The sequence below is a fragment of the Durio zibethinus genome, chromosome 15 (genome assembly GCF_047325235.1).
Source record: "Durio zibethinus cultivar Kanyao isolate XHJ-2024 chromosome 15, ASM4732523v1, whole genome shotgun sequence".
In the NCBI taxonomy this organism is placed as follows: domain Eukaryota; kingdom Viridiplantae; phylum Streptophyta; class Magnoliopsida; order Malvales; family Malvaceae; genus Durio; species Durio zibethinus.
In genome coordinates, this window is record NC_143176.1 from 7,988,124 (window position 1) to 8,060,212 (window position 72,089).

The following is a 72,089-nucleotide window of genomic DNA, read 5'->3' on the forward strand; positions in this document are numbered from 1 at the left end:
ATAAACGTACCTGCTCTTGCAAAATAGTGTGTAGAGTTCGATGGACGTCCCTAGCCATGCCCTTGGCATCACCACACACGTATATGTAACCTCCCTGAGAAATCATGTTCCAGATGTCTGAGGCCTGGAAATAAGGCAGAAAGGTGTTTAGAGCTTCAAATTAATATACTGGTAAGAGAACTTAAAACCTTCAAAAAGCTTCTATCCTGAAATTCATGGTAGGCGAAACATGTCCAGTACCTTCTCCATCATTTTATGCTGCACGTATTCCTTAGTAGGTCCCTCGCGAGAAAAAGCAACCACAAGCTCAGAAAGTGCACCACTGTTGACAAAGTTGTTGAGCTCATCTTCATAAATATAGTCCTGGACCAAGAAAAAAGTACTGAATTAAACTTTGTAGTTTAATTACAAGCATATCGCTAAACCCACGGGAGATACTAATCACAATACTGGAAAGCACACGACTAACCATTTTCCGGTTCCTGCAGCCAAAGAACAATACAGATGGACCTAGTTCAGCTCCAGCTTCTTTTAGGGCAAGTCTTTCCTAAAAAAGAAAATACAAATAATTAGCTTAAAAATTCATTCAACATGATGAACGAGGAAAAGGTGACAAAACTTACCTGAAGGAATCCCCTGAAAGGAGCCAATCCAGTACCAGGGCCAATCATAATAATGGGCACTTTAGTATCAGCTGGAAGTTTAAAGTTTGATTGCCTGACAAAAATAGGTGCCCAGCTGCAGTCATGGTTCTTCTCCGAGGGCACAGAATTCTGAAAAAGAAAGGGGGCCAATGTGGATAAAGATTATATTACTACTATTATTCAATTATAAAGATATGTACAATACAAGAGGGAAGTATAATAAAAGGAGAGTTAAAAATGGATGCTAATAAGTTAGCACTTAGCAACCAGGAACTACACATCATGTATCTCAAAAATGTCATCTAAGTCTCCATTAACTTCAGAGCTTGACTTCTCCTAACTATGTAAAAGAGAAAAAGAAAACATGTTGAACTGAGTACCTTCATCCAAGTTGAACAAACTCCTTTGTGAATACGACCCGTTGGTGTTTTCTCATAAACCAATGCACAAGTTACATGAATTCTAGATGAGGCCATCCTGTAAAACATAATTATAGATGGTAAATATGTCCACATACATTTAAAAATATTAGAATTAGAATAAAACGTGAAATTGGAGACGATAGAAGTTTCCTAAATGAGAGATTCATAATGCTACTAACTTAATCATCTATTACAGATTTCCTAGCCTTATTCTTTAGAAGGGTTTTCATTGCTAATGTAGGAAATGAAAAAACAAAATTGAATTGGATGACTCCATCGTGATCTAATTGTGGTGTCATTTTCCACAAGAGGGCAAGCTCTCACGCTCAACTGATCTAGAAATGAGGAATCATCACTCCAAAATTGACCCAAATATCACAATGGAGTTTTTCCTAATGCAAAGCTACTTGCCAAAGCAAGAAAAGATAAGAAAATAGGATTACCTTGGCGAGGATGAGATAGAATAGTATCTAGGCTGCAACCTTGGAGCAACAGCTGCAAAAAAGATGCCAAGTGGAGGCTTGGCTGAAGGAAATTCAGCCATGACCTCAAGGAGGCTTCTCTGACTTGCAACCATCCATTGTGCATATTCATCCTGTATAAACGCCAGAAAGTGCATTAGCTTACAAATAAGCCACAAAATAGTGGAACCAAACTAATATAAATTCACTCCTATAACCTTTCCAGCAGGCGATGCAAGGTGTTTTAGTCGATCAGCTTCAATTGGATCAGAGGCATGAGCAGCCAAAGCAAGTAAGGCAGACTGGAAGTTGTATGAATTAAAGAATTAGCTTAGTTACTTAAAGAAAAAGATAGAAGAGTTCATGATATATTGAGAAAAATAAAATAGCCTAACCTTTTTCGGCGAGCTCAAAAGATCAGCATATCGTGCCAGTGCTGTCCTTAAAGTGCAAGGTGGGAAAGGAGGAGGCAAAGAGCCTCCACCAAGTGGAGTACCATCCTCTTTATCAGTATGAACAGAGAAATAGGTGTCTGGTGATAACCCCAATAATCTCAATGCTTCCTCTACAACTTCATCTAGATTCTCACAGTAAACACCAACATGATCCCCTGTTTCATATCTGAAAAGGAAGACAAGCAGACGAAGTTCCCTATGATGTTAACAAGAAAACTTGAAATTGGCAGGACTCAGCATCTAGTTTTAGAAAATGAGGATAAAAGAGAAAGGGAGGTTTGCAACATAAAAAATTTACAAATACATTTACCAAATGATTTAGGAAAGCAACTTACGAAAGTCCTGTGCCAGCAATGTCAAATTCAAGATGGGTGCAAGAACGATCAGATGCAGGAGTATGAAGCTCCTTCCTCACAGCAACATTAGACCTTCAAGTTAGAAACAAAAAAAAAAAAAAAGTTAGATTGCATCAAAGAATAATACTAAACCAAATGGCCACCAGGATAGCTGAAAAAACTATTCTTGTATACCTGCATGGATGTTGAGCATCATAAATAGTATGACCATTTGCATTGCTCCAGTTCTTATCCTCAAGAGGTGCATCTGCAGGATCATAAAATACAACACGGTATTCCAACACAGCAGCAGTGTATGGGGTAGAAACAGTTGTTGCATCATCTTCATCAAGCAGAAGCTGATCTAACTCAGGCCAGACTAGTTCACACCTAGAAGAGCGAGATAGTTCGACAAATAATAAAAGTAAAAAAATGAACAAACTTTTGATTGAAAACAGAGTTGAAGTTCTAAATACCATGCAGAAAAGTCATCTTCAATGCAATGATCATCATCTCCAAGACCCAAAGGAATTAGGCGCTTTGCTCCTGTAAATATAGTAAGGCTAATGTTAGGCAACAGGTTCCAATGTGGTGAAAATTAGATGCCATCGTATATGAGCCAACTCTAAAACAATGCCATTGTATATGAGCCAACTCTAAAACAATCTTTCACTACATGCATCCAAGTATTTTATCCATCTGTCTATTTCTATTTGAACATTAGAATATATAAATAGAAACATTTGGCTACATGTCAAGATTCACTTTACCTCGCTGAAAACACAATGCCCATCTATTCACAATTTTCATGGATTGGAAATAAAAGAAGCCAAAAAATTTAATCAAAAGATGCACATTCTAGTTCTGGACTGAAAGGGATGTTAAGCTTTTCATGGCAATCAAGTACAATGAAAGGCCTACTAACAGTTTGACTGATTTTTGTGCTCTTTGATCAAAAAGATATACTGTAAACTTCTGCATTCTTCTTTCAATAAAGCTTTCCCCTCATGAAGTGGTAAAGTCACTATAGCTAAGTAATAATATAGTTTTTATACTGAAATGGTGGAATATCTAAGATGCAACTTCTGATAGTACACCAATTAAATATATGCACATTACTGCAATTTATAGAAATTAAATTATATTCATGATAATTTAACTCTGAAAACTATTTAAAGCAAGCAAGCACACTCCCATAAGCATCATCATAATTCATGAAAAAAAAATAGTTAGCAAACATTAACAGCATTTTTAGGATCCAAGTAGCTATTAGAATAAAAGTAAAACAATTAGAAATCCATGGAACAACGCATCCGTTTATAAGCAGGGGGAAAATAAAGAAGCATACCCTGCTCAGTAAGGATGTCATCAACCACCTTTGCAACCTTGTTAAAATGTTCATACTGTCTATTACCGAGGCCAAAAACTCCGTACTTCAAGTTCTGAAGCCATTCTCCCCTCTCTTTTCCCTAAATATCCATCCACACAGCTAATTAAAAAAAAAATCCCATTCTAGATACAACTGCAGTATCATAATTTCAGTAAAAACAATCAAACTAATTATCCTCCTTTATTAATTACAATTAAAATTTACCTCAATTAACCAATTATAGAACCTAGCTGCGTTTTCAGTCGGCTCACCATCTCCATATCTACAAGTTCACCAAATTTACTATATCAGCAGAACAAATTCCCAAAATATCTATACATACGAATATAAATGATATAAATATAATTATCAAAAAGAAAATGATTCAAAATAACTCACGTGGCTAAGAAGAAAAGGGCCAAACTCTCTTTCTTCATCTTCTCCTCGTATTCATCATCATCCGCCGCATAATCATCCTATTTATAGTACAAAAAAAGTTCAATAGTTAAAATCGCCAATTCGAGTTCGAAACTTAATCACCAAAAAGAAAAGGTCAAAATTAAACGTACCAAATCTACAACTTTAAACGTCGCCTTATCATAGCGCGCTTTTGCCTCCTCAGCTAAAGCCTGAGTCACGTTAAAAAGAAATGAATAAACAAAACCAATAAGCAAATCATGATCGAGAAAAAATAAATAAATAAATGAATGAAAACCAAAGATATTAAAAATATATAAATAGAATGGAACCTTGGCGAAGCCTTCAGCGGTGCCGGTTTGAGTACCGACGAAAATGCTGATTTTTTTCTTGTCATCATCGACTTCGGGTTCGGGCACTTTAACGAGCAAAGGCTTAGGAGGGTTGATTTGTTTAGGTTTTTGAGAAGCGTATCTACGCCAGACTAAAACGACGACGCAGCCGATGAGCAGCGTGATTGAGGTAGTTAAAATCATAACGAACTCCTTGTTCTCGAGAAGGATGGTGGCCATCTCAGCAGCTGTTTTGGAAGGGTCCATTTTGGCCTTTATTATTGCTGACATCAGATCGACCAGCGAAACTTTCACCGAACCGGAGGAAGAAGATGACGGTTCCATTTGTTTTTGAAATTCACCGGAACGGAATTTGAGGAACCGTAAATGCAGAAATGGAGGAGAATTGGAGGTGGAGAAGATCCTTCAGTTCTATGAAATTTGGTGTCGTTGGGAGTTTTGGTGGTCGCTCAGAGTTGCCAGAGACTTCTCTGTGAGAGGGAAGGAGATACACGAGATGGACGAGGTTTAAATAGGATGCAAAACAAAATCAGTCAAACCTACCAAACACTAAGTCAACTGTGGTTAAATTTCATATCAGTCGAAAAAAATATTAATTGTTTTTATTAAATTTAAACTCTATTTGAATTTGTGAAATTAAAAAAAAAAAAACATTTTTTATATACTTGAAAATCTTTATAAACCGAACAAACAAAATCAAAGGGTTAAAGAAAGCTGTTTTGACTTAATCCTCATCCAATAAAAAATGGGGTTGACCATTTCAATGAGATTTCTTACCAAAAAAGGAGACAATAATAACAAGGGTGCCCACAGATTGGAAGTATTGGGCTTGGCTTTTATTGATAAGGACAACAATCGAATCTGTTGTGGTGGCCGCGCGGTGGAAACGTCGAGAATGCCTCCAATCGCTTTAGGCCTGATTTGATATATTTTTTTTGTTATAACAAATATGCGGTGAATCATTATGCTGCAATTTCAGTCATTCACCAAACTTTTATAGGTCCAGCGAAAAAATCAAATTTCAATCGTTTTTTTTTTTTTGGTTCACTTTTAACGCTCTCTTGTCTTTTATATTTTTAAACCCTTTTTTAAATTTTATTTTACTTTTAATTTGTGTACTTAAACGCTTTTACAATTTTTTTATAAAATCAAATTATTTATTATTCATGATTTGATATAAAAATAATTCAATAATTTTATTAATTTTATAAGTATTACATAATTTAAATTTTTTATAACATACAAATTTTAATATAATATCTTTAATCTATATATTTTTTCATATTACAATTTATAATATTCTCACCATGACATTTGTGTCTAAACATATATTTTTATCATTGATTTTACTCTTACCCCTAAAACAATCAATTTCACTTCTATCAATATATTTAATCTCATCAAAATTAATTTTATCACTAATTCAAATTGATATTTTTTAATAAAAATGAAAAAATTATATGCATGTAAATTAATAATTTTATTGTTTAATATAGACTATTTGAATAACAAAATATACTTATTTATAATCTATTTATATCTATATCTATATCTATATCTATAATTTATATATAATCTATAATCTATAATAAAATGATCTTCTAATCATTTTATATAAAAGTGTGTGTTGGTTAAATATTTTATTGACAAAAATGTGATAGACAAAAATGTGATAAAAGGATTAAAATGAAATCACTTTAAAATATTAAAAACCTAAATGAAATATTTCAAAAGTTAGAGATTAAAATGGAATCGGAATAAAAAATTAAGGATTCATTTGGATAGGCAATAAGACTAAAAACAATCATAACAATGAGATTAATTATTATAATAGTAAAATTAAAATTAATAGTGAGATATATATTTAGATGCAAAAATAATAGTAGAAGTAAAATAAAATGTAGTGATAATAGAAAATTACATTAACAAAATTATATTAAAACTCGTATATAATAAATTTATAATATATATTTGATACTTTTAAATTAATAAATAATTAAAATTTATTAAAATTATATTAATATCAAATATTATTTTTGTTAATAAATTGAAAATTAGTAAAGCTATGTTTATATCAAATAATACTTTTATTATTAAATAGTGAGAATTATGTTTATGTATATATGTTAAGGTTATTTAACACTTAAAATCTAAAAATTTTATTAAATAAATAATGATATATTTTTTTATATTAAAATTGTTTATTAAGGTAAGAAATATTGAAATTATTATTGAAATTTGCTCTGAGTTGATGCATTTATAATAATTTATTTTCATACACTTTCAACATCATATTTTATAATAATTATTGTATTTCTCAAATGCATTACCACAATTAACAAATTTAATTATATTAACATAACTATTTACTAAAATTTAAAATAAAATACCAAAATAAAAAAAAAAAAAGGTTAGACATCATCGTTTAAAAATCTCATTTTATAAAACAATGGACTTACAACATAGTGAAGTCTTATTTTCAATTTACAAAAGACAAAAAAAATATATAATTACAACAAGCTACTTCCATTTTTCATGTATAAATGAGAATTTACCTTGAATATTTATGTAATTAGAGCAAGTTACAAAAAAAAAACAAAGATGACTACAAAAGTACAACAATTAAAATATTTTTAGAAAATAAATTAACTTGATACAAAGTTTTATTAGAATTATGTAATAAGCTAGGTGCATGGGAAGACGAACCCATTAGACTAGCCGCTATTATTTCTCTTAACATTGTAATTCTACAATTAATAGAACTTTATTCACCTTGATCAAAATTGCTTGTAGAAGTTGGCATTTCAAGCATATTCTAGAATTCTCTAAAATCTTTATTACTTAATCCAACACGTCTTCAAATGTAATTAAGCAAAACTATTTTTGCATTTACGACTAGAACTTGCTTCTTGAATGAATAACATGAAATATCTCACAAAATTGGTCATTTTTTCTTACATACTTCAAATGTTCGTTCAATTACAAAACTAATGAAAAATGTGCATGATTAAAGATTTTTTTTCCTAATATGCAACTATTCTCTCGATGAAAATCAGGTAAATGATATCATCATCCTTTGTATGGTCTCAAAAAACCAACCATTTGTAAATATCCTAAATCCACAAGATAATATTTACATATAAAAGTAAAAATTACAAAAATTATTTACATTTTGAAAAAAATAATTTTGAACATAATATTATTTTAAGTAATTAATAAATAATATAAAATCTTAAACCTGATGGAAGGTGTGGAAAATTCAAATTTTGCCTTCTAAATGCTTGGAAAAAGTTCAACTATCATGTGCTATACCTTCCCAACCAAGATATGAGAAAATAAAACACATATTAAAGTCACAAACCGTCATAATATTTTGTGTTGGTTCACCTTTCCTACTACTGTAAGGTATTTATTGGGACAAAAAAATACAAGATTTTATAAGGTCTATCATAGCTCCATTGCAATCCTATAATCAAATAAAAATAATGAGATTAAAATTATTAATAATTTTTATCTCAAATTTATTTCAAATCTTTAAATTTTACTTTAAAATGTGGCCAATATCTTATATTATTTCGAATGAAATATGGAACTTCCGTAAATTGACCTTCAATTGGTTTAATCGTGTCTATTCCCATTTAAGCATATATATTCACTATATTAGAAAAATTCGATTAATAGTATGATAGATTATTGAAATTGCTCTTTTGCTTAAAATTTGTTTGCCTATGTCCAAGAATGTATAATGATAATGCTAATTTCTCCGATACATAGACATTCCCTTTATTTAAACCATAACTTGATTGCCAATCATGTAACAAATGATAAAATATATTATTTGGCATCCTAAAACTATTCATCCAACAATTATCATGCTTATTTAATATCTCTGGGACCCATTTTTCTTCATTATAATTTGAATTCATACATGGATATTTAGCAAAATAAGTTTTATAATGCACTACTATGCTACTAATTGCATTATCTTTCACATCATAATAATTATTCTGCTCAACTTGTGTAACAATTGTGGCTATTCTCTATTGATTATCTTCATTTACTTCAACATTACCATGATTCATCACAAAATTCTCATATAAATTATTAAAGTCATCCATAACTTGAAAAAAAAAAACATATTCACATTTTATGACATTGCATCATAACATTACATATATACACTAAAATATAATATAAGGCACCTTAACAAAAGCATAATACAATGTTTCATTTGGGTTTAAGCTAAAATGACCATACATCAAAAGAAACATACAACCTACCTGTACATACATATATTAACAACAACTCAAAATATCATAATACTATATTTTGACAATTCCTAAACCAAAAAATATAATCACTTACTTTTATTTCACATCAATGACCTATAAGAACTTGATAGAGGTGGTGGTGGAGGTGTTTGTTGGAATGGTTGAAAGCCACATGACGTTGCTAGCAAGGAAAAAAAGCGTACAATAGCATTTTGTTCATCATACTCACACTAAAGCCACCAAGCCTTAAGATCCGTATCTAAATTCAAGAAAACCTCCTGTTTTACTGAAACTTGAAATATTTTGGTGGCAAAAAAATGTAGATAACTCTTTTTTATAATTTATTTTTCGATAGCCCTCAATGCATCCATTGCATTTGAAAAAAGATATTAGGAGCAAGGAAAGACAATTTCATTTACCGATCTCCTTTGGTTACGAATACCATTACACAATTTTTCAATTTGAGTAGTCAATGTCTTTTCTTACTATTATTTTCATTGGAGTTGGTTTTTTACTTTTATTTTGTATAATTCCAACAACTCACTTACCTCGATTATAAGTTTCAAGAGAAGCATTTACATCTATTTCATCATCAAGTGTAGTGTTCATATAAATCCCAAACCCCTTAATAGGTGTAACATCCTCCCCGGAAGCTCCATCTGGAAGAACTTCTGATGAAAATGCCCATAATGCTCTTCAATAGCTATAATGTCACCAAACATTTACCACATCAATTCATTCAACTGTTGCTCAATTTTTTTATTCTTAAATACTCTATAATCATTATTTTCTTACATAATTTTCAAATGGAGTTGTTTTCAAAATTCTAAAGATAACTATCAATATGAATTTCAACTAACTATCACATCAATTAGCACAATTTGTTATGAATGTTATGGTGCTGATATACATAAATGAAAAAAGACATTTTTCTTTAATAAAACATATGTCTAATTTTATAATAGAATCTAAAGGTTATTAGAATTTAACAAAACCACCATTTTATGGAACACTAAGGTGGTTTATATTTCACCATATATTTGACTCGTCAAATTGAAAGGTGAAAATCTTCACTTTCATTTTCACCAAAAATAATGAAAAAAAAATAGGCTTCAGCTAAAACATTTTATCACCATCCATGGTGTCACTATGTTAAAAATTAAGTAGTATATGGTATGGTCTTTAGCTTTTTTCTTTTTTTTTCTTCTAAGTTAAAGAAGTTTATTAATTAATCAAAAGATTAAAAACTAACTAAAAGCTAGTAAAGCAAATAACATAGTTCTTTGCAAGTTCAAAATAAAACTAATAAAACACCACCTCAAAGATACCAAAGAGACTAAACACTAAAAAGGTTACACCATTTTTTTCTACAAAATACCATATCACATGTTTACAACCCATACATTTAAAAAGCTAAAGGCTACAATAAAATTTTAATACAACTTTTTAGTAATAAAACTTAAATAATTACTGCAAACCAAATGAATATTTTTCAAGAATATTTTCATGAGAAGCAAGTGTGCATTACATACAAGCCAGTTCAACAATGAATATAACCCAATTCAAATACAACATCTATAGTCATGTAAAAGTCATCAAATCTTGTCTTGTTAGATCCAAATTTTGCTAAAGTTCAAGACTTCCAATTTTCCAAAGCAAATAATCCTTGACCAATTAAACACCCACCCACTAGATTGATACTTGTTCATCCGATGACATTAATAAAAAATACAAAGTTGTTGCTAGTATTTTGCGTTTAAATCTTAACTTTTTAACAAATCAAATAAGAATTAAATAGACAAATCCAAATCAATCTTGATTTTGGATAAAAAATAAAGAAAACATACCTTTCAATGCTTACAACCCCATTCATTGAATAGTTCAAACCAGCGATAGCTTCGACAAAAGTTGAAGGAGACAACAAAATAGAATAGGTGACAAGAGGAAGAGACGACAATATGGAAGAAGAGATAGTTTAGGGCTAGGTATTTGGGATTGTGATGAAAACGGGAAGAAAGAAAAAGAAGTGAAGAAAAGAAACAAATTTTAGGTTTTTTGTAAATAAAAACTCATAAATGGGCATGATAGGAATGAAAAGAAAAATGAAGATAAAAAAAACCTATTGGGACACTAGTTATCCATTGAATCTGTAAAAATCCAATCTTCAACTGATGTGTCGGCACAATCCACACACTCAAATGCAATACAACTGATATTACCCAAATACAAATAATGGTGAAAGTGGAAAAAAAAAGTTAAGCGCAACACACTAAAAGTGCAGTCAAAACCAAATGAGGCATAAGAATCATGGATAAAATTCACTCATTTCGTATTTCATTAAAATCTTTTCGATGTATTTTATATAAAATACTTGAATTTATTTGAATGAATTAGGTGATAAATACTTTGGAAAATGCTAATTTTATAATTTTGAAAATTATACTTTATTCACTCATTTTTATATTTAAGGATATACTCATGATAAAATAAAAGTTCTATTTTCGATTCTACGCAATAAAAGCAATAAATAAAAGATTGATGATTTATATCAAATTTTAAAGTTTTCCATAGCTTATGAAAATTATTCATCTTTTTCTTTTTCTTATTTTATATGAAAAGGTAGAAAGAGATTTAGGTGATGAAAAAAAGTCAACCTTCAAATTTTGGTGAAAATAGCATCACCTTATGCATGTTTCCTATCTATAAATCCTCAAATACTTCTACTTGTATACAAAATTGAATGGGACAGTACTTCTTGGCAAATAAAGGGGGCGTTCCACAAGTATTCATCAATTATTATGAATATAATAAAATATGAGTAGATGAGTCAATTTCAAGAGATAAAAGACACTAACTCAAATAGTGAAATTGTGTAAAAATTAAGAGACATACAAAAATCAAGATAAAAACATGTCATTCGTCGTTTCTATGAATTAGAAGTTGGATGCCACATTTAATAACATGTCATTCTTCGTTTCTATGAATTAAAAGTTGGATGCCACATTTAATCAAGTTAGGATTAATACATTAATGTTTTTTTTTTTCTAATTTAGAAGATGTGAAATTAAAATTTTAACTTAAATTCTTTAAATAAAGAGACAACATATTAATATTGTTGTCAACTCATATATTTATATTTATTTATTTTGTATTAAATATGAATAAAATATAATAATTTATCATAATTTATACAAACATGCCAAATAAACACTTTTTTTTTTCTAAATTCAACTAATAAAATTTTAAATCGTATCGTTTTCATATATTTTTACTATCATATTTAGTATTGACAAATATACGTACCAACCAATTGAATATCGAATTCAAAACTTTTTGCAAGATTGAACACCTATCATGTAAAATGAAATGAGTAGAAAATATGGTGCATAAATTAAGCATCCATTTAAACTGTGTTTGAATTGACACTCCATTTAAACTATTTGCTCACTGTTAATCAAACAAAAAAGATTTTGTTATATAATTCGCTTTTACATTGTATCAACTTTTAAAGCAAAACGGAGTATAAAAGCAAATCTATACCGGTTATAAATTTTCTGACTAAATTAACATCAATAGTTAAGTTGGATCAGTTGGATTATTGCCTGGGTAGCTCCCGTGGTTTTGGGCCTTCATTTTTTTCTTTGGATTTGGTAAGGGAAATTGGAATCCGAATTTTTCGCTTACCATTGAGCTGCATGTACATGGCAATTTTTTAAATATTATGCAGTAACACAATATAAAAATAATATAAAAAATTATGTAAATTTTAAAATGTGTGTTTGATGTTTATTCGTGTGGCATGAATTTAAACACGATATTATTTGTGTCTTACACATGATGGCATAACTAAACACATATAAAACATGAAATACATGTTTAAATAATATATCACATAAATATATGTTTAACACATTACACAATATAAACAATACATTTAATTAAATTGTGTCATACATATACATATTTAATACATTTTTATATTAGCACAATAAGTCATTGTTTAGTAATTTATGCTTTAATCTTTGATCCTTAGTAACTCATCATTTTGGATTTATTAGTGTTAAAAAACAAATATAGTTAAATATATTTATGATTTTTATATTAGTAATATATATATATATATTAAATATATGTATATGTTAAATGCAATATGCAAGTATTTTTTATATTAGTTATATTTATATAATATATAAATTTTAACATATTAGATATATATTGTTCTTTGTAACTTTTTATAATAAAATTAAAAACAGTTTTTTATTTTAAAAAAGAATTGAGAATGACTATATACTTAATTGTTAATAACAAGTAACTTTCAATATTATGGTCATTAATCAAGTTAATTCAAATTGCATGAATATATAATAAGATATTATTTTATTATTATACTTTTGAGAGAATATTTAGCATATCTAATATTTAAATCTCGATACTTTCAACATCTTTTCTTTATATCAGGCTACTACCTCCTTTATATGAAAAAATAACATGTATAATGATAAAAACTATATAATCATCTTAAGTACATGAATCATGATAAGATATTATTTTCAATCATAAGAGTCAAGATAATAGATTATAAATTTGAAATTAAAAACAACATTAGTCTAAATAATTTGTATAATGATAAAAAATATATATAATTTATTTTATATCATATAATATGAGATTATTTAAATAGAACTTATAAATTATTATCATAAACATACATAATCTATTTTAAATATTTTATTTTAAACCACTTGACAAAAAATTTTATACATTTAAAATTAAAATGTATAATAAGCTTCCCCTTAGTGTTCAATGTCTTTTATTATTTTACTACTTAGTCTTACTTCTACTTCTAATTGTAACTTGTAAACGAGTAGTTGTTTGTTAATTTAATTGCATCATCTTTATTATTTATGTTATTGTGTCTATTTGCATATATTTATATTAATCATGTTTAATTGTGTCTACTCATATATATTTATGTTAATTGTAACTATTCATGTTATTTATCGTGTTTAAATAGATTAATTATATATATGTTAATTTTATTATATCATATGTAATACATATAATAAATGTGATATATTTATTTTAAAATTTAATCACATTTTATAATTTATATTATATATTTATTTTAATAATTTATATCATTACACATGTTAAACATAATAATAAGACGTAACAAAAATACCCAAATTGCCAAGATTAGAACTACATGTCCATAGGAGCCTTTATTATATCAATCATTAGGATGAAAATTTATTGTTGGTCGAAGGTACCATTTGAATGGATTATAAAATTAGTTTTGATAAAATTAAAAATAACGATGACAATGAAATTATGTATTATTATGACAGTGAAATTAAAATTAACTATGAAAATGTATTTTGATATAAATATAACGTCGGCAGTGAGAATAAATATGGCAGTCAACTGTTCTGCGAAAAGTAATTTTTTACCATAATTGAAAAATATTTTTATTTTTTATTTTTACACGAATGCAGTGAAGTGTAAAGTTTAGTTGTTCACTGGACCCTTGTTCCAGTCACAAACTGAAGGCTAATTGGTCAATTGCACCGCGGATACTATTCAAATTTACACCCACAATGCAATTAACCCTAAACAGGAGTTGTATTCTACCGCACTAGGCGGTGGCATCCGACCGGGCTCTAAAATTATAAATGAAAAGAAGAGGAGATAAACAGATGCATGGCCTCCCTTCTTATTGACCGCCGGCTGAAGAGAGGAAACAACATAGAAGTAGAACGCAACTGCAATCAAATTCCTAATACACTGCAAGTATCTCATAAATTGATTAAGAAGAGGAGGAAATTAGGAGTAAAAGAATTTTTTTTTTGTTGGGGGGAGGGGCGGGGTGGGGGGTGGGGGTTTTGACTGTTGATTGAGAGAGGACCTTATGCTTGAAGCATTGCCAGTAGTAACAGATTCACCATCTCCCTTAAAGCTCGATCTAAGCTTCCTCAAATTTGCAGCATCAAACTACAAAAGATGGGAATAAAATGAGAAAGGAAAATCAGCACCTAAGCATGAAATATACCAACATGGACTAAAGCTTGAACAATTGGTGTGGGCAAAAAAAAAAAAGCTTTAATGTTTGGTATTATTTAGGAATTAAACCAGCTATATATGGACTGCTGTATCCAAAAGATTTTGATAATGATAAAAATTAAAAAAATGACGGGCCTTATATTTAGATAAAACTATAAATAGCAGAGAAATTACAGAATTATATTTTTCATATAGAGAATTATTTGGATGGAACCAGTTTCTACCTTGTATAGAGAAAGGAAGTATTGAAGAAAAGGAGTGGGTTACAAGGAAAATCTACAATGACATGAAGGGGAATGCATGCACCAGGAAACAGATCAAATGCGAAAAACAATGAAGCCAATGCATCTACTAGTCTTCTCACTAATTTTATGCCACAGTTGGTGTTGGATCCAACTTCACTGATATAGTTTCTTCTTCATCTTCTTCTTATTATTATTTTCAACAGGAGATGGATCACAAAATGGTCTCATCATCAAAATGCTGACCATTCTGTTCGATAGATATTTACTCAAGGACAAGCAAATGTTAAAACACAGTAAACGAAACAGATGCAATATGGAAAATAAGACCCCAAATTTATCCTTCCCCCCTTCCTCAACTTTCATCCTTATCTACAACTGTGGATGGCTGCTCTATTCCTCCAGAAACTTCAATATACATGCAAAATTTTGTGTAAATTATGTTGACAGTATACCCCAAAGTTTAGATTGAAATCAAAACCGCATTGGAACAATTTCCCAAGCTAGGAGGCTATTACCTTGAGCTACAATCCCAAACCTAATGCTCAGAACAGAACAAGAATCCTGCCACAAAATAATACTATAGCATATGAGAGAAAATTAACATACAAAAAAAACTTTGAACTATATAAGATCAATTCTAAGAATTGTAGCAGGTAAAAAAATGGAATATAACTGAAACATTACCGAGCATTTCAAAATATTTTAATGCAGGGAGCAAAGACAGTTAGAAGGAGCTAATCAGATGTGATCAAAACGTTTGTACAAGCAGTTGCATACAAGTTAAACAAACAGTTATAATTAGCTCTACTTTAGACAATGCAAAAGACACCAGAAAACATTAAACATACGATCACAGATTGCAAAGAGACACTACCTGCTCCTCTCATGTAATGGTGTGTTGGTCAGAACATATTTCTACACGTCCCATTCCAAAGTCACCATACACGTCCAAATAAAACCCATCCTGGAGCATGCCATCAACATAAGAAGAACACATGTAATGGCATGTCCTAGTTGAGACCGCTTTCTATTCATAAAAATGGAAACAGAACTTTCAGTAACCTAGGAACAGCATAGAGATTAGAAATCAACAAAGATTTAGCAAGTTCACTAACTGAGTATGACTTACATTTAAGCAGAAAATCATATAATGAAACAATGACCCAAGAAACAAAAAAGATAAAACTGCTTTTGTAACCAACCCAATGATTTCATGTGGTGTAAATCTATGGCCAGCATAACTTAAGCCAGCACAAACACTATTATCATACAGGAAAGCTCTATTTACACAATTCTTCTAGTTAAATTTGACTGACAATCAACACAACAACCATATCGGTACAGGCTCTTAAATTTCGACCCAATCAGTTCAACGCAGTTAACTAGGTTGCATCTGAGAATATTCTTAAAACAGTAACAAAAATATTATTTAATTCATGAAGTATTGTCAGTATTTGCAAGATAACAGAATAACAGATCCTTCTTCAAAACCCAAGAGTTTTAAAAAAGAAAACTGACAGAATGAAACAATTTAAGGCTTGACAAACACCATGAAGGTGCAACTATTAGAAAAGTGGCAGTCACCCAATCCCAAAATAGATCAAGTCACACATCTGCTTCTAAGGTTCATGTAAAGTAATTTAAATGGTTAACAACAACATCAAGCTACAGAGAGCCCAATTCCCTGCACTGGAGATTAGTTAAAAGTACCTTCATAACAAACTGCAAGGCTTCAACATATAACCAATTGATTTCTTTCAGAGCATTCCCTTTCAAACCAATGGCAGTTGACAAATTAAACCCTATAAGAGCCATCAGGAAATACCATACGCCCATTTATCCAAATGGAGGGAAAAAAATATCGACATTGGCTGAATCAACTTGAACTCTTTCTGACTTTTTAAAGGCAAAACAAGACACCATCTTTCAAAAGCATAAATTTCTTTCTAGACATTAAATGGAGCTGAAAAACTCTCCTTTTGACTGTCTTTGACACAGTTGTTGACCAATATAAACCAAGTCACATCATTGGGAACGAAGCCATACCCCACACCTCTACATAGAAGTAAACAGGCCTCATCAAACATGCCCTCTTTGCAGTGCCAACTAATCAAAGTATTATGTGTAATAGCATCAGGATAAATTCCTTCAACTTGTAATTTGTCAAACAGACTCAAAGCCTCCCTTATGCGTCTAGCTTTGCATAGACCATTTATCAGACTATTATAGGTTACTACATCTGGCATCAAACCAAGATGAATCATTTCTCTTAGAAACTCAATTGCATTATGTACTTTCCCAGCCTTACAAAAGCCATCTATTAATATATTACAAGAAATATTACTTGGAACAACTCCCTCCCTTGTCATTCTTCAAACAACCCTAGGCCTTTATCGATTGCCCCAGCTCGGCAAAGTTCCTTTATCAGGCCATTGTAAGTGATCTCATCAAGGGGGCATCCTCTAAATAACATTTCATTTACAAGCTTAAATGCTTCTCGGATCTCAACCCACCTCAGAAAAGCATGAATCAGTGCATTGTATGTTACTTTGCTGGCAACTACACCCTCAACAAACATATTGTGATAGAGTCCCAATGCCGCTTCCATTTGATTGACCTTGCATAACCCATCAATCAAAATTGAGTATGTTATCACATTGGGCTTACATCCCTTACCTTCCATCTCATTAATCAATTCAAAAGCTGACCTTAGACACCCTTTCTTGCAAAGTCCGTGAATCAGAATGTTAAATGTCAAAACATCAGGCTTACAGCCAACACTTAACATGACATCATACATATAATAGCTTCATCAAACCATCTGCCTGCCACATATCCATTTATCAAGTTATTGAAGAGAACAACATTGGGGCTGGGAACTTTGTTTAATAATGCCCTTGCTTCATCGACTTGACCTGTTTCACATAACCCTTGCATTAAGAACCCATAAGTCAAAGCATCAAGGATGAAGCCCCAGAGAAGCATCCGATCAATCATTTTCACTGCCTCATGGATACAGTCAAACTTGCAGAGGACACGGATAACATCATTAAAAGTCTGAACATCAGGAGGGCAACCCATCAGAAACGTTCCCTCCAAAAGTTTCATTGCCTCATTAACTCTGTTGCTCTTTGACAATACATGTATCAAAGTATTGTAAACCACTGAATTTTGCACACATCCATGTTTCATCATATCCCTAAGCGGTGAGCATGCAGAATCCACTTCATTAACCATACAAAGGGCTTTCATTACCAAACCAAATGTTGAAACAGTAGGAGAAATCCCCTGATTCAACATGTCATAAAAAACATTCGGCATCACTTTATGACAATTCCCAGCCACCAGAATGCTTAAGACAACATTATAAGACCTAAATGTTGGTTCACAAGGATAAATACTCTTTATATCCAATAACAACTTAATAGCCTGACCAGGAAAACCGGCCGTTCCATAATATTTCATCATCAAAATGAAAAGGGATTCTTTAAAACCAACCCATTCTTCTTTCATTTGCATCAATAACCTATCTATGACCTTAAATTCCATAGCTGCCCCAAGTTTATCAATAAGAACATAATACACATCAAATGTATGGAAATAGCCTTTCTGGGAATCTGCCCATTGAAACAACTTTAAAGATGTAGGAACATCAAGTGGCAATTCAAGTAATTTACAAAGCTGATAAGAAGTATTCTTATTGAATAATTTTCGAAGGTCATCGAGGTCAAATGGTATGAGTAATCTCTCTCATTCGTTTTCAGATTCTGATTGATTGCTCTTGGAATAATACCCAGATGAGAAAACTTATAATTGGGTTTTAGAAACAGATTGCAGGTTTTTGCTGACATGTAATGCAAAGTTTTTTGTTCTTCTTCACATTACTCTAAATGGGTAGCTTAAAATCAGCACATTTACCTCTTTTAAGACGAAAATTTCTGAAAAAAACAATGTTGTAATTCTCCCAGGTCCTGGGATAGAGCTGTTGGGTTTTGGCTTCCGCGGCAACTGATCAGCTGCTTCAAGACTGAGGTTTTATGGGTTTTGGACAGTGAAGAAGGAAAGAACCAAAGAGGAAAGAAAAGAGGAGAGAAAGCGGGAATCGAAGTTCTATCTTTTAAAAATCAATTAATTAGAAATCTCATATTAAAATCACACGATTAGAGTAGAGATGTCCACTAACCGGACTGCATCACGTCCGTTCAACTCGGTTTGCGCGAGGTTTGGTTTGATCGGCTCACTTAAGCCCATTTAAATTTATTTTATTTAAATTTATAATTAAAATATTAAACAAATATTTGAATATTAAACAAATATTTGTATATTAATATTTTAAATTAATTTTAAATAAAAAATTATTTTATGATAAAATATTTTCCCGAATTGAAACTTGTCTAAACTTGAAAATTTTTGTCCCAACTCACTTAAGTTGGGCCAAATCCAAGAGGAACTTGTGGAACCACCCAATTCATTAGTAAATCTTTAATTATGATATTATATCTATTTTCATTTGATGCGCAATGTAGTTTTTTTTTTTTTTGCTTTCATTTTTTTGTTTTGTTTTGTTGAAGTTATAAATATATATAAATATATATATTACAAGATAAATATTATAAGAGAAATTATTTGATACATTTTTTTTTTAATTTCATAATTGAAGTTATTATGGTGACATATGTTTTTTTAATTAATTTTTATTTTATAAATTTATCCTAAAAGAAATATGTCATTTTATTAATCTCATTGGTGAAATTAAAAAAAAAAAAACTATACTAACTAGCATTTAATAATTTTTAATATTATTAATGCAATTAAAATAAATTTTTAATATATATTAGAGTGCTAACTTTAAATTGATAATTGTTTTAACATGATAAAAATTTTAAGTGTATTTTTCAAAATAAAATTGTTTAAATTCTTCTTCTTTTTTACTTCTTAAATCAAAAGTTAGCTCTAAACATCATTTTATTTAAACATAAATGCAAGTTTAATTGTTGTTTTAAAGAAAAATTATATTTCTTAGACTCAGTAAAATTGTGATACCATTCTTTTTGTGGAAATAAACTTTTATGTGATTAATTTGAAAATGTAAGTTCAATTGATATTAAAAAATTTATTTGTCTTAATATATTTTTGTATTTTTAGATTTGAATTCTATGTACTTTACTTGATTAGGATTTTTGCTCTTAAAAAGAAAAATATTCTATAGATAAGCTCTAATATTTTTTAAAGAAATCAGATTTTGAAAAAAATTGAAAGTGAATAAATAATTTCATTATTAAGCTATGAAATTTACATATGATTTTCAAACAATCATTTAAATTTTACATTTTAGGTACTTTTTTTGTCATCATCCTATTTTTCACAAAAAAAAAAAAAAGTAACATGAAATTAATATTTTCATAAAAAAATTGAAACTAATATTTATATATGATAAAAAAAATGAAAGTTAAAGGTAAAGGAAAATTATATCTCAATAAAATTTTTTAAATATTAATCATAGATATTATATTACAAAATATATAAATACCTAATAAATACTCTCACGTAAACGTTTACATGAAAGATTTCTTTAAATAACATGCAAGATAATACTAATTAAATATTATTCAAAATAATTGAATATAAAAAACTTTCAAATTATATCACTAAATCATATTAAATATTCAAAATATGTAAATATTGATTTAAATTTAAATATGTTTTTATCTAGATATATCTAAAAGCAATTGTATATTATTCAAAATAATTAAAAAATGAACATGTAAGATCATTTTTAATTTTATGCTATTTATCAAACAAATAAATTTTAAAAATTTATTTAATTATTCAAATCTTTTAAAATTTAAGTAAAGACCGAATCATATATATTATTAATTATTTATGTCTTGAAATAACTTATAATTAAAATATAATGAAATATCAAATCTATCATTCTTAATTTAAAATTCACAAATTATCTTTTAATTCAATTTTTTTCTTACCAAATATTCTCTTAAAATTTAAGTATGATAATACTATTTCTTATATATGTATTATATATAATTTTGATTAAATAATCTTTAGAAAGTTGGCTAAATAAATTTAATTCATTTCATTTAATTAAATTAAATTGAAAAATAAATATTTCTTAAATTGTTATCATGTGATACGATTTGGTTAAAAATTTGAAAAATCAAATCATTAACTGACAAAAAAAATCAAACTCTTTAAGACTCTTCTATACTGAAGAAGGAAAGAGGGAAAAATCAGTAAAAACTTGAAAAACTAGAAAAGAAAAAAGTAAGCGACAGCAAAGAAAATTCTGAAAAGAAAAACTGCAAAGCTTCTGCCAAAGAAAAGAAAAAGGAAGATCCCGGAGAAGCAAGTGGGTAGTCTGGATTTTAGCTCAAACAAGAGAGAAGAAAAGCTACAAACCTACAACAATCTACAAGCTACAATCCTTTAAAATTTTGCTTTACACGTGAAAACTCTTCTACAAGTCAAAGTTTAGTGGTAAAATTTGTATAACACATCAGCAAATGCTAATAAAAATTTTTAAACTTTCGATTCATTTGTTCTCTTCTTTAGTTATTCTTCTTTATTTTACTTTGATCTAATCTTTAATTAAGGTTTTTATTTAATGAAATAAGTAATAATTAAATTTTATTAAAATTAATTTTAATAAAAATATTCATGTGACAGATGCAGTTGGTGGTATTAGTGCACTTACCAGAGATAAGGATAGGTGGTTGTTGGTGCTCTAAGTTATGCATTAAAGGGATGACAAATCCTACTATAGTAGAGGCTTTTGCTGCTAAAAGCTCTTGACTTTGCTAAAGAAGATGGGGTTTACAAAGTGTTTGAAGGATATGATAAATTTGATCCGACTGATTTCAACATACCTATCAATGATAGATAATCATATGGATGAAGCAAGGCTCAAGAGAAAGAGATTCCATTTTCTGTTCTATGGAGCATGTTAGGTAAGAAACCAATTAAATTGGTGCGTTAACACTATTTGAACTCTGCATTACTAATGTAATTCAGATAGAAGGATTCTCATATAAGTATTACAGATATTATCATTACTGATTGTAATGCAAGTTATTAGCAATGAAAGTCTCTTATTTGATTTAAAATAAAAGTTAAATTTTAATTAATTTAAAATAAATAAAATCCCAAAATTTATTTTTATAAAAAACTGCATAACAATAATTTCATACTTTTTAAAATGAACATAATTTGTTTTTATTAGTGATATAAATATATATGTATAGATGCAAATTTTATTTATATTTATCATGTATTTTTTATTTTATGATTTAATACTATTTACCATATATATTTAAACAAATTTATTTTTTTATGATATGTCATTTCAATATCTGAATTTAAGTGTGTTATAAATAAATTTTAAAAATTTAAATATTGGTGTGCATAAAATACTAAATTTTATATGTTTATAAATATTTAAAGAGATAAAACTCTCATGTGAATTGCACAGATCCAGCTAATTATTTTATAAACCGATAATGAAATTTTTAAACTTCACACATATGTGATTGTATTAATTGATTAATTTTTTTAATTGGAACTTAATCTACATATGGTAATCTTGTAAAAAAAAACTCTTTTGTAGAGTTTAAATTTTCACCTACAGGGCATACTTTTCCATTTCTAAATAGAATAATCCTTGAATTTGAATTTTTACTCTTGAAACTTTTGTGATTAGGCTTGAAGATGCATATTAGGCGCCACCTAACCATTATTTTAATAAATTTTCATAATTATCTCTTTTTATCATTTCTACCCAACCAAGTCCATGAGATAAGAAAACGTGACCCCATATATTAACCTCATCGTATTGTAAAAAAATAATCTCATTCCTCGTACACTCATAGCCAGATGGATGATCCGGATTTTAGAAGCAACCCAACTGATGTTTCCTTTCCTTGCTAAAGAATTTTGCTTCCTCCTTCCAATGTTGTTATCCTGTTCTAGCATGCCATATCATATGTCAGTTATTCGTATCACATACTTTATCTTTATGCATATTGATATATGTATATATATAGTAAAAAAATCTTTAATTTCTGTTTGCATCATCATACCACTGTAACCATTGGTATTATGAGAAGGAAAGAAGCCGGGGTAGTGAGAGATGTCAACAATGGTAAGCTACCTTCGCTTGAAAGCAATGACTAAGGTTAGGAGTGGTAGGAATAGCCTCATAATGATCAGCCAAATCTAAAGTCATGTGAAGAGATCAATTTTGTGGAATAATCCGAGCAGCAAATGCTGATTGAGATTCCTTCCTAGCAGACCATGTGTTAATTTTTTTTTTTTTTCACTATGGAAAGAGATATTCACTTTCAAGTGTCCCGCCAGCTGCCTAGGATGAATTATTAAGCACGACATGTGAAATCAGAGGGCAAGAAATACTCTATAATTAGAAAATCAATATGCTAACTGCTTGTGATTTATTAATAAAGTATTAAACTTTTAATTTTAAAATTTAAATTTTGATAATTTTAATTATGACAAAAAAAGAGATCAATATCAAATTAATTTTAATCATACTTATTGCCTTTGAGTTTTGAGATTCAAGATATATATAAAGATCAAAAGCTACTGGATGCTCTAGCTAGTTGATAGTGGAAAAGACAAAAAAAAATGTTGTTGCAAATATGCTTAATATATTGTTGGAGGAGTTTTTAAACTTTATCAAAAAGATTAAAGGGTTGGCACCATATTAAAATATATTTAAAAAATAATAACAAAAAACATAAAAAAAATCTTTTAATTTTGTTTTTAAAATTTTAAAATTTCACCACTAAAATATAAAATAATAAGCCATTAGAAATTTTTTTTTTGGGTTACGAATGGATATAAATAAAGTTAAAAACATTATAAAATTTCCAGGAAATTCCACTTCTCATGCATTTGTTGAAAGAAGTATATTAAAAAAATTCAGAGATTGAAATTTTTTTTATGTGAACTTACTTTCATTAAAGCATAAATATATAAAGTTATTTAGTCTCGCACCATTTAATTATTCAATCGCAAATGATTTCTTTTATTACTCTATATTAATATTAATTAAAAAGCTTTATAGTAATATATATATATAACTAAAAATCATTAAAAAATTTTAGGCTTTTGAATTATGCTAGTAAATCCAATAAAAAAACTATGTTTAAGTAAAAAATTATTTCATCCACAATTAATAAATTTTGTAAACTTTATAAACTAAATTATTAGAATACCTACCAATTCTTCTTGAAATTCGGGTATTCTTAAGCAGTAGTCAATAGCTATTGACATCCAAAACGAAGAAAAACTTTGGAGAGGTGAGAGGAATGAAAATGACTCCCAATAAACCTGATAGATAGGATCGATCATTTGTCTTTTTTTTTTTTTATTGGGTATGGTGTTTGAGAGAGTAGCTCAATGGAGAATTGGATTATCCTTAAACGTAAATTTTGGATTATCCTTAAACGTACATTAAAATAATAAAAAACTAACTTTTTAAGCTGCGAGATGCACAGATTTTTATTATATTTTATAATTTTAATTTTATAATTTATTTTAATTTTTATATTACCTTAATAAAAAATATAAAAATAATTTATCATATTTTGATCCTAAAGTTTTTATTTTGAAAATGCATATATATATATATGTATAATCTATTTGATTTATGATATAAAATGAAAAAAATTTTAAAGTATTTGATTCATGAATTATGAATTATCTAAAGTGATTAAGTAAATATGTGAAGTATAAAAATTAAAAAAAAAAATATATATATATATATATAATGGAAAACCAAAACGTTTGATTTACGAATTATTTTATAATATTTTTTAAAATATTGAAAGTATATAACTATAAATTTAAACCAAAGGTGATGATATATAATACAATCAAATTAAATATCTCTTTAGTCATCTATCTTAAAATAGAAGAAGAAAAATAATATTTCTATATTGGTATCTCATGAGTTGACTCAGAACAATTATTCAAAACAAGCAATAAAATGAGTATTTTTCTTCTAGAAATGATAGTAATTATTTTATTAGAATCATATTGTATGATTTCAAGAACTAATTCATAACAAAACTAATTATTTTTAATATATATGAAAAATGTGAAAAGTAAAAAAATTCTTAATAATAAGTTCAAATTAGGAAAAAGTCACCAGGAATAAAAAAATTTACAATTTTAAGAAAAAAGATATCCTAATAAGTTATATTTTAATATAAACTTTTTTGGAAAACAAAAGAATTTTAATAAATATCTATGAACATACCATCACTCTATGATAATTTATCAAAACTTGTAAACTATGAAAGAAAAATTAATAAGCAAGTGTTAAAAGAAAAATGAATTGAAATAAATATTAATTTTTATAAGAATAAAATTATAAAAGTAATAGAACATCTTTCAAATAAAAGTTGTAAATTAAAAAATTAATAATGACGTAGCACATATTATTTATAGTTTATTGCATGACAATTAAAGAGTATAGATAATTTTCATATTGATAAATATTTTTTGAATTTAAAAAATATAATAAGTGATATTTATCTTTTTAAATTTTAAAAAGTTTAAAAAGAATAAATGAATATAAAAAAAATCAATGCAAGTAAAAATATGAAATTTTAAAATTTTAAAATTAAAAAAATAGATATATCTACGTAACTAATAACAATTGAATTGAATAAGATTAATTTTTAAAAATTTAAATTTATATTATAATTTATTTTTATTTTAAATATATAATTTTATTTATTTAATTATTTTAAATTTAAATTGGCCAAAAAATGTTGATAATGTGAAACCAGAACTTAAAAATTTAAAATAAAAACTTATTGTAAAAAAGTATAGTCAAAATTGGAACAACAATTACATTAAAAAAATTTTATTTTATATATGAATTGGTCTTCTATTTAAAATTTGAAAGTTTTGGATAATTAAATAATTTTTTAAATATATATTTTTGATATATAATCTAAAATTAATAAATATCTTATGTATTATTATACAAAAAATTTTAAAAATTTTTCTACAAAATTATATACATAAGCGTCCACTTCAGTAAATTTTATTTGTTAAATATGTATCCTATAATTTAATATTATAAAAAGATTATTTGATATATTGATAGTAGAGTTTTTAACTCTACAAGTAGGATTAAAATGATGATAAAATATTGTATTTCTTTTTTAAATTAATTTTTTTTAAATATATAAAGCACATGTGTCACTATATTAATCCTACTCGTGAAATTAAAGTATATTTGATAATTTCTTAATGTTATATATGATATGATTAAGTTAAAAAATAAAAAATTAATTAAAAAATGAAATATTATATTAATTTTTAATTCTATTTATGAAATTAAAAAACTTATAATATATTAAATATTATCCAAAAAATCATCTTTTATATCAACAAATTAGGGAAATGAGTAAACCTACTTATGGGCTAAGTGGTCGTCTGAACTTGAAAGCTCTTTCAAAATTTTGAAGAGTTTGAATATGAACATTAAACCTATTAAATGAGTTTGAATAAATAAAAGAAACTCGATCAAAAAATAAGATTAGGCTTGCGTTTTACTATTTAAGGCTTAAGCTCGACTTAATTTGACTAAAAAATTAAAAAAATATTTTTATCATAATAAAACAAAATTCATTTGCTTTTATTTGTAATGAATATGATTTATTTACTTTATTACTTATAATATGATAAAGCTCATTTCTTTTATACGAAACAATGATTCAATTTTAAATTACATATAACAAAATTAAATTAAATTCAAATTCAAATAATTTATAAATTTAATTAAAATTAATTAAATTAATAATTTATAAAAAATAAAAAAACTTTTTTTCATTTTAAATACCAATACTTTAAGAAAAATTAAACTTTATTATTACATATAAAAGCAAATTTAAATAAAAAATTAAATTTAAAAAATTAAAGCCAATAAAATTTGAATTTACTTAAAATCCTAAAATATTAAACCAAACTCTATCCAACCAAACCACTAGCGGGTCTAAAAATGAGAATGCAGTGACATGAATCTTTGACCAGCCTTTTTTCGATACTACTGTAGATTTGGAACTTTTATCGAAGGAAAAAGCGTAACGTTGCGTGCCCACTCCCGCACGCTTTTCGTGACATCCGGCGCCAATTTTAACACTCTTTTACCAATCATCAAGTGCCACGTATCAAAACACAAGAACTTATTCTATACTACCACGCCAGATTAGTGGTTGGCCAAGTTTCAATTGAAATACGGAGGTCACGAAGCTTGTTGAAACCCCGAAAAAAGTCCAAAGAAAGTCTCCAGTTTTAACTAATTTCAATTTTCAAATTTGTCCACCGCTTTAAGGGCTTTTTAGATCTATTCTATCTCCTCCCTCACTCGCTACTCAGACAAAGGAGACTCACAGATATCCACTGTGCTTTCTCTCTCTCGCGCGCAATGCCAGCGACTGATGCAGACTTGGATCTCAGAGTAATCAATTTTTTCTCAAACCCTAAAATAAAATCGAACACTTCGTTTCTCTCTCTTTCCTGTAACTAACTTTTTTTTTTTTTGTTGGTTGTCACAGCCGCCTCCTCACTCCACCTTATCTATCGGGTCAGTTCATATTTCTATCAAAACTTCTTTCTTTTTTTACAACTTTCTTTTTAAATGTAGTTTTTCTGTGTTTCAGAGAGTATACATTTGCCGATACTGGAAACTTGGACCACTGTTCAAAGTACTTGAACCAGACGCTCGTTACCTTCGGCTTTCCTGCTTCTCTCGATCTGTTTTCCAATGATCCGGTACGTTCCTTTTTTCTTTTCCTTTTTAAGAAATGATTTTTAAAATTTTTTTGTGATCGAGAGTAAAGGATTTTTTGTTTTATGTGATTGATAGGTTTCGATTGCGAGGACTTGCAATTGCATTTATTCATTGCTGCAGCAGAGGCAGCGCGACATTGACTTTAGAGAGTCTGCTAATGAGCAAAGACAACGGTAATCTTTTTCTTTTTAATTCCAATTGATGTTTCAATTTTAGTAATTTATTTCCGCCTTGAAGTTGCTTGCCTTTATGGATGCTTCTGTTATTTTTGGGGAATGAAAGCTTATAAATTGTAGTATATCTTTATTTGTCTATTTAATTAACTTTAAACTTAGTTTAGTGCATTTTTGACAACTGTGGCTTGATTTAGTCCGATCCCAATAATTTTCTTTCAGTTTTTTAATTAATTTTATATGAGTATGGAAAGATTAAGTTGTGTACTGGTTTTGGATATGTCTATTCATCATTAATGGATTTTGGGAGCATTATTCATTGTCTTCCTTTCCCTTCGTTTTGTTTTTTGCCTTTGTTCTGTGTAGGTTATTGTCGGATATAACAAGATTAGAGGCTAAAGTTGAGAGGCTTGATGGACACTTGCAAGCTAAAGATAGAGAGATAGCAACAATTACCAGAAAGGTTTTGATTTCTATCTTCTTTTTTTTTTTTTAGTGTGTTGGGTTGTGTTAGTTTTAATTCCTATTCGAATTAAGGAAACTTACAGTGGTGCTTTATGATTTAGGAAGCCAAAAGTACAGCTGCTTTTAAGGCACAGATTGAGAAGCTACAGCAAGAGCGGGATGAGTTTCAGAGAATGGTGATTGGTAATCAGGTTAGGCATATTTTGCTTGTTCAGAGTTCGATTTCTGTTTTGTGTTTCAATATGGAATGATATAAATTTCTTGACAATTATTATTTTTACTTGATACTACAAAAGCAAGTGAGAACTCAACAAATACATGAAATGAAGAAGAAGGAAAAGGAGTACATAAAGTTGCAGGTGGGATCTTGTTTAGTTTTTTATTTATTGATCATTTGAGGAGAAAGCAGTATATTTAAGTAGGAAATATAATTTGTGTTGCTTTTGCAGGAGAGACTGAACCAAGTCTTAATGGAGAAGAAGAAGGAATCAAGATCAGGAATGGAGATAATGAATTTACTTCAGGTGTTAATTGCACTAGTGCCAATTGTACTACTGAGTGAATCTAAATTTAATGCCGCTAACAGATATTATGATATGTGCACACAGAAAGAAGGACGGCAACGTGGGACTTGGAACGGGAAGAAGGCAGACAATGATTTCTATAAAAAGATTGTATGAAGAGTGATTGAGTTATTAACAATTTATGGCCTCCATGAAATTATGTTTACTGATGTGTGATCTTTCAGGTGGATGCTTATGAGGCAAAAAATCAAGAATTGATGGCAGAAAATGCTGATTTAAGAGCATTATTGCGATCAATGCAGGTATATACTTATCATTTTATCCCCTATTGTCGTACTTGCTCAATTTTGTCCAGTATCGCCCTATGCTAATCAGATCTGGCTGCAGAGCAAATTACTATTATCTGGGAAATTAACTTTTTGTCCATATATGATGTATACATTTTTTTTGTAGCATGGAAGAATTAAATTTGCTTAAGCTTTGCTTTTTAGCTTAGAAATATAAAACTGGATTCACTTATTTCTTTTTTGTGCTTTGCTAATTGCTAATGATGTGAAATTATTTAAGAATTCTTGCCGCAGCATAATGGACCTATACAGCTCCTAACTTCTGTCTGAGAGTAAAAATGCAACTATGGAAATATCTGTTTTATTGTTATAGTACTTCCGTGCTGCTCTCAGCTCGCTCCGATTTTCTACTTGTCTTTTCTTTCTCTCTTTTCCTGTTTTAAGTGGTGTGTTCATTTTGACATTTTTTGAGGCTCTTTGCCTAATGGATCAATTTATGAAATAATATTAGCCCCAAAAGATGTAAATATGATGCATCTAAAAAAGGACTTGGATGATTGCAAAGTATGTAGCGTAAGAAACATGAAAGAATGGAAGAAGTAAGAGATTCAGATGTTCCTTGGTTAGTCAATGGTTTTAATAACGAGTACTGTCCTTTAGAATATATGGTTGATGTTTGATGCAGATAGTTTACTCTGTGCCCAGAGTATTACGATGCTATTTTATTGCCAAGTGTTGATCTGGTATCACACCTATAATGGATGACTGATGAGTCAATTAATCTTGAATGTATCAAAGACTTTACATTCTACAAATTATCGACACTTGCTATGTTCTAACTTCTGAATTTATGTGGTAAGGAAGTAAAAGGCTTTGGAAAGATGGTGTGCAATAAAAGGCTGTTCTCAAATGTTAACATTTTGAAGTCAGAATCTGTCAAGTATCAACAGTTCAAAACAGTGATCTGCGCGATGAACCAAACTATAGAAGATTGATCAAATTAATCATGTGTGTGTGTGTGTGTGTGTGTGCATGCCTGTCTTGGCCTTTTGGATATGTCTATAATGTTGGTGAAATGGTATGTTTAGTTACATTATCATAGATTAAAGGACATTCGACATATTCATATATTGCACTGAATTTCCTAAGGACTCAGTATCTTTTTTAATTGGCACAGCACCATGTACCCCTTTTTGGGCTGGGAACACAATATCCACTCTGAAGTAGAGTATTGTTGTCCATTTAGGAGTTGGGTATTTGTGCTTTATGCATCCCAAGAATAAGCATGAAATTGCAAATGTCTCACTTATCAGTTCCCTGGTACATCATTATTCTTGTAAGTGGCATTGCGATTTTGTAATGGGGACTGTACTGTGATGAGGAACTGTTATAGATATGCCTCCTCCAATACTTTATTATCTATTGCTTGTTATTCCAACTGTCCTCAAATATTATTTCATGTTTCTGGCTTCTGGTGTTCAATTTTCCTTATTTTGTTTGTACCCATATGAATTCTGACTGCAGCTTTGATTACAGGTAGATATGCGTGATTTCTTTAATGCTCCTAATGGGTTGCCAAAGCAATCTTTGCCCGTCAGCGAAAGACACGAAAGTGATCCATCACAATCTCCATTGGGTGGGAGGACGGTATGACTTACTAAAGCATGTAAAATTGTTAATTTCCAATGGGCCAAGTGCTGCTTCTAAGCTTCTGGGTTATTTTTTATAGGATGTCTTTGATCTTCCTTTTCACATGGCTAGGGATCAAATAGAAGAAAGTCTTCGCACTAAGATGGCTTCTATAAAAGTAATCTCTCTCTCTTAAATTTAAGTATGTAATTATTATAACAATTATATACTAAGATGGTAAAATGTTGACACTTTTTTTTTTTCCCATTTCTTTGTTTCAAGGAGCGTATGGTTCAATTACAAGATGCACATAAAGGTGCAGAAGTCACTTCTGAAGCAACAGAGAGGGAGCTTGAGCTTGAAGCTCAACTTGTTGAAGCGAGGAGCATAATCCAGGAGCAGGTAGCGTACTTTATAGATGTAGTACTTTAATGAGTTAATTTGAGTGTTAAATACATAACTTGATCCTGTTTTGCTAGCCGGACAATCAAGCATTCTGCAATATAGTCCTACCTATTTAATTTAACTTATGATAGATTTTGCAAGGATCTCAGTTCAGCATTTTTTCTCCCCTTACATTGCATATAGCTAAGGACTTCAACTTTTGATGTATGCAAACATCATTTGAGATCCTGTTGGTCTTATAACTGTGCCAATAATTGTTTTAGTCTGCATTTTGGTCGTAATGTTTTATGACTAAACAGGACTTCTGTTTGACAATCAAGCATTTTGAATATATAGTCTTACTAGTGGAGTTTTTTATGTTACAAGAGATTTTAGGAATCCAGCTAACCATTTTTTTATTACTTTTAATGGATTGAGCTTAATATTTTCTTTCCATATACCAACTTTTTCATGTAACTTTTGCACACATATAACTAGATCCAGCAGATAGTAATATTTTCTTGCAAGTCCATTTTTTTTTGTCGTTGTTATTATTTGAAAATATTGATATAACCATGACAATGGACCTTATTGCAGGCATCCATTATGTCCAAACATCTTGCTAAGGCAGAGAGACCAAGGTAGTTCCAACTTCTTGTTGTCCTGTGGAATCCTATATGTTTTTTAATTGTTTACATAATCATGTGAGGAACTAAGAGTGAATGTTTGAAATTTGACCAGGGAATCTATTATTTCATCACCAGCTGAGGTATAACTTGATTTTTCAATTCTTGAGAATTTGTCCAATTTCATTTTTTTAAACTTTTTTTTCCATCAAATTGCTAGATTGACATCTTGATGTTACTGAGGCACTCTATTAGGTATATCTTGTTGAGGCTTCCTTGAATGCTGTTTGTTTAGAAGTAGCTTATAAATGGTCTTAGATTGATTTAGGTGATTTTTCTTTGGACTTCTTTCTAGGAATATTGTGCGTAGTTTGGTCTGCATCACTAAAAACTATGCTGGCTAATTTAGAAAATTCAGATCCGTATTAAAAGTTAAAATGGTAATAAATTTTTTTTTGGATCTGAAGTATAAAAGAAAGTCCTTCCTTTTAGGCACCCCTCTTCTTGTTTTCATGCTAAAGCTTCGAAGAGTAAGGACCTAAAATTCAGTAAAACTTTTTCTGGGTCAATAAACAGTGACTGTTTTCAAGAAAATACGAAACAAAAACTTAAACTTGCAACAAAAAAAAAAGGCAGGTTTTTGTGCATCTCTACCATATAGATGTAGGATTCTAGTCCTCATAGGTGCAAATGTACAGGTCTGTTTGGCCTTATTTTTAAGGGTTTATCAATCTTGGTATAAACATTAAATATCATTAAAAGGGTTGTGTATTTTGGAGATCAAAGAAGCTTCCATGTCAAATAGCAGCCGTGACCAAGAGCCTGTGGTGATACTATCTGGAAGAGCTTCCATTTGCCCTTATTTTCTTTTCCTAAAGGGTTATTCAATACATGTCCATCCTGCCTGCTCTTACAAAAGATAGAAGACATCCCTGGCAATAGCATGCATGATCTTATCATTTACACCATTATAATCATCATGTGCTCGCAATTAAATTCCAATTAACCTTGTCTGCTGGCAACTTGATGTGATACAACTCCCATTAAAGCTTCCTGAGCCTAGATGCTACTACCCTTTATGCCACTTTTATTTCAAAAATAGTTTATTTGAGGAACCCTGCATCCATAGGAGTAACACGAAGCAAGATTTCTCTGGTGTATATACTGGGCAAGCGTGAAATGGTATCAAAGGTGTTTGATTTCTTCCTGTCAGGGATTGGCTACTTGGAATTACATGAGATGTAGATGGGATTAACATAGCTAGGCTTATGTTATCTTCTGTTTTATCTTTCTTTTTTTTGGTACAAAAGAGGCCGTAGCCTGGGAATAGAGGAAGGAGTTGCTGGTATTGAGATTTAAATTCCAGACTTGTTGGATGTCATCTCTTAAAGTTGATTGTATGAACCAATCGAGTTAAATTTTGGGTTCATTTTCTGCATATCTTTGTTCCACCTTCACTGGTCATTTTGCAATCCGTTTACTGTTTCCACTGCCTATGGCTGAAATCAATTCTATATTTCAAATTATTACCTTGGGAAGGAGATATGGTTTAGGGGAAATCCACTCATGTTAATTAGAGACTTTATGTTCTCAATTGTTAGGTTTCTTTCATACTGTTTTGTGGTTTTATTCACGCTGACTTTCTCGTAATTTTCAGGGGGTATAACTTGGGAAGCCTAAAAGCCACGTCTGAAATTTCGGATTAGGATCAACTGAAGTTGGTTCTTTGCAAAGCTGTGTGGCAGGAAGCAAGCTTGTAAACTACCGAGTTCCGTCTGGTCTATTCGAATTTGTGGTAACTACATTAAGGCTTTCTTCTAAAGCTGTAGTGTTAATGTAATTAGTGACATAGGTATCGTCTGCTGTATTTGCATGCTTGCAGTTGCTTAGTGAATGTCTTTATCTATTTTATCATCCTAGTTCTAGTTTAATTAAAAGAACAATATGCCTATTGTCTTGTCTATTGACACATGTTCGCAAGTGCATTCATGCACGACCAAGCAACTGAACAGTTAAAGATAGTTGAAACTTGAAACCAAATCATCAAAAATCCAAAGTAGCAGTCTCCTGGAAAACTGAAATCCTTGTCCTCAACTCAGATATTTCTAAATTCATTACCTTGTCGAGCATTAGAATTTTTGCTATTATGTAATAAAGTCGGCCGTTGAATAAAAAGTCGAAGAAAAATTAACATTTTGCATTTGATGTTTCTGACAGACATTTTTAACGTCGACATAAACAAAGCATTTTTACTTGAATCCAATTATTGGAGTCGTCTTTCTCGAGACTAGTAAGAAAAATAAAAAAATTGTACGCAACAGTATCAAGTTGCAGAGCTCCAGGCTAGCAACGCGGAGCAATAGGTGCAATGCTTTAGTTGTCTTTGAAAGTAAGTTTTAGAGCTTTAGGCTTAGCTGTGAGGTCAACCAGGAATGTAATTGTCATATATATATATATATATATATATATATAAAAGAGTTTAATAATAGAAAAAAGTTATTTAAATTAAAATTTATAAAAAAGTTAATAATAATATTTTAATTAATCACTTTTAATATTTTTTTAATCTAATTATAAAAAAAAAGTCTAATAATTTAAAAAAATTCATTTAAATTAAATTTTATAAAAACATTTACTAATGATATTTTAAACAATCATTTTTAATACTTTTAGAATTAAAATTTTAAGTAGTTTAATTTTACATAAACTTTATTTTAAATTTTAGTGGATTTAAATTAAATTTAAATAAATTAATAAAAATTATATATATTTATGAATAAATTTGTTAATTTAAAAATTTATATAGATATTTGGGTTGATCACTATTAACACTTTTGAAGTTTATATTTTTATATATAAATGATATATATATATATATATATATGTAAAATTTTGAAGTCATTTGTGAAATATTTTTTATGGGATAAAATCAAAAGATTTTTAGATTAAAGAAAATAATATCTTGTAAATCTAGTGTGAGGTTTTATAACCAATATTAGAATAATCACCGATAAAAAATGTTGGAGCTAAGTGTTACACTATGCACTTACCTTTTTGAATTCTCATAAACGGGAGTTAAGTATTATATGATAAAAGTCATCTTTAAAATTTTAGTGTATTGTATGATTTTGGTTTAGTATATTCCATGTGTGGTTATATATGTTTTGTGTTTGGCTTAACTTGGACATTAAATTTTAATGAAGGAGTTTATAATGTTTCAATCTTACATCAAAATAATTTGAGGATTCATTATAATATATATATAGAGGCTTGAATCAATATTTGTGATAAATTTTTTGTGAGATAAAATTATGAATAATACATCTACTATAAAATGTGCTCACATTTTTTGGATTTTAATTAATGGAAAGCAAATTCTGACATATTACATTCATGGGAATTTAACTTTTTCGTGAATATCACTTCCTCACAAAGTGTATTAACGTGGAGGTGTGGAAAAGTTACTTTCCCATGGGTGAAAAAATAAAACAACACATTTTATGAATTTAATCAACACTTTCTCATATGTATCAAACGTTGTCATATTATCTTTGATTCCTAACAATCTGGAAATCATGACATGGAAAGTCACCAAATGCAACCTAAATGAATTGTTGGTTTCTCCTTTTCCATGGAAGTTTGCATGTGCTGCACCAATTGGTATCGTGTGTTTTTGACAAATAAAATCTCAAGTAGCCCATGTCGTTATGCATGAAGCTTGAAGAGAAGGGCAAGTAAGGGGTTAAATTCTTAACATGTACCAAGAAGCACTAGCAGCAAAAGCTTGAATTTTAAGTCAGTGTAGTTAAAGCAAGCAACCTATAGACCAATACCATAGAAAATAAATGAATGATTAGATTTTCATCCTAAATTTCCAAATGAACACTTTCTTTTCTTTCACTTTTGTCCTTTTATCTTAAATTTGATACAAATTGGCTTTCAAATAGTTCATGGATTACTGAAAAGATTGCAGAAAATCATGCCAATGAGCAAAAATCAATAGCTTTTTATTTGTCATGCCATTGATACAAAGAATTGGTGTTTTCTATTCGGATATTTAGTTGAACAATTTGTAATCAACGATATATATTCTGTTCAAATTGTTCTTAAAGTATTTCTTTAGGCAGAAAAAAAAATTTGCAAAGTCTATTTGAGGCAAACTTTGAACTTCACTTTTGCTAAATTTCAGAAATGGCCTATAGCTTTTTATTCGTGTTTCAATTGATATTCTAAGCTTTCCAATAGTTTCTTTGGCCACTGAATCTTTTTAAGAGTCAAAAATAAAAAATTTTGATATAATTTCAAATTCAACCTAAACTAAATAAAATCTTTGTGAATTCTGTCCAGGTCGGTATTTCATACACATATAAAAATTAAATTGAAAAAAAAATAAAACTTGAAAGAAAAAAATATACATATGTTAAAGAGCAATGAATAAGAGGAGGTATTTTTATTTTAAATGTTTGCCCTAACATGAATGACTTTAGATTTCAATTATTTGGTTAACTACCTTCTCTATCTTTCCATTATCATAACTAAACCTCATTTGTCAGTGAACTTTCACATGTATGGCAAAAGAAAAAGTCTTCAAAAGTCAACTAAATACATAAATTCTTAGACATGTACAATGAATCAATCTAAAAGTTCTTACACAAAAAAGGTTGGTTCCTTAGCCATGAGGAAGGCCCTCGATTTGCTCCGTAGCTAGAGCAAATTGTTGGCATTTGATCTACAAGACTAGAAGTCTAGGGCAATTTGAGGCTTCATCTTGAGACGAGGTGAAGTAGGGAAAAAAAAATGAAATTCATGCTATCTTAGCACCTTCTTGGAGGTTGAATTTCAAAATGTTTATGGGTCGAATTAAATTAAGGTTGGTCAACCTTTTAGAAGTTTTACTCAAGATTTGATTAGTTAAATTTAAGAAGTTTGAAATTTAATTATATATTAAAATATTAATTTTTTAAAACATATTTTAAATTAAATCCCAATTCATAAATTTTTATATAAAATTCGATTCGAGAATCAAACTCATATATGCAAAAGATAACCCGGTGGGTAGGCATGTCTATATAAAACTCACCCTTTGCCTTTTTTTGGTGGCAACAAATGTCAAATGACCAATAATTTAGTAATTCACCATTCATCATTTGCCTGGAGAGAACAATGCAGGGGTAAATAGAAATAAAAGATGAGCCATGTCTTAAGGCTTTGGTAACCGCACATGCTATAGAAACCGTCCAACGCACCCAAAAAATTTAACGTAATCTTAAGAAGAAAGAAAATTTTCGTTCTTTTTTAATCTTCTTTTTCTTGTCCATATAATATGTATTCAAGTCACTAAAACGATAAGCAAACAGAAAAGGACTAACACCTTTGATTAATAAAAGATTAGACAAATTTTATTTGAGTTTAATAAAAAAACCAGTTGCTAGTCAACTGTCAAGACAATTGGAGCATGTGCCTGTACTCTATCATTGTCGAAAATACCGGATAATTAAGACCTTATTTCCTTAACTTTTCATTTTATTTAAAAAAAATCGTAAGTTGACAATAAAAAAAAATTATAAATATTAAAATTTAAATTTTAAAAATATTGAATATTATTTTTTTAAAATAATTATATGAACTAATAATTTAGACTATAAATTTTAATTTCTTAATCTTTCTTTCTCTCTATCTATATATATATATATGCACTCAATAATCTTGTATTGCTTCAAATAGCTGTTACTTTTGAAAACAATCACAAAGGTGTGAAGAAAACATGGATAACAATTGTCGGAGAGGTGTGGAAAAAAGGGTATCGGTGATTCAAGGTGATGAATTGTTCTTCAATAGAATCGTTTCAAGAAATTCTTCTTTTGGTTGTTCTTCTAGGAGATATTACTATCGGAGCTCTGAAGGGATGCCCTTTAATTGGGAAATGCAGCCAGGGACACCAAAAGAACCTCACAAGGAAGATGTTCTTCCACCACTAAGTCCCCCACCGGCAGTGCTTAGCCTTGGGTTACCTAAACCATGTATTAACATCGAAGAACCTAAGCCTTCGATGAAACTAAGGTTCAAGTTTTGGAAGCCAGGCAAGAAAAACCATGGAAACAAGAAGCTCGATGAAGCAGGGCCCAAAGGAGATAATTTGGATGTGATAACTGAGTCAGATAAGTACTCGAATTTTGAGATGTGCAGCTCTGATGATGGTGAATTTATGGCGTCACCACGCTTGTCGAGCTCTTCATCTTCATCATCGTTCTCTTTTCGATCATCAAGGTTACCTAATCTGTCCAGGCCGGACTCATCGCTTGACAGGCATTGCGGTTGCAGTCCCTTGAATTTTTCTTCCATTCTTGTTCGTATGTCAAGGTCAAGGCCGCTTTGATTTTATATGTTCTTTCAACTTTTTATAAACTTCGAGACTGGAAATGTATGTTTTTATTTTGAAGTTGTACTGTAACATAATTTTCAAAGATCAAAACTTTCTGTAAATAGTTATGATCAATAAATACTAGTAGTATTTATAAACCTTGACACGCTTTAATTGACACAAATATTTTAATTGAAAATTTTTTCCAAGATTTTAATTGAAATGTTTAATTTTATCTTATATCTTATATTAATATATAAAAATTTAAATTTTGATAAAAAATAATTTTATGTAGATAGTTTACATTTTTAACATGTAGATAGATTTAAAAAATTGTCATATGTCTTTTAATTAATTCACATTTCAAAAGTTAAAATTTAAAATTATAATTTAAACTAATAAATTGCAAATATTTCTTTCCTATATTAAAATACATTAATTAATTTGTCTCCTATGATACAATTATAAATAGATGACACAAAAATTAATTTTAAATAGTATAAATAAATTTTTAATTTTTAATTTATATTTAAATAAATCCTAAACATAAATCAATCTTTCTTTTGAAATAAAAATTTATTAGAAAATGAATTAAAGGATAATAGCTTCTTTTGGTATAATAAAAATAAAATAGTTTAAGACTTTTTTAATATTTTAACCATATGCTTTTCCAACGTGAGGTTAATCTAAATTAAAGCCATCTGTTTACTAATTAATACAAAAAAATAATTTTCTACTAGCTAGAACAACAAATTAATTGTAAATGATTTATTGTCCCCATTACAATATTAATTTCAAAATCCTCCTTCCATTTTCACAAGTAAATTAAATGTTGTTATATTTTAAAAAAAAACCATTATAGTTTTCTTAAATTATTCATTCTTAATTCATAATCAAAATTTGAAACCTTAAATTTGAATTTAATATAATTAATGCCAGTCAATTCAAAATTTTAACTTAAATTTTTTATGAAACGAAATAATATAATACTATTGGCTTATATAAATTAGTACTCGATTAATTACTGATCAATCTTTTATATTTTAATATTTTATTTTATAAATTACATAATCCAACCAAGAGGATTTTAACAAAAAATTAAATATTTTATAACATCAAAATTCTAATCACAATAAAATAAAAGTTCATAGTCTCAATTTTATATAATAAAATATTAAAAATTTATATCTGTTTTTCAATAAAATTTATATAATATATTGTATTTGGTTAAGAGATTGAGAAAATGGGCCTTATGAGCAGGTTTCGTTATTGACAGACTGGGTCAATGTAAGATGGGTTGTTTGATGAAGAATGACAAGCAACATGGACGCCTTAGAACTTTTAACTTGGGATTGTCACTTCTCTAATGGTTGTATTGCACTTTCAAGGAGCCCATGTTGAAAATTTATAAGAGAAATATGTGATTTTTCAATTTTCCATGTGGTGTGAGATTGGGTTACCAGGCGAACAAATTTGAGAGAGGGAAAGGCCAGAGGGCATGACATTTTGTCATTTGAAATTGTTGAAATCTAGGAAAACAAGTGATTTGATGCCCAAAACCCCAAACTATGTTGGAATTCAAGTGACTTTGGTAGGACATGTGGTGACCAAGTCTTTTAGCTTTAAGCAACAAATTGGTCGAAAGATGTTCTTTTAGCAGACGGATCTTTGCACATGGCTAGTTCAACAGCCTGAATGACATTTATTTGGAAAAAAAAGCGGAGATTGTCGGAAACATAGATACCTTACTATATTTATGACATTTTTTTTTATTTAAAATCTTTCGATATTTGATAATCATTTTAAATTTTGATTATTTTAAAATTGAGTCGAATTAAATCTTATAAGGGGGACAAACTCTCTTAACATATATTTTTTTTCATTCATAAAATTCGAAATTAAAATTTTATATAAAAAAAATTGAGTTTCTTTACTCGGATCAACAGATGTTGTTAACACTTTTTTTATTAAAACCAAAACTTTACTTATAAGTTATGGTGGAATTTTACTTTTTTTTTTTTTTGCTTAATTAAGTTGTTGATTTTGGGAGTCAATGTTTTTTTCTTCAATCTATTCAATGGATTGCGAAGGAAGCAAGTGGTTTATGAGCTGACGAGTTGAGTTGGATAAGGTATGGTATGGTCATAAATAATTTTGAGTAATTGAAGTTTATACAAAATCCCAATAAATGATTGCAGCAGATTCAACATAGGAACTATTAACGATTTTTAAGACTATGATAAAATATTGACAGTTGACAATGAGCTGGGGGGCATGAAATTAAGAGCTTATACTATTTAGCAGCTGCTGCATTTGGCATATATACCAATTAATGGGTTCACCTATCATAAGATAAATAAATTATACAATATTGCTAAATGCACTAAAATATTACATTCAAGTGGTACACTCACTTTTTTATTTTTTATTTTAGAGATTTAAGTAAAAAGTATGAAAATCTTTCTGTGAAGTAATAAAATTTTGATTTTTTTTAATCTTTTGAATTAAATTTAAGATTCAAATTCAAAATTTTTAATCTTTAAACTGACTCCAATACAATTAATATCACTGAACTAAAAATTCAATGACGAAAATTTTTATTATGTAAGTTTGCAAAATGTTAGTCCGAAATGAGTGTTTATAACGTTTTTCATATATATGATTAAGAATTTACAATGAGTTTTCCTGATCCAAAATAGATGGACTACTCTCAATAATAGAGGATGTAAATAACTTGTTCACCAAAGTTTGTTTTTATATTGTCTCTAGTCATAAATATGTATTATTTATTATATATATAAAAATGTAAACTTAAAAAATATTAAAAATAATTGACTAAAAATAATCCTACAAATTTTCAAAGTAACAAATTTATTTTTAAATATATAATTTTTATTAATTTATTTAAATTTAATTTAAATAAACTAAAAATAAAAATAGAGTCTATGTAAAATTAAACTATTTAAAAATTTAAAATTTAATTTCAAATGCTTTAAAATTAATTAATTAAAATATGCTTAGTAATTTTTATAAGTTTTAATTTAAATAAAATTTTTAATTATTAGACTTCTTTTATAATTAGATTCAAAAAATGTTAAAAATGATTGATTGAAATATTATTAATAAAATTTTAACTTTAAAATGTTAAAAGTGATTGATTAAAATATCATTAATAAATTTTTTATAAATTTTAATTTAAATAAAAATTTTATTATAATATTTCTTTTTAAATTATTAAAAAGGAGTGTATGGTGTAGCACTTAGCATTTAGCTCTTTGTTGCTAGAATCTGCTATAAAATATATGATGTCACAAATTTTATTAATGATTATAAAAAATATATTATAAAGGTTAGCAAAATTACATCAAAAAGTTATTAAAATTTATCAAAGATTATCAAAATTGTATCAATAGTTACTAAAATTATGTTGTAAGTTACCAAACTAATATTGAAGGTTACCAAAATTATATTGAATATCACCAAAATTTTACTAAATGTTATCAAATTTCTAACAAATGTTACCAAAACATTTAAAAAGTTATCAAAATTAAATTATATCAAAAGTTACCAAATTGTATTTATATTATATCAATATCAAAATTAAATTATTAATATTTATCATTATTAGTATAATATAGAAAAATTATTTATTAAATTAAATTTTTAGTTAAAAATTATACATACATTATGAACGTGTCAAAAATTAATATATATTTATGGCCACCCAAATTCGATGTTTTAGCGTTAAAATCCGAAACTCATATATACATATATGCGTGTGTGGTGTGTCCGGTCCTAAACTCAGACATGCATCGAGATCAAGAGTGGTTTGATGTGAGTTTCATAAGATGAGACCTTCTCTTTTAAAACTAGACATATTTTTAGGGTACTAGTGTTAGTGGACAATGACAAATCATATATAACAACAATGAAAATTTAAGAGCAATATCCAGCTTCAGAATTACCCAATTTCCAATGGTTAGAGAAAAAGAAGCCATTGTTTTGGTTATTTTGATCACATCAAAAGTCAAAACCTATTGTGTCAATTTCACCTCTCCATGCATGGATGTTGCATTGTATGGTATTGGTGCAATTTTAGTCAATGTGGGGCAATTAATCATTGATGTTGCTTTTTGAGAGGCTATAGGTTAATTCCTCTTTTTTTCAAAGCTTGGATATAAAGGCAAAATGATTAACCTTCCGAGTACAGCTCAAAGTTTTAAATACCGAATTCTAACATAGCTACATGACCTTTCCTTTAGTGTGTCATTTGTAGTTTGCGTGCCTAAGAGTTAAGGATTTTACTGATCACAAACAGATGGTCAAGCCCTAAACTTATAAAATATTCACTATAAAAAAATGACGTATTAGTGGCAGTTTTGTAGTGGTCATTCACTTACAAACACTACTAGCTTCCGTGTTTTTATAAAACTTAAGGCGTTTATTATCAAAACGCTACTAAATATTCAAATAGCGACGTTATTACTTATAAACGCCACCCAAGACTTGATATCAGCGACGTTTCTCGACTAGAATGCCTTGAACAATCCTACCTTAAAAATTTCAGTGAATGCTAAAGGTATTTTTTTGGCAGACAACGCCTTCAATAATCACCTAATAAAAAATTGTATAAGATTATTGAAGGTGTTTTCTACAAGAAAACCCTTTAATAATTGGACCAAAAAATTTACAGGCTTATTGAAGTCGTTTTTGTTAAAAAATACCTTCAATAAATATCATATCAAAATATTTGGATTGTACGAATGTTAACCATAAGGTTGTAGGTTCAATCCCTCCCTTTAGCCTTTTTTGAGTTTTTGCAGAGATTATTTGCAATTGATTATTGTAGGTATTTTTTTTTGTAAAATCGCCATCACCAATTGCTTTAAAAAATTTTACAGAGAATATTGAAGGCGTTTTTCGTAGAGAAACGCCCTTAATAATCCATAAGAAAAATATGAAGTCGATTCTTGAAGGTGTTTTTGGCCAAACTTGCCTTCTATACTCCAATCAATAAATTTTTGTTGTGATTATTAAAAGCGATTTTTGTCAAAAACGCCATCAATAACCTATAGACAAAAGTTTGAACGGATGATTGAAGGCGTTTTTAGCTCAAAATGCCTTTAATATTCCAGACGATAACTTTTAATGGTCAAATTATTGAAGGCGGTTATATCCATAAACGCCTTCAATAAAAATTTGTTAGGGATTATGAAAGACATTTTCCCACGGGTAACGCCCTTCAAGGCGTTACCCATAGGAAAACGCCCTTTATAATCCATTCGATTAATTTTTGTTGGTATTATTGAAGGTGTTTTTTTAAAATGCCTTTAATAATTTATACAAAAAAGACTCGACGGATTCTTGAAGGCGTTTTTTGCCCAAAATACCTTTAATATTCCACACAATAAATTTTTGGTGGGATTATTGAAGGTGATTTTGGTAAAAATGTCATTAATATTTTAGATAATAAATTTTGATGGTCGGATTATTGAAGGCGGTTATATCCAAAAACGCCTTCAATAACATTTTTTTAGGGATTATTCAAGACGTTACCCATAGGAAAATACCCTTCATAATCTATTCGATTAATTTTTAGTTGGTATTATTGAAGGTATTTTTTTAAAACGCCTTTAATAATTTATACAAAAAAGACTTGACAGATTCTTGAAGGTATTTTTTACCCAAAACACTTTTAATATTTCACATAATAAATTTTTAATTGGATTATTGAAGGTAATTTTGGTAAAAAATGCCATTAATATTCTAGAAAATAAATTTTGATGGTAGGATTATTGAAGGTGGTTATATCCAAAAATGCTTTCAATAATATTTTATTAGAGATTATTTAAGGCGTTACCCGTAGGAAAACGCCATTCATAATCCATTCAATTAATTTTTAGTTGGTATTATTGAAGGCGTTTTTTTAAAACACTTTCAATAATCCATATAAAAAAGGCATGACGGATTCTTGAATGCATTTTTTTTTCTCAAAATGCCTTCAATATTCCACACAATTAAATTTTGGGGTGATTATTGAAGGTGATTTTGGTTAAAAATGCCTTCAAAATTTTTTGTTAAGGATAATTCAAGACGTTTTTTTGCTAAAAACACCTTCAATAATCTCATCAAAAAATTATATTTGATATTGTATATGTCAAGTCAGTTGTAAGTTTATGCCCAGAAAGCGTTTGCTGTCAGTTGTATATTAATACCCATAAAACATTTGGTTTTTATAAGTGATACTACGAATTACATTTTAAAAATTACATAATGAGCATGTTGTATTTCAATAAATTGACCACACATCTAAAATTAAAACTGATAACGTTGCCATATTAATATACTTTTCTGAAATAATCGTACTAAAAATTTATTGAATACACATAGTGTATTCATATTAAGTATAACAATAATATTAAACTAATACCCCAATGTACAAACTTAAAGTTTCCATTCAACATGGTATGTTCAAAACATTATAACACTTTGTTCCTTATATATTTACATTCAACCAACAATGTTTAACCTAAAAGTTTATCAACATTGATAAATGATAATACATAATCACACCATTCTTTACGGACTTCATTCACTTCCTCTTCCATGAAGCTTTATTTACTCTCTCATTAAAAAAAAAATCAGAAGTAAATGCTAAGAAATGAGAACAAAATGTACCTTTTTATTTTTTTGAAGATATAACGAGTTTATGAGACTTATACTAACCTTGAATGGTGTGGTCATAAAATCATGTAACACTATCTCCCGTATAAAACGAAGGACATAATATCCATATTCAGTATTATCGGGTTGACAAGGTACCTGAAAATTAAATTGAGTGGGTTTAAGAAATATTTACCTACACAAACTCAGCATAAAAGAATGTATTTCACATTTACTGATAATGACACCAATTTCAATTTCTTTATTTTCTTATCAAATGCAAATATTACCTTAAATTAAAAAGAAAAAAATTGCTTAATATATAAATAAAATTACTTATGAAGAAACATAAGATATATAATATAATAAAATATAATACCATTTTATAAAAGTTTAAATATCGGTGTTAGGCATCATCATTGGATTAACTGAATTAAGTAAGTATGGTGTTAAGGATTTGGTGTCAATCACAATAAGCACCCAATGACGATTGCAAAATAATAACAATGATATACTCAGATTACGCATCAGATCAGATTTGGGTAAGGTTGGAATAATTAAGGTTGGAATATAGCTTACTATGCATTATACGAGAGCAAATAATAATTAGTTAGTGTTTTCATGCATAGGATCACATGATTAGCACGATAAGCGATTATCCCACTCTACTCACTAATGAAGTTGGGGTTAATAAATCTAAATCTGTTGGTCAACTATCTTCCCTTGAGCTTTCTATATAGGAAGCTGCACGATAACAATCAACACTGCTAGTTAATATTACAACCCTATAGATTACTACATATTGAATGTGCATATTTGTATTTATAAGCTAACCTTATATAAGCAATGATTTCAATAGCTGATAATTCATCTAATTCACAAAATTCTTTAACCTCCTCCACATCAATGAAAAAAAATGATGGTTTATCAAATAACCCTTCCTTAAACTCAATGGTTATGAAATTTCCTCTGAAAAAATGTTCCAACGAATATTTGGATAACTCATTTATGGAAACCTGAGCAAGGATCATACTGTGAGTTCGAACATCATACTACAATATTTAATTAAATATATGTATTAAAACCAAACCAATCAATATAATAAACAAATTAATATTAAAATTATAAAAAATATCATACTTCTTGGGTGGTAGTGAAAAAATGGAACTATTTTCTTACTCTCAATGGAAACTTCTCCTATGAGGACGATGCTATCAGATCGATATACTAGTATGTTATGCTGCATTACTGTCAACATGGACTCCAAAGCAGCGAGTCTTTGTTGTTGGTCATTGAGACGTTGCTCCTGGTCATCAATTTGTTGTTGTTGTTGCTCATGGTCATCAATTTGTTGTTGTTGTTGCTCAATGATTGCTTTATATTGTGTATTTCTTATTCGCAGAATTTTTTATTGATTACCAAAAAACTTTCATGGCAAGATAAATTTATCAACCCTACAAACCCGACCAGGCCTTTCTTTAGCATTTAATGCTAAAGATAAAAGATTTTCGCCATACTGGGTTGCCAGTTCACCAGATTGAACTTTGGTTGTATAATCATCCTGAAAGACAATAATAAGATAGGCAGTAACAACAAATCTATACAAGCTAGTATACACTCATGCATACAACTACAATGCCAATCATACATTATATTAAAAAAGCAGTTATACATACAATCTATTTTACCATTTTCTCGATTGCTTCATCTGCAAAAGATCCATTCTTTCATAGATGTCCTTATTTTCAGATATCCCATCTGAAAACTTTTATGCCAGAGCTCACTAATTCCTATTAAATTATCGTAATAAAAGAATCAGAATGTATGAAATGAATGTTTATAAATATTCATTAACGAGTATAAAATAAGTGTGTGAATACATACAAGCTTATACTTCACATTTGCATATCCCTTTCTCACTGTTCGATGGTGAAATTGTTGTTTGGCTCGAATGTCCCGTTATTGTTCTTTGATTTTCTACAAAATCAAGAAATTAGGTCAATCACATACGAAGATCAAAGGCTATATTGCATAAAGACTTACAAACAATTTTTTTGGTAATGGGTTTGCGTACTGAAAAACTTTTGAAAGTCGATATTGAACAAAATTTGTCCAATCTTGAACATTTATCACATCTGCATATGCCGTAGGTGAAATAGCCAATACATCACCTTCACCAGTCGACAGTAAAATTAATTGGGTTGTCAATATGCTTTTAAAGTCTTTAAATAATTTTTCAGCATATTGCAACATAATTTTTTTACAGTCAATTGGGATGTCAAACCGTTCCTAAATAAGTTAACATAATTAGTATGAACACATTGAATTTCAATTAAATGATCATTTAACAAATTTTATGAAATAATTGAATAAACATACCACAACCGACTGTCATATCTTATTTTTTAGATCATCAAGAACTCATCGCCAATTGGTGTACGTAATGAAAATCCTATGACGGATGATGGCTCCAATATAAGTAGCCATCTTGGCAGCTCTTTCAGATACAGGCTACCCACTTTGATTGAAGTGAACATGAATTTTTATGTCACTCACTTTAATTTGTTTATTTGGGCCCTTTCTTTTTCTTTTTTGGCCTACAGCTGTGTCTTGTGCGTGTTCATTAAAAAGAGAATGATGTTGTTCGGAGTCCATGATTCTTGCAATGTTGATCATAATTATATGAATTACACAATATGATCGTCTAAATTTAACACTGTACTCTATTAAATACAACCAATACCATACTATGTATAGAAACACCATTCAACACACCAATTAGTAATGTGCTCAGATTCACCTTTTAGCAAGCCACTCAGAAACACCATTCAGCAAACCATTCAACATATGATTTAGCCCCCCAATATCATACAAAACCATTCAACAAAACAATGTCAAACAATAAGGTTCAGCAAACAATTCAGCATATGATTCAGCCTCCCAATATCATACAATACCATTCGACAAAACAATATCATACAACAAGGTTTAGCAAACTATTTAGCATACGATTCAACCCCCTAATATCATACAATACCATTCAGCAAAAAAAATAGACAATAAGATTCAGCAAACCATAATTTTAAGGGGTACTACATAGAAATAGCATACATGCAATGAAAAGTGCTTGGACGACTATGCTTATGGTGAAGTTAATGAAAATATATAAATGTATATGTAAATATTAAGGAACAAAAAAAAAAATCTCTATTGAATATTATAAATAATACAGTACCCTAAAAAAAAAACTTACCGGTAGAAAGAGAGGCGCGTATCGTTGATTTGTTGAAGGTCAATAACGATGATAGGGATAAAGAAACGAATGGTCTAATAAAAATGTGTTTAAGAGTTTGGTTTGGTTGAATAACGTAGCTTTTAATCATTTTGTGTACTAATAGTTTGTCATTCCGATGTTCAAGGCAGGGATATGAATATATAAATTATTATTAAAGGCATTTTTTCTAGAAACAACGCCTTTAATAATCCCCTTAAAATTTTATTGAAGATTATTGAATTCATTTTTTACAAAAAGATGCCTTTAGTAATCCAAAAAATAATTTTTCAACGAAATTATTGAATACGTTTATCCTTAAAAAATGACTTTCATAATTCTTAAAAATTATTGAAGGCATTTTGAGTAAAAAATTACCTTTACTGATATGCCCGTGATAAGGATGGAGAAAATTATTGATGGCTTATTATGTAGAAAATGCCTTTAATAATCTACAATTTATAACAAATTATTGAAGGTATTTTATAATAAAAGATGCCTTTAATAACCCTAAAAATTTTTTTTAGAGAAAAATTATTGAAGGCGTGTCTTATCAACAAACGCTTTCAGTAATTATGTACTAAGTTTAAAGAAATTATTAAAGGTATTTTTCTGGAATAAATGCCTTATTTAACCATAACGGTATATTGAAGGCCTTTTCCAATAGAAGACGCCTTTAATAATCTCAAAATTTTTTTAAAAGAAATTATTAACGACGATTATTATCTGAAAATGCTTTCACTAATTATCTAAAAATTTAAAAAGAATTATTAAGGGCACTTTTCTTGAATATACACATTCAATTACCGTGTTAAAATTTGTGTTGCTGTATATTGAAGGCGTTTTGCAGTAAAAGATGCCTTTAATAATTCCAACAAAATTTAGAAGGTGGTTATTATCAAGAAACACCTTTAATATTTATGTAGATAATTTATAATAAAAGATATTTTCTTCAATATACGTCTTTATTAATGGTGTTAATATTTATGTGGTGTTATATTGAAGGCATTTTATAGTAGCGGATGCCTTTAAGAATCCCAATAAATTCTAGAAGAAAATTATTGAAGGCGTTTATTATAAAGAAACGCCTTCAACTTTTATGAAGATAATTTAAAATTTATTTATTGAAGGTGTTTGTTAGTAGAGGACACCTTTAATAATTTCAAATTTTTTTAGAGAAAAATTATTGAAGGTGTGTGTTATTAACAAATGCCTTCAGTAATTATGTACTAAGTTTAAAAGAATGATTAAATGTATTTTTTTGAAATAAACGCCTTCTATAACCATAGTGGTATATTGAAGGCATTTTTTAGTAGAAGATGTCTTTAATAATCAAAAAAATTTTTTAAAAGAAAATTATTGACGGTAGTTGTTATCTAAAAATGCCTTTAATAATTATCTACAAAATTTTAAAAAAATTATTAAAGATATTTTTCTTGAATATACACCTTCAATTACCGTGTTAAAATTTGTATAACTGTATATTGAAGGAGTTTTATAGTAGAAGATGTCTTTAATAATCTCTACAAATTTTAGAAGGTGTTTTTATCAAGAAATACCTTCAATATTTATGTAGATAATTTAAATGGAATTATTGAAGGCCTTTGTCAGTAGAAGACACTTTTAATAATCTCAAAATTTTTTAGAGAAAAATTATTGAAGGCGTTTCTATGGAATAAATGCCTTCTATAATTTTAGTGTTATATTGAAGGTGTTTTTCAGAAGAATATGTCTTTAATAATCCCAAAATTTTTAAACAAAAATTATTGAAGGCGGTTGTTATAAATAACGCCTTTAATAATTATGTACATAATGAAATGTAGTCAGTGAAGGTGATTTTTGCTAGAAGATGCCATTAATGATACCAATAATTTTAATTAAAAATTATTCAATGTGTTTGTACTTAAAATAAAATAAAAGCTTTTAGTAATGGCATTTTTCTATAATAAATACCTTCACTATCCATCTTAAAATTTGAGTAGTATGATATTGAAAGCGTTTTGCACTAAAAGATGCCTTTAATAAATTACTTTAAAAAATAAAATGAATTAGTCAAGGCATTTTTTTAGAATAAAAGCCTTCAATAACCCATTAAAATATAAGTCGTATAATATTAAAGGCGTTTTCAACAGAAGATACCATTAATAATCCCAAACAATTTTTAAAAAAAAAATTTTGAAGGTATTTTTTTTGTAAAAAACCGTCTTCACTATATTGTAAGATAAAAATAAGAGAATTATTGAAGGCATATTATGTAAAAAATACCTTCAATAAATATACAAAAAATTTAAATGAAATCAGTGACGATGTTTTTGTGGCATAAACGCCTTTAATATTACACAACTTTTCTAATATGACTTTGTTGAATACACCTATAATATTTTCAAAAAATATTTAGGATGAAATTATTGTAGGCATTTTTCTTAGTAAACGTCTTCCATAATCCGGTCCAATAAAAATCTTCCCAAACTTAGTGCATCCAATCACCAACTTTAAGCTTCATCTTCATTATTATACTATTTCTCTTTTCAGACCAAGTACAATTTACTTTCTTTTTCCTTCAACTTTTAGTATTCCAGCATTATCTTTTAGAACTCTATTTTAACTATTCATTACTTATTTACTTTAGCTTTTACTTTATTCGAGTATTTCTTTAGCTTTTACAAATCATGATTTTTTTTGTGTAAATAATTTTATCCAAAACCTACCTTATTTCACCTTATTTCAACCCCAACTACAAATACTCTTGGGTATTGTCTACATTAGCTGCAGAGTTTTAACATTCATAATATCTAGTAGCTGATAAATTACTTCACAATAAGGAGTTCTTGTTTTGTGTAAGTACATGTCTTCTTATTATCTTTTGTTTAAAACACAGTAAACTTAAGTATTGGACATGTTCATTTTCATATAAATTATTTATATACATTTGGTGATAATGTAGTAAGTACTAAATGGATAAGAGTTGGATGCAAAAGTCAAGATTAAGTTAAGAGTATAGAGATGGAGTGAAAAATTTTCTTAATTTTGCATTTGAGAATACAAGTGAAGATAACATGATATTATGCCCATGTGTAAAGTGTGCTAATATCGAGTGACAAATATGTCAAGTTATTTTTGAACATTTAATTTGTATTGGATTTTTTTCAGGATATGTTAATTGATATTTCATGGAAAGTCTGTACTGTCAAGATCTTTCACTAGAGTTCCTTTAACTTTAAGGGCTCCTCAACACCAACATGATTCTTTTATAGCAGACGACATTGAAGGCATGTTGCAAGATACTTTTAACATTCATAACCAACATTTTTGTAATCTTTCTCCATAAAATGAAAGATTTAATCAATCTAATATTGAAATGCATGAATTTGATGAACCTGTGATAGGTGTACGAGACCAACAATCTAGAGGAGAAGCACTAAAGTTTTATAGGTGACATGAGGATATGAATGAAGAACTTTTTGAAAGATCGAAGCATTCGAGGTTTTCTTTCTGTGTTCATCTTGTTCACTTGAAATGCTTATGTAGATGGACGAGAAACTCTCTGACTTTATTATTATAGTTTATGAAAGAAATATTTCTTTTTGGAAAAATCTCTAAATCTTATAAGGAATCAAAGAAAATGATCAAAGATTTAGGTCTCGGATATGAGAAAATTTATAGTTGTCCCAATGTTTGCATGTTGTATTGGGGGGATAGAAAAATCAAGAATCTTGTCATTTGTGTAGTATTTCTCGTTGGGTGGACAAAAACCCCGATGAAAGGTTGAATGAGGACGGTGATGAGGTATATGTCAAAAAAAAGCCTGTTAAGATTTTACGCTATTTTCCATTAATACAAAGACTTTAACAACTCTTCATGTCTTCCAAACTATAGATTCAATGAAGTGGCACCATGAGAAGTAGATGGATAATGGATCATCAAAGCATCTTATAGATTTTTTAGCATGAAAATTATTTCATTCTAGGTTTTCAGACTTTGCATATGATCCTTAAAATGTTATACTTAGACTAGCATTTGATGGATTCAACCCGTTCAAAATGATGAGTATTCTTATAGTACTTAGCCAGTTATATTAATTCCTTACAATTTACCACCATGGATAGCTATAAAGCAACAATCATTTATATTGTCTATGACAATTTCTAGGGAAATAGATCTGGGTATATGATATAAACATCTACTTATAACCTCTTATTAAAGAGTTAAAGTAATTATGAAAAGGATTTGAGACCTATGATACATTAAAAGAAGAGAACTTCAATATACGTTTTGCTTTATTATAGACTATCAATGATTTTCTTGTTTATGTAAATTTATCTAGTTGAAGTATAAAAGGTCGTTATGCTTGTTCATGTTGTGCTGCACATACATGTTCGACATGGTTACCTAATGGTAAAAAGTTCTATTATATGGGACATTGTGATGGTTAGATGATAATCATCGATTTAGATTCTAAAAACATCTTTTTGATGGAACTGAAGAGTTGAGAAGATTATCTTTACCCATTAGTGGGTTAAATATCTTGTCAAAGTTAAAAGATATCAATTTCACTTATGAAAAAATGACTCCATCAAGGAAAAGAATAAGGGACATGTTTGAAGGTGTATGGCCTCGTATTATGCAAGTTAGTGATACTCATACTCTGGTGATCTTGATGTTCAAAGTGATGAAAAAGATAATAAAGCAGATAATCCCAATGAGTTTGAGTTGTGAAAAAAATATCTTTTTTGAGTTACCTTATTGAAAATATAATTTATTATGCCATAACCTTGATTTGATGCACATAAAGAAGAATGTTTATGAAAATTTTATCGAGACAATTCTCAATGTGAATAGAAGATCCAATGATGACTTAAAGAGTTGGCTTGACCTAGTTGATATGGAGATTCGTCTAAACCTTCATTTGAAGTTGCTTTCTAATGGCAAATATCGATTGCTTGCTGCTTGTTTTGGGATTTCTAAAGCTGAAAAAGATATGTTTTACAAGGTTTTAAAAAATGTTAAAGTTTTGGATGGCTATGGTCAAATATATTGAGATAGATGAATCTGAATGAGTGAAAACTTTCTTCATTGAAGTCTCATGATTATCACATTTTGATGTAAGTGCTTTACGTTCATCAATATTAAACCAAGTCACTTCTGTGGTAATTGAATTGAGCACATATTTAAATTTCTATGTAAAAAATGTATGAATGTGGAAGAGCTTGACAAACTTTAAGATCGAGCTGTGATTACTTTATGCCATTTAGCGAAGATCTTCTCTCCAAACTTTTTCATTATTATGATGTATTTGGTTATCCACCTTTCATATGAAGTAAAATTCGGTGGATTGGGTTATTATTAATGGGTGTATCATATTGAAAGTTATTATTCGTTAATAGATTGATTACGTTTATCAAGCTACTCTACTTAAAATAACATATGACTAATGTTTTATGCTATAGGTTTTTAGGAAGGTTAAAGTCTTATTGTCGTAACAAATGTTATCTAAAAGATTTTATTACTGAATGATATTTAGCAGAAGAGTGTATGATATTTTATTCTCGTTATTTGAAAGATGTTGAAATGAGATTTAATAAACCGTTGGGAATTGTTGGTATGCAATATACAAACTCTGCCTACAATTATCTTTTTCAAAGTTTTGGACAACCAATAGGCAAAGCTAAATTGGTGGGGTTAGATGATAAATCTTGGGCAAAAGCACATCGATATGTTCTTTTTCATCATGACTCAATTGAATTGTTTCGCACATAAGTTTTTTAGCACAGAAATTATTCATTACATTAAGCATAATTTATTGTCTTTTATTTTTTTTTGTTAATACTTTATCATGATGCTTTATAGTGAGTATAAAAATAATTTGAGAGATCTTGCACATTATCGACGATCAATCCCTTGAGAGCTTAATAAGTTATTTGCTGAAAACTTTCATGAATGGTTTGGAGCAACTGTAAGTAATGCCATACTTTCTATAATGAGAAATCTACATAAAATGCTTACGGTATAAATAACATTAATAACATATATATATTTATTCCACTTTTATAAGTTTGGAGTGGAAGGCTTGTTACTGAAAAGGTGAAGTGTCTTTTACACAGTTCGAATCGGATTATGAAATGATACAAAGGTTTCATCATTTCATCATCAATTGATTTAGATTTTACACTAAATCCCGTGAGAGATTTAGAAGTACATAAAATTTAGGAGTTGTTGTGATTTCATCAACTAGTAGCTATGTTAGTGCTAGAAACACAACCCTTTAAAGGGAAATAGTGACTATTATGGCATGATTAATGACATTATTGAGTTGGATTATTACGAAAAGTGAAAAGTTATTTTATTTCGATGTGGTTATGCTGATGTGAATAGTATAAAGGGTATTAAGAAAGATCAGTATGAATTTACACTTGTGAATTTTTCTCTATTAATTCACACTGTACAATAACTCATCGATGAACTTTATGTTTTTTCATCTCAAGTCAAACAAGTATTTTATTCTAAAGATCCCAAAGAATTGGGTTGGTTTGTTGTTCTTCGAAACACACCTAGAGACTTATTTGATATGAGGTTAGATACCAGAGATGATGTTGAACATAGAACTGAATGTTATGTTTTTGCTGAACAAAACTTGGATGAAAATATCTCCAGTACCTAGGCTTAGTGGGTCCGCAAAGATGTTACTAAAGACATTTATGAACCATGAAATGGTGCATCTATAATCTATAATTCGAGTGTTTAAGACATAATGTAATAAATGATTGTATGTAATTAATGTCACATTCGTTATTGTAAAATTATTGTATTCTAAATCATACATTATCTTTTGATTTAATTAAATCGATATGTTCTTTATATATCGTAGGTTTTGATTTCTTAACTTCTTAATGGCTTTATATATGTTCTAAACTAATATCTTTTCTATATTCATTTTCATAATGTAGGTAAGTTACAATACGGAGAAGTAGGTTGAAAGGAAAACATATCAGAGATATTAGTTTAGAACTGTCTGTGGCACCTGTAGATATTAGCTATAGACTGAATCTTTTGGAAGGAAATGAACGTACTGTCGGATCTAACTCCATCACTTCTAACCCTTCAACTGATATTGAATCTGGTAATATAGGAGGTCCAGGTTTAGATAGTACCCCATCAATTGATTATGTTTTAAATTTAAATGCAGGTATGATATACTCCAAATTTAGAATTCAAGTATAATGATAAAAGTACTATGATTTTACAAATTTATTTTTTATTTGTTGTAGTTGATAATAATGGTTAACGGAAGACTAAAGGCCAGACAACTTTGAAGGAATTATTTTCACTACCTCCTAATGAGTGTATTGTAGTGTCTGCAAACTCTGATAGGCAACAAATTGATGAAAAGGCTTAACTGTTGGCTGAATTTCTAAGCATGCTAGCTCATAATGGAATGAAATTGCCTATTCATTATGAAACATGGCATAAAGTTCCAAAAGAAGTTGAGCTCGATGCTTTAAACTTAATTGAGGTATTAGTATAATTAATTAGAAATAAAAAATTTTGTATTTGACATTTTATTTACTTATTCAAACTTTTCTTATTGTATTATTACAGTCAAGATTTGTACTTGAAATACCAACTTCATTTATGCCTAAGTCATTGGGAAAGAAATGGAAAGATTATAAGCATAGTTTGAAGAATAAGTATTTCGATCGAAATACTTCTGTAGAGATGATAATGGAAAATCTACCCTGTAATGTGATTAGGTGGCAATATGAATAATTAGTTAGATTTTGGGTTTTAAGAAAATGAGAGGTACTGGTTTATAACTTTGTATAGTAAAATGAAATGATGAAAGTGTTTTATGGTTTAAGTTGGTAATATTTGTATTTCTATTATATATGCAATTATTTTTTATGACAGGAAAGAGAATAGATTGGGATTGGTAGTAGAAAGCAACAAAAATATTCCCACACAAGTGGATCAAAAAGTTTTGCAAGAAAGCAAAAAGAAATAGTAAGTTTATGATAATAAACTTATTCCAATGAATGACCTTTTTCTGCCGTAAAAAGGTAAATATGCAAATTAACAGTTATTATTCTATTTTAATAGTTTTGATAGTTTCAATTTATGATATTAAACTTATCGAAAGTTTTGAACTTAGTTGACATGGATGATATGTATGAAAAAGTTGTTGTTTATGTATATTTAGGTAAAAATACAAATTTGTTGTTATTGTTGTATTTTAACAGTTTGGATAACTTCAATACTTGATTTAAACTTGTCTGATTGATTGAACTTGGTTTCTACGGTTGATATAGGAGAAAAAGTTGTCGTTTATGTCTATTTGGGACTATTTTTGCATATAAAAGGCAAATATACAAATTAAACTTTTGGATGGCTTTTAACATATTGAATGGCTTCAATCAATGATATTAAATCGGTAGAAAATAATTGAATTTGATTTCCATGATCTATATGTGTGAAAGCCCAAAATGCTTTTAGGTGTGATTATGTTTAAGACTATTGTGTTGTTACAGGGCCAAAATATAAAACATTAGATTAAAATTATTCGAAATGTTAATACTTGATTGACAGGCTTGATATGCATGAATAAGTTGCGATTGATATGTATTCTATCAAATAACATATGTTTTTGTATAGGAGAATGAGATGAACGGTACAATTGGACGTGTGAAACTTTTTTGCATGACACACCAAAAAAGATGGATCTTACATGAATGTCGAAATACAAGAAATTGTGGTAATTTGTATCATCTATTTTAATAGAAAGTAAATATTTACTCTTTTTAACATATTATCAATTAATCATTAAACTTGATAGTTGTATATGACAAATTCACAAGAAAAAACGAAAGAGAAAATGGCTGCTAAGATTGAAGTAACATCTGATGGTTCTCTCAACATGCAAGAAATGAAAAATCGAATATATATAAAGTTATTGGAAAAGAAAAGCATGGACGAGTCCGAGGCCTTAGATTGGGTCCAACACCATTTGCCTACTATGGACACAGCTCTTAGCAATTTACATCTTCAACAAGTCAATCTTTGTGAGACATTTCAATATTGATAGGGGAGTTGCAAACTATGTAACAACATTTTCGGCAAATGGAAGCAAAAAGAGAATATAAGCGTGCCAAAATTGAGGAAGAACGTGCTAAAATGGAGAAAAAATGTGCAAAATTTTAGCATTTGTATGATCGATTTGATCATTTTATGAATTTTGTGCAACAACAATTTTCAGGAAATGATCTTGGTGCTCCACCAACTCAGGTATTATATTTAGTAAATATTTAAAATTTTAAATATAAAAAAAGCTTACAATGAAGTGTTAAAAATTGTATGGTATTATTCAATAGGTTCTTAAACACGCTATTGATCAAGGTGAAAATTTTTTTTCATCAATTGGCAGCCAGCAAAATGTATGCAGCCATTCCTTTCATACATTTTAATTTTTTTTTTCTTAATGTATTAAAAATATTTGAATGTTATTATACTAATTATTAAACTTTGTATTAATTAGATGCATACTTAAATGTGAATTAAGATTATATTAATTTCAGTTTCTAAATTTAAGCTCTTTAATGAAATTAAAATTTATTAAAAAAATTAAAAAAAATACATTTTTACATAATGGCAGTGTTTGTGTTCAACAATGTCACTAAATGAATAATTTAATGACGTTTGTATCGTAAAACGCTACTAAAAGTAACGACGCTTTTACCAGTAAACGTCGTTATTAAATGACATTTTTTATACAAATGTCACCAAAGCAATGATATTTTTCTCATAAAAATGCCACTAAGCTACGTCTCAAAGACACAAACACCGCTAATATTGAGGCATTTTTAGATACAAACACCTTTAAAGTAGCGGCGTTTTCATTTACAAATGCCACCAAAGCAACGGCGTTTTTTTTCATAAAAACGCTACTAAATTAGTGGCATCTCAAAGATACAAAACGCTGCTAATATAGAGGCATTTTTAGATACAAATGCCTCTAAAGTAACGGTGTTTTCAATTGTAAACGTCACCAAAGCAATGGCATTTTTCTCATAAAAATACCACTAAATTAGTGGCATCTCAAAGATACAAACGCTGCTAATATAGAGGTATTTTTAGATGCAAATGCCTCTAAAGCAGTGGCATTTTCAATTGCAAATGCCACCAAAGCAACAATATTTTTCTCATAAAAACACAACTAATTTAGCGGTGTTTCAAAGATATGCTGCTAAAATGGTGACGTTTTTTTTGAAAACGCCGCTATTTTTCGTGACGCGTATATAGCCGACACTCTGAGTGGTGTTTTTTGCAAACGCCACAAATTTTTGAGTGGCGTTTATAAACGTCGTTAAATGTTAAAAAAAACGTCACTAAAAACTTAAACCCCTGTAGTGATTGTATATGTTTTTTGAAAGGAAAAAAAAATATTATCCAAATCATCAAGCTAGCTTTCAACGGTAATTGAAAATCAGTTTACAGGTCTCAAAAGTCATGTGCAAAGTTATAGCAATAGTGTGTATATATATTCAAGTAAAGCTTTAATTTGATATGAGGTTCAAATTTCAGCAATCAATTGGACTTCCCAAAGCAAAGCTCATTTCACTTAGGGGGGGGGGGGGGTTGCTACGTATAGCAAATCTCATGCATTATTGAATAAGATAGTCCATGCATTTGTCACCGATTTAATAATCGGAAGCTTAATCAAATGGAAGTGCATCAAGACTATTGAGTAGAAGAAGGGAAAGAAAGCAAGCAATATGGCAGGTTACCAACATTTTGACTAAGGACACTTGCTGAATGCTGCCGCTGCATCTCTTTGAGCAAAAAGCTGACGTGTTTTACACTCAAAGATTTGCCTCCCTTCGTGTGCTCCTTTTAGTCAAAACCAATCACCACTGATCTCTCAATTTTCATGCCTTTAGATTTTTATTCTTTACCCCAACAAAAAATCATTTGATTTAAACTTTTTATATAATTATTAATCCTACCTAGGCTTCCTCTTTAAGCAAATACTTTTTCCATGTTATCGATTAGTGCTCGAGCCTATAATAGAACATTAATGGTGGATGAGTCTTCCCTAGCTGTAAGCTAATTCATGATTGGCAAAGGCAAAAAGGGCAAATAAATATTATTAATTGTTTCCGAATGTTCACAACTTTAGTTCATGGGGACGTTCATATACATGCTTAGGCAAGCGGTAGTGATAGGATTATATGCTGAAATCATGCTGTTCAAGTGTGGAAACAATATTGATCTTCTCCTTCACAAATAAGTAAACGGGAAAGACAACGCAGTATAAAAAAATGGTGTAGCAAAAAAATGAACAACAAAGTCTCTATAGTGTTTTTGAATAACATTCCTCCGCAGATTCATTGGCAATGGCTATAGTAGGTTTTCAAGAATCATGGAAAAGTTGGGGATGTTTTTATCCCAAAGATATGGAGCAGTAGGGGTAAAAAGTTTGGTTTTGTTCGTTTTTTCGAAATAGAGGATGCTAGGAGAGCTGCTTATGGTCTAAATGGAACTTGGCTGTTGGGTTTCCGTATTGGTGTCAATCTAGCTAAATTCGATGGAAGATCAACATTTTGGAGAAAACTTAATCGATAGTGAATCAAAAGGTTGTCGGCAATCAAGTTTCAGAGAATTAGAGATTTAGCTTAAACAATCAAGGTAAGGATGGAATGGTCTCAAGGCGTTTTGTTGGTGATGATGTTGCTGTCTATCGCAAAACGTTTCTGCACGCTTTTATGCAAATAAGGTTTCCAATACAAGGAACCGAGTTCTCGACGATATTATCCCTGAGGTTGGAGGCACTGTTATTAAGGATGGTTGTGCGACTGTCAATATAAAATCGTGTCCTGAAGTAGTGGATGATGAGGTTTTGCACAAGTTGGATAAATGCTTGATTGGAGTCACTAGGGGGATACCATGAAACAGGGAGGCTCATGGAGAATTTTAAAATGCAAGGGGTGTTTGATGTCGCTGTTAAAAAAATCTTGGACAGGCAATTCTTAATTGAATTTGAAGATAAAGAAATGATGAATGCAATGAAGAACCTTGGTTGGTCATGGCTAAAAGAGTGGTTTGATGACATTGAACCATGGTCGGAGAAGTTTCTATTAAAATATTGAACTGCGTGGCTGACTTGTTTTGGAGTACCTATTCATACCTGGAACTATTCTACTTTCAAGAACATTGCTCATATCTGGGGTGAGTTATTGAGTTTTGTTGGTGCAACATTAAAGTTTCAACATTAATCCATGTGACGAGGACCACCAAGATGATAACATTGATTTTTTTTTTTTTTGGATGTAAAAACATTGTTTTTGATTGCTGGGTGAGGACAAGAGCTATAATGCCAATTAAATAACAATTTGTACAACTATCTATCTATATTTTTACAATATTGTGAGCTTGGCAGGGTGAAAGTGAATGAGTGAGTGAGTACATGCATGCTGCCAATCTATTTTCTTTTTCACCGGTTCTTAATGCAAGGCAGCTGGACCTAGCAATCCAAGCACCTTTGAGTAACATTATGTGAAAATCTGTTACAGCTTGTGTCTACGTAAGTTTGTTCATTATGAGCAATATATAATATTAGCTACGCTAATTCTTCACCTTCAAATCCAAACACTTCGTTAACTTGCAATTATTGCTAATGTTTGATGTCCAAATTTGTCGTGATTATTCACAAGAAAAGATTTGCAAGACAGAAATTTTCATAGGCTTTGGTGTTTTTTACTAAGAAATTCACTGCAGTAAATAAAACTTATCAGTAGGCCTTTTTTCATCAACTTGGGAAGCAACCATAAAATTCTCGTCCGAGAAATTGAGCTATGTCAGCTCATAATTATCAATAGCTCATTCCATAAGAAATTCAGCTACCATACTCACTTTAATTGCTTTCTAAGTCACATACATGATATTGTTTTTAAAAAACATTACATGCCATCGTGTAATTCTTCTAGACAATGGAGATTTCCTGCAAACATATATAAGAGGATCCAACTTTGCTATGAGCTATGTAGGATGGTACAACATATACTACCTAAGCCAACGGGTTGTCCAAGTTAAAGCACAACATATCTTTTCTAATGAGTAATACTTTAACTCATAATCGATGGATTTCTTACTTAAATAGTAAATAGCTCACTTCTTCTAACTTGGTTCATTATGTTGCCTCAATACACATCCCATTGAGCTTTCATTCACTATTAAGTACAAAATCAACAATTTTCCTAGAATAAATGGCACCAACACGGGCAAATTTGATAAATATTATTTGACCTTGTCGAAAGCTCTTTAACAATCATCTTCCCATTTGCCAAAGTTTTGCTTACCAAGAAGTTTAAAGATAGGATCACATTTAAGAGTGAGTTGAGAAATGAATCGAGAGATGTAATTCAATCTCCTAAATAAAATTTTTGGAGTGTGCGTAGGAGATAGATTTTGGATAGCCTTTATCTTGTGAAGATCCATTTCTATTCATCTTTTATTGACTACAAAACCAAATAGCTTTTTAGATTTAGCCTTAAATGTGCACTTGGAAGGATTTAATTTAAGCTAAAACTTTTTTAACCCTTCAAATAATTTTCTGAGGCTGGCAACATGATCCTCTTCTTTATGAGATTTTGCAATCATATCATCCACATATACTTCTATTTCCTTATGCATCATGTCATGAAAAATAATTACCATAGCTATTTAGTAAGTGGCCTCAGCATTTTTCAATTAGAAAGGCATCACCTTATAGCCAAATATGCCATGCATAGTTACAAAAATGGTTTTCTCCATGTCATATCTAGCCATTTTAATATGATTATCTTGAAAAGCCATCCATGAATGAAAACATAGAGTGTCTAGTTGTATTATCTATAAGAGTATCAATATTAGGTAGTGGAAGTTAGCTTTCTAACTTGCTCCATTTAAATCTCAATAATCTACACATATTCGAACTTTTCTATCTTTTTTAGGTTTAGGAACTATGTTGGCTACCCATTTTAGCTATTTGGTTGCTTCCAAAAATCCTACCTCTAGTTGCTTTATGACTTTTTTTTTTTAATCTTCAAAAGCATCTCAAATTTCATATGCCTTAACTTCTATTGCACTGGCTTAAACTTTGGCTTCAAAGGTAATTTGTGCTTTACTATTTTAATGCTAAATCTCAGCATGTCTTGGTAAAACCATGGAAATACGTCCACATATTTACAAAGTAACTTTTTTAACCTTTGTCTATCATCTGGAGGTAATGACATGCCTATTTTACCTTCTTTTTTATTAGTAACATCTCCCAGATTCACTAACTATATAGCTTTTTAATGGAGTTCGATTGGTTTCTTTTCTTGTTCCATTGTTTTCACTAGATCTAGAGGCAAAGTGTCATAATCTAAGTTTCCTTCACTGTCAAGTTCATCAATATAGATTAGATTTTTAAAGTCAAACCTTGGATTACTATCATGATTATCTTCATATTTATCATTTGAAAACCTAAGAGTCAGTGAAAAAGGAAAAATATTGGCAAAATGTATGGAAATGAGAATAAGAGAATGGAAAGAAGAAATGGAAATACATCATATTGATATTTTATTAAAGTGAAAATGAATGGCCCTACATAAAAAAAATGTCCTAGTACTTTTGGGCAAAAGCACATGAATTTTATTCATTACATTACTTTTGAAAAGATTCAAGGACAACTCTATAATCTCCCTGTTCTTTAACTCTAAACTTGGCAAACTTGATACATAAGCAATTCTCTATCCTGATTGTTAATTGCCTCTCATTCGATAACATGGATAGTAAGCTCAAAAAAAGTTTCCTCCAGCCCAACATTTTGATTATCGACTTTGAGCAAGTCATGAGATATACATCATCTTGATTAAAAGGTGTCATTGAGATAGGTAATAATCATTCTTCTTGATTTGGCTCTTGTCCTTTGAAGTTAGCCATCATTTTCTTTTTCTTGTTTTCTAACATCTTTTTCCTATCCATCTTCGTATGCTTATACCTTAGGCTAATTTCTTTTATTGTCAATTATTGCTAGTAGTTTCTAAATTTGCTATTGCTCTTATCCCGAGATGCCAACCTTCTCGATCATCTGTTTCATAGCCATTTTAGTAGCTACTGACAAATGCAGTGCATACAATCTAGATTTTTCACCAACATAGGTCATATTAACAAGTTTAAAATATTTGTAAGAATATTTTAGGGCTTCATCTGTGGCTTTGACATATGGGGTGTTAATTGATTGAGTCATAAATAGATCCTCTTTTCTTGATATACACACTAACTTCCCATCAACAATGAACTTTATCTTTTAATGTAAAGAGGATGGAATGGCACCTACCATGTGGATCCATGGCCTATCTGACAAGCAATTATATGATGGTGAAATGTCCATCACTTGAAACTTCACATTGAATCATATGGCCCAATTTGCAATCATATTTGAATGTCATCTATTGCCTCTTATTTAGCTTTATTGAAGGCTCTAACAATCATATGGCTAGTTTTCATGTAGGTCATGCCAACGAGTAACCTAGCTAAAGTGGACATAGGCATAACATTAATTACAAAGCCATTATCAATAAGGACCTTGACCATCTATGACTCTTGCATCTAGCAGTAACATGAAGAGCCTTAATGCTTTTTCTTCTTTTTGGATGGATCTTATCATTAGTAAAATGAATTGTTCTTGATTGTGAGATTTTCAAACTATCAGCTTGTTTATCAATTTTTTATGCAGTTAATGTAATAGAATTCCAAGAATGAAGTTTCTATGATTTTAGTTTACCTTGTGTTGTTAACTAGAGAAGTTAATGGTCTAACAACATGATTGGTAAAATCAAGTGTCATTTAAGCTGATTTGGTTTGTAGTGTTTATTTTTCATCAAGATCAAGAGGTTACTACTATTTTGTTATGATTTCATTGTATGAGGTTCTCTGTTAAAATTTTATCAGTTGATTAGGGATAGCTTTATCTGATATTACCTTTGGTTTAAGAAGTTTGGTTTCTTTTTTGAGGAATTGCTTTGTTTTTAAAGGATTTTATTGTTAGGGCTCCTCTGTTTTGGATGTGTTTTGGACAACTAAAAGATTTTTATCTCTCAATCAATAAACTTACTTAGATTAGCAGACAAAAAAAAAAGTACATGGGAAAGACCAATTGACATCTTAAATGGAAGGGAGACTCTGGAAATCTAAGCATTAGAACTTAGAAATTCTAATATGGAAATCTTGAATAAGAAATTTGAGATATGAGATGAAATGGATTTGGACGGAAATTATTGCAATAGTTGACAACACGGGGATTTAAATTCGAAGTTTAGATCAATTAGTTAATGCAATCATTTTTAAGAGGTTTTATAAATTAGATCTGAAGTTTAAATTTTAGTGTATGCAACCCCTTCTTCTATTCTGATATTGCAACTTTATTTGTAAAAAAATCTTTCAACAAATCAATGATTTTCTATAAGGTAACGTTTCGTATTATTTTCAATATCATCATGATAACGTAATCATCGATATGATTTTATTACTAAGATTATTTTATCACTCGTGATCGAAATTACTTTATTTGGTTAACAATTATTAATTCATATGAATTATAGATCATTATGTTTAGTATTACTTAAAATCAAATATTATTTTATTTAAAAATATGAAAATAACTATTTTTATTGTAATAGTTATACAAATTAATAATTTAAATGTTGTTTAGAGATAATAATTTATAAAATATAGTAATATTTTATTTATTTCGTAATAAATATAATTAAATTATTAAATTAATAAATATATTTATTTCTTAAGTAAACTAATTTTTATAATATAAATTATGTAAAAAATATTTGAATTAAAAAATAAAACTAATCTATTAAACTCATAAAAAAAACACTATATTATATATAAAACATTAGGAAAAGTAAAAAAAATATTTTTAAATTTATTATAATGAATATTAGTTTGAAAATATAAAAATTTATAATATAAAGTAATTATAATTTTAAGAGAAATTAAAACTAAAATTTATATATCATTATTAATTTTATATATCACTTAATCTCGATAATAAATTTTTTTATTTTTTTAGATAAAAATCAAATCACTGTTATAAATAATGATCTGATCACTTTTTGTGATCTAAAATTATTATCACTCAAAATTATTAAATATTTATCAAACATAATAATTAATAACCATTATAAATTCCTAATTTTTACAATGATCGTCTTATATCATACATTACGTAAGCGCGCGGTCGACACAGGATTGGTAACCATTAATCCATGCGACAGGACCACAAAAATGATAACATCGTTTTTTTTTTTTTTGAAGTAAAAACATTGTTTTTGATTGGTGGGAAAGAACAAGAGCTATAAGCCTATAATGCCAATTAATAACAATTTGTACAACTATCTATCTATATTTTTACAATATTGTGAGCTAGGCAGGTGAAAGTGAATGAGTAAGCACACCTATCTGGTTAGGCTCCCAATCTATTTTCTTTTTCACCGGTTTTTAATGCAAGGCAGCTGGACCTAACAATCCAAGCACCTTTGAGTAACATTATGTGAAAATTTGTTACAGCTTGTGTCTACGTATGTTTGTTCATTATGAGCAATAATAATATTAGCTACGTTACTTCTTCACCCTCAAATCCAAACACTTCGTTAGCTCGCAATCATTGCTAATGTTTGATGTCCAAATATATCGTGATTATTCACAACAAAAGATTTGCAAGACAGAAATTATCATAGGGTTTGGTGTTTTTTACTAAGACATTCACTGCAATAAATAGACACAAAAAAATGTACTGTTTAATGGGTGATAATTTTTTACTAAGAGAGCATAAATTTACGGTAAAACGTCACAATATTCCTTGAAAAATATCGATGGGCCATCTTATTGGCTGAAGAATTAATGGCTCCATTCGCAAATATGTATTTGGCTTGATTTTAGTTGGGCAGTGATAATAATAATAATAATAATAATAATAATAATAATAATAATAATAATAATAACATACAAGATTATGAACTTGATTATTAGATATGAAGTCGTTACTAATATTTTTTGTTTAAATACAACTGGTTATGTAATCAAATGTGTCCTCCTTTAAAGAAATCTTAAGCTTAAATCAAGTTCTTTAACGTAGTAGATTCTAGTTTATAAAATTAAATTAGATCTAGAAGTATGATTACATATGAAAAAAATTATAACACCCTTATAATTTTCATCAAAGGATAGTATCAGTTATTTTCATGTTATCTATTAAGTCTTAAATATTGATATTCAACTTTTCCTCAAACTTTAAAATTATTTTTGTTTTAAGAAAAATTTGATATTTTAACTTTTGCCTCAAATTTTTTCAAAAATTTTAAAAAACTTACTAAAAAAATAAACGAATAAATAAAAGTTAAAAAATAATAATTAAATTAATAGGCAAAATAGTAAAAAATAAAAAAAAATTATCCAAAAAAATGGTTTGGCTTGACTTGGGGAATCGGTTTGGCTTGACTTAAGACTCAAGAGCAATTTAGGGACTCAAAGGCTTGGCTTGCAACTTGAACAGCTCAGCTAAACAAGTGTTACAAACTTCGGTTTGTTGCGCGGGTCGCGGATACGGGTTAAAGCAACGCACGGACCTTAGTGCTTTAATAAAATTGTGCATTTTAATGCCATATAAAACCTAAACCAATCAACTTATCTCACTTAGTCCTCTCTCTCTGATGCCAAATTCTTTCATTTCTCCCTTTAGACCTAGTTTTCGATGACAAAAACTTCAAACAGCAACCAGATTCTTCAAACTTTAACCAAGAATTTAGTAGAAAAATTCATAAATTGCTAGAATTTTCATCGAATTTTGGAAAATTTCCAAACAAAATTTTTTTCCGTAGCCTTTCTCAAATTAAAACAACATTCCTTTCAAAAACTTTCTTGAAACAAATTAATGCTACTTCCTTATAAAAAAATGCAAAGATCTAAAGGTCAACAAAATCCTCAAATTTCTATTCGAATTTGTTGCCCGTCCTTCCCAATTCTCCTCCTTTCTTTCTTCTTTAAAGACTAAAAAAAAATCCAAAAAACAAAAACCTCCAAAATTTTGCACAAATTTATTGCCCCTCTTAATTCTCCTCCCTCTTTGCCAATTCGATCTGTAAGTGGTAGTTTATATAGGGATTATTTCCAATGAAGATTGTGTTGCAAAATTCAAAACTAAAAATCTTACCTTGTTTAATCCTAAATTTGATTTTAACAAAAGGCTTGGTAATTTAAAAAATTTAATCTGACCTCTAGATTTCAAAAACTTGTTTATCTACTCATGTTTCTTTTCTAAAATTTCAATTATTATTATTATTATTATTATTATTATTATTATTATTATTATTATTATGTTTTATTCATTTCTTCTATCTTATCTTATTCATTAATATAATTAATAAACAAAAATAAATAAAAAAATTAAAGATAAACCAAAATTAAGTTAAATTGTTATTGCCTAGCCCATGTGGTTTTTAGATGAGGCCCAAACATTAAATTAAAAGTTGTAACTTTAAATGGATATCTGCAATTACTCCTCTTTGCATATTTCCTATTAAATAAGAATTATGCAAATACATAGACATCCATGACTTACCCAAGGAAAAATGACAACTTTCCTTTTATTGTTTTGAAAAGCATTGGGAATATCACTTTAAAATGATTGACTGAAATCCTGAAATTGAAATGATTTGGGTTGAGTTGAAATTTGACATGGCTTGAACCATAATCTGAGAATAAGGTAACTTGGATTTAGCTTAATTATAAGAATAGAACAATCTTGCCTAAGTTGAAATTAAAAAATAAAAGGACTTGATCCAAACTAAAATTTGAAAATAAAGTGACTTGGACCAAGCCCAAGTTTGAGAATAAACAACTTGAAATGAATTGAAATTTAAAAATAAAAATGATTTGGTTTGAGCCAAAATCTGAAAACAAAATGACTTAAATTGAACCGAAGTTTGAAAATGAAATGGTTTGGACTATGCTTAAGCCTGAGAATAAACAACCCAGATTGAACTGAAGTTTGAAAATAAAAAAATTTAGTCTAAGTTAAAATCTGACAATAAAACAACTTAGATTAATCCAAAGTCTTAAAATGAAATGACTCGAGCTAAGCCTAAGTTTGAGAATAATCAATCTAAACTAAGCCAAAACTTAAAAAGAAAAGGGTTTGTTTCAAGCTTAAATTTGAAAATAGAATGACTTGAATTGAATCGAATCGAAGTCTGAAAATGAAATGATCTGAATTAAGTCAAAATCTGAGAATAAACAATCTGATGAAGCCAAAATTTGAAAATAAAAGGATTTGGTTTGAATCGATGTTTAATGAAATGACTTAAGCCTAAATTGAAGTCTAAAAAAAAAATTGGACTAAATCGAAGTAAAATGACATGAATTGCACTAAAATTTGAAAATGACATAGACTGGGCAAAAAAAATTGCCATTTTATTCTTTAAATTTTAATCAACTAAGGATTAAAACTTTGAAAAGTGTTCCCACAATTGCAAATTTCCTAACATTCATGCTTTAAATGCGATGGAATGCCATGCTTATCTAATTATGGTAGAAAAGTTCTCAAGCCCTTTTTTGTTCTTATTTCCTTTTCTGTTTTCAATAATTCAACTTTTAAGCATAGTTGACCAATGAATCAAATCAACCTTATCTTTTAGTTCTAATTAAACTGATATTTCAAGCATCAATGTCGTGCCAATTTTCTATTATTCTTATTTCACTTGCCTTTGTCACTTTAACCATTTTTAAGTAATATAAGAAACTTTCATATTATTATATGTTCATTCATTATCATTTCAATGTAATGGAAAATGTAATGCATTCACACATTTCTTTTAACCATTGTGGAGGAATGAAAGAAAAAGGTAGACAATAAAAATTTGAATAATATAAAAAGGTAAGCATTGACATAAAGAAAGAAGTATCTTTTATTAAGGGAATAAATTCTCCAGCTAAACAATCATAGGAATGGGTTACAAAGATTAGCTTAAATGGGTCATAGGTACCTAATTAAATAATTAGATAATTATGAATCACACCAACCCAAATTTTTTATTAAAAACACATCCAATTGAAGCTTTTTGATCCTTTTAAGCTCATCAAATCACACTTGCACCTGCATTATGAGAATGATATTATGCTTTTCTAAGCTGTCTTTTTAAGTTTTCAACTTTGATATCATTCTTCAACTCAAACCACCATTTTCGGGTTTTTAGTTTAAGCCGTCTTTTTTCTTTTTTGTTTTTTTTTAAAGAAATACTTCTTTATAGCATTTAAATTTATTGGATTAGGAAAATCATCTCTATCTATTGCTGTTAAAATTAAGGTTTTTAGTGAAAAAGCTTTTATGACCACATATGAACCTTCCTAATTAGGCTTCTATTTTTTTCTATTGTCATATTGATTTTGGAAAACCCTTTTCAAACACTCTTCTTTACAAAAACAAGGACAAATTTTCTTATCATGTGCTTGCATCATTCTTTTTTTGTATAACTGATCATGGCAAAGTGCTGTGAGTCTATTTTTTTTAATGAAATTTAACTATTTATAGATATTCAGACCCACTCTGCTTCTTCTAATTTAGCCTCCATTAAATTCTTAAAGAAAGAATCTTGACCTTCATAGGTAAAATAGCTTATATTTCATAAACAAGTGAGAAAGGGTAGCATCAGTTGAAGTGTAAATTAAGGCTTTATAGGCATGTAAAGCAAAAAGATAACTTTTCATACTAATCCTTATAAGTATTAGTCATCTTTTCTAAAATCTTCTTGATATTTTTGTTTGTAGCATCTACTGCTTTGTTCATCTTTAGGCAATAAGATGCAAATTGTGATGCTTGATTTTAAATTGATTACATACGTCATTCATCATCTTACTATTAAGATTTTGAGCATTGTTTGATATAATCCTATTTAGAAGCTCATATCTGCATATCATTTCCTTTTTAATGAATTTACATGCTACTAATCGAGTCACATTAGCATAAGATACGACTTTAACCCATTTCGTGAAATAATTAATCATTACAAAAATGGACTTGTGTCTATTTAAAACTTTTGGTGTGATGGGTCCAATGACATCCATGCCCCATATAAAAAATGATCATTGGGGTGTTATAACATGTAAAGCATTTGGAAGGGCATGCATTTTATTTGTGTAGATCGAGCATTTATGACACTTCCTAGCATAATCAAATTGGTCACTTTCCATGTAATATACTACTCTCATAATTTGTCTAACCATCACATGGCTATTTGTATGAGATCCATAAGTCTTGTCATGCACTTTTTAAAGGATTTTTGTGCTTTTGTTGAGTTTACACATCTAAAGAGAACTAGATCTTGATTCCTTTTATAAAAAATATTCTCGTAAAGGAAGAATCCTATAGCTAGTATCCTAATAATCTTCTTGTCATTTTCTATTGTAAGCTCTGGTATTGCAAACTCCTAAGGTACTGTAAGATGCCATGGTACCAGGGTTTTCCATCGATTTTTTCTTCAATATTTAAACATTGTGCTAGAGAGTCTTTCACATTGAGCATAATGGGTTGAATCTCAATATTTGGCTCAATCTTTATCATTGCTACTAGGGTGGTTAAAGCATTGGCAATTTGATTCTTTTCTTTAAGTAAATGTTTGAATTAGACCCTTTCGAATTGTTTAATCAAGCTAGTGATATACTTATGGTATTTAATCAGCTTTAAATCCTTTGATTTCCATTCTCCTTTTAGCTAATAGATGACTAAGGTTGAATCTCCAAAAATTCTAGCACTTTGATTTTTCTTTCAATTATAGCTTGTAAACTCATAACACAAGCTTCATATTTAGCCCCGTTATTGCTGTAATTGAAGTTTAGTCTTGTTGTAATAGAGATATAATTTTTTTTTAGGGATATTAAGTTTACCCTAATTTCATATTGTAAAACATTTACAATTCCATCAAAGTACATCTTTCAAAATTTATTGGTAGGCCTTTTTTCATCAACTTAGGAAGTAACCATAAAATTTTTGTCCAAGAAATCGAGCTACATCAGCTCATAATTATCAACAACTCATTCTACAAGAAATTTAACTCCTACACTCCCTTTAATTATTTTCTAAGTCACATACATGATATTGTATTTAGAAAACATTAGCTCCCATCGAGTAATTCTTTTAGACAATGAAGATTTCTTACAAACATATATAAAAGGTCCAACTTTGCTATGAGCTATGTGGTATGGTACAACATATACTACCTAAGCTAATGGGTCATCCAAGCTAAAGCACAACATATCTTTTCCAATGAATAATACTTCAACTAATAATCAGTGAATTTCTTACTTAAATAGTAAATAGCTTGCTCCTTCTAACTTTATTTATCATGTTGTCCTAATACACATCCCATCAAGCTTTCATTCATATTAGGTACAAAATCAATAATTTTCTAAGAATAAGTGCCACCAACATGGGCAAATTTGACAAATATTTTTTGACTTTGTTGAAAGTTCTTTGACAATCATTATCCCATTTGCCAAAGTTATGCTTACCAAGAAGTTTAAAGATAGGATCACATTTAAGAGTGAACTGAGAAATGAATCAAGAAATGTAATTCAATCTCTTAAAAAAACTTTTGGTGTGTGCAGAAGAGATAAATTTTGGATAGCCCTTATCTTGTGATGATCCACTTTTATTCATTTTTCATTGACTATATACAAAACCTAATAGCTTTTCAGATTTAGCCTCAAATGTGCACTTGAAAGGATTTAATTTAAACTGAAACTTTTTTAACCCTTA

At 29.0% G+C, this 72,089-nt stretch overlaps 3 protein-coding genes, 2 long non-coding RNA genes and 1 pseudogene across 6 annotated transcripts in view; 2 read left to right on the plus strand and 4 right to left on the minus strand.

Moving 5' to 3' along the window:
• LOC111301740 (NADPH--cytochrome P450 reductase 2-like) overlaps nucleotides 1-4,934 on the minus strand; it is a 5,628-nt gene extending 694 nt beyond the window's left edge. The window contains exons 1-16 of the mRNA XM_022897654.2: nucleotides 4,436-4,934; nucleotides 4,256-4,315; nucleotides 4,086-4,162; nucleotides 3,912-3,969; nucleotides 3,666-3,786; nucleotides 2,794-2,863; nucleotides 2,513-2,707; nucleotides 2,318-2,410; nucleotides 1,923-2,148; nucleotides 1,746-1,829; nucleotides 1,510-1,661; nucleotides 1,025-1,121; nucleotides 624-773; nucleotides 470-547; nucleotides 241-363; nucleotides 11-124 (exon numbers count right to left, since the gene is read on the minus strand). Coding sequence (XP_022753389.2) covers nucleotides 11-124; nucleotides 241-363; nucleotides 470-547; nucleotides 624-773; nucleotides 1,025-1,121; nucleotides 1,510-1,661; nucleotides 1,746-1,829; nucleotides 1,923-2,148; nucleotides 2,318-2,410; nucleotides 2,513-2,707; nucleotides 2,794-2,863; nucleotides 3,666-3,786; nucleotides 3,912-3,969; nucleotides 4,086-4,162; nucleotides 4,256-4,315; nucleotides 4,436-4,780 — 2,043 coding nt within the window. The 5' untranslated portion in view covers nucleotides 4,781-4,934. The remainder of the gene's footprint in view (nucleotides 1-10; nucleotides 125-240; nucleotides 364-469; nucleotides 548-623; nucleotides 774-1,024; nucleotides 1,122-1,509; nucleotides 1,662-1,745; nucleotides 1,830-1,922; nucleotides 2,149-2,317; nucleotides 2,411-2,512; nucleotides 2,708-2,793; nucleotides 2,864-3,665; nucleotides 3,787-3,911; nucleotides 3,970-4,085; nucleotides 4,163-4,255; nucleotides 4,316-4,435) is intronic.
• Nucleotides 4,935-9,195: 4,261 nt separating this feature from the next.
• On the minus strand, nucleotides 9,196-10,729 carry LOC149514647 (uncharacterized). The gene is made up of 2 exons (XR_016328188.1): nucleotides 10,575-10,729; nucleotides 9,196-9,430 (listed from the first exon to the last, which is right to left on the minus strand). It is a non-coding gene; the product is annotated as an uncharacterized LOC149514647 (long non-coding RNA).
• Nucleotides 10,730-14,581: 3,852 nt separating this feature from the next.
• Nucleotides 14,582-16,046, minus strand: LOC111302357 (uncharacterized). Its single transcript, XR_016328187.1, has 3 exons — nucleotides 15,907-16,046; nucleotides 15,485-15,593; nucleotides 14,582-14,718 (listed from the first exon to the last, which is right to left on the minus strand). It is a non-coding gene; the product is annotated as an uncharacterized LOC111302357 (long non-coding RNA).
• Nucleotides 16,047-16,844: 798 nt separating this feature from the next.
• LOC149514648 (uncharacterized) lies at nucleotides 16,845-19,283 on the minus strand (annotated as a pseudogene).
• An 8,019-nt stretch (nucleotides 19,284-27,302) lies between these two features.
• On the plus strand, nucleotides 27,303-33,982 carry LOC111301741 (uncharacterized). 2 transcript variants are annotated; one of them, XM_089744561.1, is made up of 16 exons: nucleotides 27,303-27,540; nucleotides 27,638-27,666; nucleotides 27,743-27,854; nucleotides 27,949-28,046; nucleotides 28,413-28,509; nucleotides 28,613-28,702; nucleotides 28,808-28,870; nucleotides 28,961-29,035; nucleotides 29,120-29,185; nucleotides 29,260-29,337; nucleotides 30,859-30,969; nucleotides 31,052-31,129; nucleotides 31,234-31,353; nucleotides 31,933-31,976; nucleotides 32,077-32,104; nucleotides 33,619-33,982. In XM_089744561.1, exons 1-16 carry the CDS (start codon nucleotides 27,508-27,510, stop codon nucleotides 33,625-33,627), a joined length of 1,131 nt encoding a protein of 376 aa, XP_089600687.1. In that variant the 5' UTR covers nucleotides 27,303-27,507; the 3' UTR covers nucleotides 33,628-33,982. The 2 variants fall into 2 exon arrangements, with proteins under 2 accessions (XP_089600687.1, XP_089600688.1); XM_089744562.1 differs by lacking the exon at nucleotides 33,619-33,982 and having other exon boundaries at nucleotides 32,077-32,110.
• A 3,709-nt stretch (nucleotides 33,983-37,691) lies between these two features.
• LOC149514649 (uncharacterized) lies at nucleotides 37,692-38,343 on the plus strand. Its single transcript, XM_089744282.1, has one exon. The coding sequence runs from the start codon at nucleotides 37,726-37,728 to the stop codon at nucleotides 38,335-38,337; it is 612 nt and encodes a 203-aa protein (XP_089600408.1). The 5' UTR covers nucleotides 37,692-37,725; the 3' UTR covers nucleotides 38,338-38,343.
• The last annotated feature ends 33,746 nt before the right edge of the window (nucleotides 38,344-72,089 follow it).

What these genes read in the sequence shown, in the direction of transcription:
- LOC111301741 (XM_089744561.1), top strand. Translation starts at nt 27,508, where the DNA reads ATGCCAGCGACTGATGCAGACTTGGATCTCAGA. An exon ending in CTCCATTGGGTGGGAGGACG is followed by an intron (nt 30,970 to 31,051) that starts GTATGACTTACT and finishes TATTTTTTATAG; the next exon opens with GATGTCTTTGATCTTCCTTT. An exon ending in CTAAGATGGCTTCTATAAAA is followed by an intron (nt 31,130 to 31,233) that starts GTAATCTCTCTC and finishes CTTTGTTTCAAG; the next exon opens with GAGCGTATGGTTCAATTACA.
- LOC149514649 (XM_089744282.1), top strand. Translation starts at nt 37,726, where the DNA reads ATGGATAACAATTGTCGGAGAGGTGTGGAAAAAAGGGTATCGGTGATT.